The 70622-nt window shown below is 42.5% G+C and overlaps 6 protein-coding genes and 1 pseudogene across 11 annotated transcripts; 5 read left to right on the forward strand and 2 right to left on the reverse strand.

Moving 5' to 3' along the window:
* The first annotated feature begins 2599 nt into the window (after window positions 1-2599).
* On the forward strand, window positions 2600-4578 carry LOC122012681 (trimethyltridecatetraene synthase-like). The gene is made up of 2 exons (XM_042569294.1): window positions 2600-3550; window positions 3861-4578. The coding sequence occupies exons 1-2, from the start codon at window positions 2636-2638 to the stop codon at window positions 4482-4484; spliced, it is 1539 nt and encodes a 512-aa protein (XP_042425228.1). The 5' UTR covers window positions 2600-2635; the 3' UTR covers window positions 4485-4578.
* Window positions 4579-4689: 111 nt separating this feature from the next.
* Window positions 4690-11056, forward strand: LOC122012682. Its single transcript, XM_042569295.1, has 7 exons — window positions 4690-4927; window positions 5119-5267; window positions 5369-5502; window positions 7647-7800; window positions 9088-9648; window positions 10147-10323; window positions 10463-11056. The coding sequence occupies exons 1-7, from the start codon at window positions 4900-4902 to the stop codon at window positions 10634-10636; spliced, it is 1377 nt and encodes a 458-aa protein (XP_042425229.1). The 5' UTR covers window positions 4690-4899; the 3' UTR covers window positions 10637-11056.
* Window positions 11057-11597: 541 nt separating this feature from the next.
* Window positions 11598-15541, reverse strand: LOC122012684. The gene is made up of 6 exons (XM_042569300.1): window positions 15059-15541; window positions 14570-14676; window positions 13310-13407; window positions 12681-12883; window positions 12461-12513; window positions 11598-11853 (listed from the first exon to the last, which is right to left on the reverse strand). The coding sequence occupies exons 1-6, from the start codon at window positions 15459-15461 to the stop codon at window positions 11824-11826; spliced, it is 894 nt and encodes a 297-aa protein (XP_042425234.1). The 5' UTR covers window positions 15462-15541; the 3' UTR covers window positions 11598-11823.
* A 1330-nt stretch (window positions 15542-16871) lies between these two features.
* On the forward strand, window positions 16872-17997 carry LOC122012685 (dof zinc finger protein 4-like). Its single transcript, XM_042569301.1, has one exon. It carries the CDS (start codon window positions 17030-17032, stop codon window positions 17858-17860), a length of 831 nt encoding a protein of 276 aa, XP_042425235.1. The 5' UTR covers window positions 16872-17029; the 3' UTR covers window positions 17861-17997.
* A 4987-nt stretch (window positions 17998-22984) lies between these two features.
* On the forward strand, window positions 22985-29198 carry LOC122012683 (C2 and GRAM domain-containing protein At1g03370-like). Of its 4 annotated transcripts, none has more exons than XM_042569296.1 (10): window positions 22985-23260; window positions 23891-24233; window positions 24504-25751; window positions 25883-26065; window positions 26848-27131; window positions 27232-27348; window positions 27747-28009; window positions 28098-28263; window positions 28346-28618; window positions 28715-29198. In XM_042569296.1, exons 1-10 carry the CDS (start codon window positions 23123-23125, stop codon window positions 28907-28909), a joined length of 3210 nt encoding a protein of 1069 aa, XP_042425230.1. In that variant the 5' UTR covers window positions 22985-23122; the 3' UTR covers window positions 28910-29198. The 4 variants fall into 4 exon arrangements, with proteins under 4 accessions (XP_042425230.1, XP_042425231.1, XP_042425233.1 ...); XM_042569297.1 differs by having other exon boundaries at window positions 22986-23260; window positions 23972-24233; XM_042569298.1 differs by having other exon boundaries at window positions 23149-23260; window positions 23338-24233.
* Window positions 29199-29917: 719 nt separating this feature from the next.
* Window positions 29918-36571, reverse strand: LOC122012687 (protein translocase subunit SecA-like). Of its 3 annotated transcripts, none has more exons than XR_006120290.1 (6): window positions 36238-36571; window positions 36019-36167; window positions 32858-33019; window positions 31837-31952; window positions 31523-31705; window positions 29918-30153 (listed from the first exon to the last, which is right to left on the reverse strand). XR_006120290.1 is itself a non-coding variant. In XM_042569302.1 (5 exons), exons 1-5 carry the CDS (start codon window positions 36443-36445, stop codon window positions 30135-30137), a joined length of 654 nt encoding a protein of 217 aa, XP_042425236.1. In that variant the 5' UTR covers window positions 36446-36570; the 3' UTR covers window positions 29918-30134. The 3 variants fall into 3 exon arrangements, 1 of the variants encoding a protein (XP_042425236.1); XR_006120291.1 differs by lacking the exon at window positions 31523-31705 and having other exon boundaries at window positions 29918-29966; window positions 30048-30153; window positions 36238-36570; XM_042569302.1 differs by lacking the exon at window positions 31523-31705 and having other exon boundaries at window positions 36238-36570.
* Window positions 36572-37512: 941 nt separating this feature from the next.
* On the forward strand, window positions 37513-37658 carry LOC122013068 (annotated as a pseudogene).
* Window positions 37659-70622: the final 32964 nt, after the last annotated feature.

The following is a 70622-nucleotide window of genomic DNA, read 5'->3' on the forward strand; positions in this document are numbered from 1 at the left end:
TCTACTTGTAGCTATGCAATGACTTGTTCCATGAAGACGCATCGTGTCACAAGGTAGCTTGATCAATCCGTCAACGACTACAACCAAAATCCCTTCTTCTATCTTCGATGGATTTTAAGTTTGGGGGCTAGATTGATGGGTCTTCCAACTCTGAGATAACTTGCTCTAGGAAGGCGTCGTGATTTTTATAGGTTTGAGAATGCCGTAAATATATATTATGTTTTAATTTTAGGTTTTGTGATTTTTTATTTTTTATTATTTTTTAAACTATAATAAATTTTATTTTTAGAATTTTGAAGTCACTAGTTTGGAGAACGAGTAAATTTGATTAAAAAACAATGAATAAAGAAAAAAAATCATCGGATGGATAAATAAAAAGGGCGTCTGTCAAAACGGAACGGTCTTTCTCACCTCCAGGATCTTTGTCTCCTATCCGAATGGTCCGGTGCCTGCTCAGTATCCTCAGTTCACACTGATATTTTCCATACTCTTCTTCTATCTTGGTCCCCTCTAGTCCTATACCCTGTGCGGTCCGCCACTGGTTCCACTTATACTTTAAAGTAGGCAAAATGCTAATAAAATAAAATATAATATTCTGTAAAACTGTTCTTTTTTTGTCAACTTCTAAATCTGAACACACATGTGGCTTAGGACACTGTTAAATTAACCAAATAACTTTAAAATAATTATATTTTTATTTTAAAATGTTTCATTTTAAATTCATACAATTTACATCATTTAAAGATTTATTATTTTTAAAAATTATTTCATCATACACATTATATATAATTGAATAGTCATTCTAGTTTTTTTGAGTAAGTCTATAATATAATAGGACACCCTTTAATATTTTAGAATCTATTCACACCCTTTTAATATTTTAGAAAAAGACTAAAAAATATTATTATATTTATGTTAGATATCTTTCATAATCTATTCACACCCTTTTAATATTTTAGAAAAAGATTAAAAAATATTATTATATTTATGTTAGATATCTTTCATAATCTATTCACAGTTGATATAAGTTGGTTATAGAATGGTTTTTTTTTTCCAATGATACATATTGGTCGGAAAAGGATCCCTTACCCCCATTGAATGTTTATTGATTATGTTCGAGAATTGAGGCGATAGATATTAAAGAAGTGTGGTGTTTCTATTGATCGTGTATGGACTTCGAATGGGATGAGCCTACAACCACAATAACATTAATGCCAAACTAGGGAGGAATTCTCCGGCGATGACCCTCCAACACTAAAGTCAATCTCCGATGATGTATAAGCAAGGAAGCGAAGAAGCAGAGCAACAATGTAGCTACAGTAAAGATTATCCATACCTCCGTTGAAGTTTGAGGCCCTTTATATAGGATTCCGGGGGGATCGTGTGCACGTTCCTCGAGGCACGCACGCTTCTCAAAGCTTTGACTGAGAAGATGTGTCAGGAAAGCGTCTCTGACACCATACCTCAATGATCCGAACATATCTCTGACATGATAACGGAAGTTTCTACCGTACGATCCTCTGCCCGTCCATGCCGTCAACCATGTCATTTGTCGGTGGTACGAATTCCTACGAGGATATCGACTGATCTTCCTTTCGTCTGTTAGTCGGCCGAGCGGGTCAGCTGCTCGGCCAGCCCTTAGTCGTTCGGGTGGTCTAGCTCTTTGTCCGAGCGGAATGGTCGCTCGGTCAACATTCCACTGTCCGAGTTCCATTGTTATGCTGCGATCCCTTTTTGTCGGTTCCAAGGTTCAATGTAAGTCCGAACAAACTAGTCGCTCGATGTATGTCTTGTTTTGAGAATCGGAAGCTCAATGTTTGGTCGAGCTGTGGTGATATATGATCGATTGGTGCCTCTTTGTCTCTATCAAGCGAATGAGTTGTCCGATCGGCCAGTGATATACAGACATTGACCACTTAGACTTTGACTTCCATCGTAACCCTGACCCCTCAAGGGATGGGTATTTATCACCGGATCATCTATCAAAAATTGTCTCAGGCATTTCCACTTGGACCACATTGTCGGTTGAAGTTGCACGCCAATTTCACATCACCCTACTGGCCCGTGCATCATGGCAATTATAATAAATTAGAATTCAGACCAAGCTATCTTTCTCGATCGGCAGAGGCAAAATCATAAACTTAAGACTCGAGTCACGAATCTTTCGAGGTCAAGGTCATCCACTTCTTCCATTTACTTTCGATTTTTAAAATAGAAAGAATCGTTTACTATGAATTCTTTCACATCGACTACAGAGAAAGTCTATCATGGGAATAGTGTGGAAGTTCACATTCAATTTCGGAGAAAATGAAACCATATGAATAGTAAGGAACCAACCGCTCCTACCGTGAGACACATGCAGCGTCGACGAAGTCAATTATAACTAAAATAAAAGCTTTTTTATTATTTATTATTTATTTTTTTAAAAGAACGCCCTTTATAAAAATATTAATAAAAAATAAAAGTATTAATAAAGACGCTCTTCGATGTCAGCAATAATTTAAATGAAACGGCATGGAAATACCCAAGAAATAACACTAAAACGAGCAGGATCCCGATCCCTTTTCCGCCTATAAATACAGCTCCCTTCCTCTCGAGTGCCCTCATTCTCATCTCTCCCTCCCAATTCCCACCGATGGCGTTTCCCCAATGGGCCATAACCCTCGCCATCGTGCTCGCGGCCGCCGTAGCCCTTCTTTGGCGGAGGCGCGGCCGGAGCGCGCTCAACCTGCCACCGGGTCCCCGCCCGTGGCCCATCATCGGCAACCTCAACCTCATCGGCCACCTCCCCCACCGCTCCCTGCACGCCCTCTCCCAAAAGTACGGCCCTCTCATGTACCTCCGCTTCGGATCCTCTCCCGTCGTCGTTGGATCCTCCGTCGCCATGGCCAAGTTCTTTCTCAAGACCCACGACCTCTTCTTCGTGTCCCGCCCAAAAACAGCCGCCGGTAAATACACCACTTACGACTACTCCGACATCACCTGGTCGCCCTACGGCCCTTACTGGCGCCAGGCCCGCAAGATCTGCCTTCTCGAGCTCTTCAGCGCAAAGCGCCTTGACTCCTACGAGTACATCCGGGTGGAGGAGGTGCGCGCCCTGAATCGCGCCCTCTTCGCCACCGCCTCCTCTGCCTCTCTCGTCACCCTCAAGGACTACCTCTCCACTGTCAGCCTCAATGTCATCACCAGGATGGTGTTGGGAAAGAAGTACCTCGACCCCGCTGTGGCGGCGGAGACCAAGATTGTGTCGCCGGAGGAGTTCAAGGAGATGATCGACGAATTGTTCCTGTTGAACGGGGTGATGAACATCGGCGACTCGATCCCCTGGTTGGATTTCTTAGATTTGCAGGGGTACATTAGGCGGATGAAGAAGCTGAGCCGCAAGTTCGACAGGTTCCTGGAGCACGTTCTAGACGAGCACAATGAGCGGCGGCGGCGGGAGGGGGATGATTTTGTAGCCAGGGACATGGTCGATGTGCTGCTGCAGCTCGCCGATGATCCCAATTTAGACATCAAACTCGAAAGGCACGGCGTCAAGGGCTTCACCCAGGTACGTTTGGCATACTCTCTCTCGTTCGAGCATTTTGTCAAACACCTTCACCACGTTTCATTCGAGCAATATACTTCTACAATTATTCATAACTTTGGCTTCGAGTTTCAACCAATTAAACATTTAAACCTGGAAAAGAAATATCTTCCAAATTATTTACAAAATCCCTTTTTCCCCTAAAAATTGAAATAAAATTATCTAAATATTCTATACTAATAAACAATGAGTCAAATTACTCATATATTATTGATAATTTAAAATTTAAAATAAATAATATTAATTTATGATAATAAATAATTCATCCTTGCAGGATTTGATTGCTGGTGGCACGGAGACCTCGGCGGTGACGTTGGAGTGGGCCATCTCGGAGCTCCTCCGTCGGCCGGAGGTGTTTGAGAAAGTGACGGTGGAGCTGGACCGCGTGGTGGGCCGCGACAGGTGGGTGGAGGAGCGCGACATCCCCAACCTCCCCTACGTTCAGGCGATCGCGAAGGAGACCATGCGGCTCCACCCGGTGGCTCCGATGCTGGTCCCCCGCCTCTCCCGAGAGGACACCCACGTCGACGGTTACGACATCCCTGCAGGCACCCGGGTGCTGGTGAGTGTGTGGGCGATCGGTCGAGACCCGGAGGTTTGGGACCGTCCGGAGGAGTTCCGGCCGGAGCGGTTCGAGGGCAGCACGTTGGACGTGAAGGGGCATGACTACGAGCTTCTTCCCTTCGGCGCCGGCCGGCGGATGTGCCCCGGCTACAACCTCGGGCTCAAGGTCATCCAGCTCAGCCTCGCTAACCTGCTGCACGGGTTTTGCTGGAGGCTGCCAGCGGGGAAGAAGGCGGAGGAGCTGAACATGGAGGAGATCTTTGGGCTGTCGACGCCGAAGAAAGAGCCGCTGCAGGTTGTGGTGGAGCCCAAGCTGCCGGCTTACCTTTATTAAGAAGATAATTAGTATTAAAACGTCCAGGTGTGTGCTATTTAATATATATATGTATAAGCTTAATTTATGCGCGAATAAAAATGGTTTGTTTTTAGTGGGTGTGTAAAAGTTAATACTGAATTGAAAGTTAATAAAAAAAAATTAAAAATAAGAAGTGGACTTTTTTGTTATTATTATTTTTGTCCAATCTTTTATCAACCACGGCGGGGGAACAAAATTTGAATCCCAATCTACGTACCGCTCTCAACCCTTTCTCCCCCAAATCGGTACTTGTTTCCGCCGTCCGCCGCAGCAATAGCATATCGTTTCTCCGACCTCTATTCGCCGGCACCCGAGACGTCGGTTCTCTACTGCTTAACATCCTCTCTGCGTGTTAACCCTAATCCGATCCTTGATAAAGATTCAGCGAAACGCCATGGACGATCCTTCAACTCTGTCTGAAGGTGCTCGGTTTCTTCTTTATGCCTTGGTCGAAACTTCTGTTGTTTACCTGAATGTTGTTTATGTGGGTATTTTTCCACCCAATTTTTTGATTGTATTGTCATGACTTGCAATTTTCCCTAAAATGTTGTTTTTTTTTTCTTATTTCATTGCATCGGGTGATAATTCCGTCTATTAATTCATTTCACTTTAGGAAGTGCGTATCAGGCAATCAAAGGTATGGAATCGGTGGTTGCTACTGTCAGTGGTTACCATGGGACAGAGAGGTTTAAGCTCATCAAGCTTATTGCGCATGCTGGAGCTAATTATGTTGGAGCGATGACAAAATCTACGACACATCTGGTGCCTTCTTGGTGTTTCTGATTTTGGTTGCTTGAATTCTGTTTAAATGGTGCTTTGTAACTGTTTTATCAGAGAATGATATTGCATTTGTTGGATTGCAGGTATGTTGGCGGTTTGAAGGTAAGAAGTATAATCTGGCAAAAAATATTGGTGCACACATAATCAGCCATCGATGGTTCGAAGATTGTTTAAAAGAAAGGAAGCGGCTGCCTGAAGATTCTTATTCAATGCAGAGGTACTTTTTTTTATATTTTTAATTGGCATCTCACAAAGGGAAGACTGCTGTGTAACTTATTTATAAAGATCATACACAATAAAACCCCAGTATAATACCGCGATTGTTTATCATGCTGTAGAGTTCTAAACTTTATGAATGATTATCAATTCTTTCCCTTCAACTACAAGATGATACACTATCACATTCAGTAAGATATTTGACCTTGATTTGTTAAATCTAACTACTAGCCTAAACTTCTTAAATTTAATTTAATAGTAACAGACCCATCTAAGTATATACACTTCTAGTACTCGAAGCTCAGCTTATAGTTCAGAATCATCCATAATTAATAGTATGTGAGACTTGATGGTTGCTACTCCATCACACACACAACCTTTTTGGCATCCCATGATGCCTAGGATTGGATCCTCATAGGTACCAATTTTTACACCCATACATATAAGATTATTGACCCAATAACTTGTGAGGCATAATAGTTCGCTTAAAATGCTTAAGCCCAAGTTAATAATTTTATTACTCATCTAACTTTGTAAAGTTTCCTTGCTTGTCCATAACACTCCTAGTGATTCTTAAAAAGGTTATCACCTTCACATTCCTGTTTAGCTAAAATCAAATTTAAAGTCATGATGGTTGGAATATGCAACATATATATTATCCATTCCTTGCAAAAATGTCATATACCCCGTTTAAGCAAGATATATGAGTGGCAAGAAAGTGTAAGAGTAGAAAGCAAAATTTGAAGTCATAATTGTTTGCAGACTTCTAAAAGGTGTTCTAGGTGGCCACCAAGACAGTTTCGATGCAGGGCCATTGCTCCTAGTGGGCAGTAGGCTATTGTTATGCAGGCCGATATACATACATATATATAATTCAGGTTCAGTTAAGAATTAATATAGAGTAAAATCTTCTCAATCAACCTATCCAACACATTCTCTTGTTCTCCCTTTTTTAAAAGCTTACATGATTGTAGTACGACACCAGTTATCTTATCCATATTTTGAATTTGTAGCATAACACTAATTATGAGTTTAGTATGTCTTTTCTTGTAATGAAGATGAATTGTTAAATTTTATGGTTTGTTGTGTTATTTATTTCTCAGTTGCAATGTAAAAATATGATATGTTTATTATTTTTTGTGTATAATACTTATCAGTTATGGTTTATTTCTTGTGATTTGTAAACATGTTTTGATATATATATACATATATATATATATCATTCTTAATTTAATATGCTCCTGCTTTCTATTTTAATATTTTTTTAATACTGACAGCCTAAGCATTAGGCAATGGTTCCATCACTCATAGCTTGGAATTGCCTTTTAATACCTCCATATTTATTTTTTGCATTTCAACAACAATGATTCATGGGTAGCTCATCTAATGATAACTTGTGGAAATTTTAATTGAATAAACAGTAAAGAGTTTGTCTTGGAAGATTTGATTTTTTGTCTCTTCTTAGTTCATCTCTGAATAAGCAAGATACATGGGAATTATGCTCTTTTTTCCATGATTGGTACAATTACCTTCTGCACACACATTACATTGTGCATATGGATACCTTAAGTGATATGCTTCAGTTTTCAGTGCTAAATATTAGGAAGATGTTACAATCATTATATTCTTATCATGTATTTGAAAAATTAAATTATTTGATTTAGAGTCTTAACATCTTTGATTAAATCAACATTGACTAAGATTGGTATCTCCAAAGGATCTAAATTCTACTTCTTTTTCTTGCTTTGCTTGGTTTGATCAGGTGAAAGGTTATCCAAAAGCTTAAATTGTCACAGAAATGACCTATCGTTACTTTATATTTGTTAGAACTTTTTCACACGTGGCAAAGTGAATTTGTCCCAATCAAATACATGCATTAGTTTTAATGGGTTTTTTTTAATTGATGAGTTTGGCAAGATTCGGACACAAAACCTCTTGCTCTAATGGAATATGTAGTTTGATTGTATGTGGTTTTATTTGAAAATTTACATTGTCAGGAAAATGGACTACAAGCAATTTTTTTACTCAATGACATTTACACATTTAAATCATGATAATTAGTTTGAATTGAATGCTTCTCACATTGGTAGACAGTGGCAGACAGTCGACATGATTTATATTCCAATTTTTTCTTTTCTTCGTTAGTGGACAAGATACTGGATCCATAACATGGGAAGAACCTGCCTTTTTGAATGCTTCTGGAGAAGGAAAATGCAGCATACCCACTAATCGAAGGAGCAAAGCAGTTGATGTTGGTGCTAGTTACCTGGACTGGCCTGAATCAAATGTATTAAGCAGAGTAAGTCATGAACTTCTCGGGCATTCTGTAGTTCAAATGATAATTTATAGTGTTATGCTTTTCTGATGCAACATATTTTGTAGCAAGGTTATTAAATGAAATACTTCTATTTATATATATAAACACAAGCAAGTCATGAATACTAGTGTCTCCCAAGCAAGAGGCACTAAGAAAATGCGCCATTCACAATAAGCTATGAGTCTGCCAAATACTCAAAGAAAGCCCTGCCTTTGGTGCACTTGGATTCCCATAGACCCAGTTGAAGAGAATTCAGTCACATAGGAAAAAAATACTATTAGCTATCAGAGTAGAGTTATCAGACGACAGCCTTGCATCTTGAGATGCCGCAATGAATCTCAAGATGCAAGTGTGAATGAAAGAATTAATTGAGGAATCTTCCTATTAACCATCTATAAGCTGGCCTATAGAAAACCGACCCTCACATATCCTCATCATGACTGCGGTTTGAGTGCACTGTGGTACATAGGAAGGGTGAAGGAAGCCTCATGTGAAGTCTGAGCTAGGCGTCCGGCTGAACTAGTCTCGATTATGTAGCTACATTAAAGAGAATCCAAAGCATGGGTACATTATAGTTTATATTTAGGCACTCTGGAACCCAAAGCGTCTCTAAGCAATATATGAGAATCCAATGTCTGATTAATGAAATTAAATACGGGATGGGTGCTTTTATTGGCAACATATATTTCAGCTTTGTATCTATTATCAACACGTTTACATGTGAGTTAAAATTAAATTTGGTGAAAGACATTGTCAATATTAGCTAAATAGTTAACGACTGAGGTTTAGAAAAGAGAAACTAATTATTTTACTCATCACATTCAGTACCCTGTCATGATGTATCACCTTAGCACTTCTGATCTCAGTAAACTATCTTGCTAAATTTGCTTCTACTTCCAACCAATGTTAAAGAAGACAAAGGTAAAACTTTCAACAGTGACTTTGTATTTGTTCAATTTTTATGAATTTTCAAGCATGTAGTTCTTAAGAATTACGAATTACCATTTCCCGGTCTTTATTGCTAACTTTACACTTTACAGCAGCTCACTGAGAAGTATATTTACCACACACATCTCCTGGCTATGAATAAACATGATCCAATGCCCTGTGCTCAATTTTACATGTTTTCTTTAGATTCCAAATTTCATGGAATAACTCATAATTCTGGTTTCCTTGTCAAACTAGCCTATTGTTCTCTAAGATTAACTCATTTTCCTATTTAAGGTATTGTTGAATTATGAACAGTCTTCTTTCTGACATTATACGCAGCATTCGGAATCCAGTCACTTCCCAAATTTGCACTTATCAAGCAACAGGAGAAATTTATTTGATGATAATCAAGATGATATTACGTATGGATCAGCTAGTAGAAGTCACTGCCTTAAGAAGAAATCATATTGCGATCTTTCAAATTATATTGATCCGAGCCAGAAGCAAGGAACTTGTTCAAAGAAGTCCAGAACACAACTCGCTGATTCTGATTCTGATTCAATCAGTGGAAACAGTTTAAGAAATAGGCTTGAGCAAGACGGCATAGAGGAAATTCTGTTGGACAATAAATTTAGGGATCTTAATTCTTCTTTAGACAACAGATTATCTTCAGATAATGAGCACCATGAAGAAAGAATTGAAACCCTTGATTCCTTCAATGATGGTATGAAGGATAATGAACCACATAAAGTAAATGAGAGTCTTATCCAGCATGGTGGACAGAATCAAGCAGAAGTATCATGTGTGATTTGTTGGACAGAATTTTCTACAACACGGGCTGTTTTACCTTGTGGGCATCGCTTCTGCTATACATGCATTCAAGGATGGGCTGATTGTATGGTATATATTCTTAACCATTTTGAAACTGTGTTCTGTTAACATTGCCTACACTTCATATCAACTGCTCCAGTTGTCCTAGTAAGGGTATTATGAAATGCAGTCAGGTCTAGAAAATATCCTTTAAACTCAGAATCTAACTAAAATTCCTCATAGTTGATTTTAATTGTTGGTATAGCAGTAGTAGGTAATTGACATGATGTCTGAACATACTTTTGCTTCTTTTAAGATGAATCTATTTTGTTTGATTAACCTTTTTCTTACAATATTTGTCTATGACATTGTTAAATTGAAATAGGAAAACAAAAAGAGATGTTAAGGAAGCTTTCAACTGAATTGAAATGAATCCTTGATTGACGTTGAAAAAAAGAAACATTTCATGTGATGATGAGAAAAATACTAGATGAAACATGTTATACAAATAGAAGTTAAAAATACTTTAGTATTTATTTCTTTTTTAATACCAGAATTTCCTCTCATACAGTTTGCAAACACTTGCAGGTTTCAAATGGAAAACCCTCAACTTGCCCTCTATGCAAAGCCAGTTTCACAAACATCAAAAGGATGGAGGATTCCTCTACAGATCAGAAGATATACTCCCAAACCATTCCTAGCGGATCCCCGAATAGAGACATTCATAAGCGTTCTAGTGAGGGAAATGATAAGGACACAAACTTGGTAGGTTGCTTTCTACTTCAGTATTTCTATCATGCGCACATACTCTGCAATATAGAGTTACAAATTTTCTGTTTATCACCTTATGTTGGCATAGATTTCTTACGATTGTTTTTTTTTATTGATTTTTCTGATCTACAAGCCTGCGGATTATATTTGTTATGAGTGTCGATACCATGAGCCAGTGGATCTTCTTGTATGCTGCCAAATCTGCAAAGCTAAGTGGGTACATTCTTGCTGCTTAAATCCTCTATCGATTCCATGGACCTGCATCCATTGTAGGGATCTCAGGACACTCTATAGACTTTTTCGGTAAGTTGACGGTTCCATGTGAAGTGGATGAGAATCAATGGTAGATCAAAGTCCAAAATATTATGAACACCGTCGACCTTCCCAGAATATAAAGGGATGATGCATGTCGCATCCTTAAGTAAATACTTTCTGAGATTTTGCATGATTTAATTATAGAAATGATGACCATTCAAAATTTGTATCTATCCTTCCTTGTTTGCATAGTATTGCCTGAACAAATGCATCTTTATCCGTTAAATATTGTCTTTTAAAGTTCTGATCAGTCACGTCAGACATGTTGAATGGATATCCGTGAAATCAAAGGCTTTCTTACGAGTACAATTCGACTCAGAAGTCAAAAAGTTGGATAGCATGTGGTGGAAAGCCGAATGTGTTCAATCGCACATAGATCGCATGTTGACTTAGCTATGGTTCAAAGTAAAATTAGCGTGTTGTGGGCAAACTTAAGCTGATTGAGTCATATGTAAGCTTTGATGCCTTTATTCATTAATTTTTTTTTGTCTGTATTTAGTAGTATTTATTTAATTTCTTTATTGATATTTTACATAATATTACTAAACAATTATAATGCGGTTGGATTTAATTGTTTAAGGTATGCGATGCCGGTGGGTCTGTGTGATCGAATTACTAGTGAAGCTGAATGCCTATTTTTTTTATTTATTTGATGGATAAAAAATCAAATAGGATCAGTTAGATTGTAAAATTTAAATATTTAATATTGAAAAAATTAGAGAAGAGAGATTGTCTCAATGCCACAGCAAGATATTTAAAAGTTTAACCAAGTATCAAAGGATAATTTTCATCGATGATATGAAAATTTGAGATGTTAATTGTTAGACGGAGAGTCGTTTGTGCTTCTAGATGTAACCGATGAACTGGGGAGAAAGTTGCCTTTCTCCAGAATTAATTGAGTCGAAGGATTAACTTTTCTTAAAAAAAGAATAGACGAAATAGCTAAAATATCATAAACAAACAATTAAATCTATCGTCTTGAATAAACTTGAGTTATTCTACAAGACATAAAAAGGAAAACTAGATTCACGGGTAAAAAATCAGAATTTACAGGAATCGGCTAATGTAGCAAGTAATCAGACGCGGAATATAGACTACAAAAGATAGTATCTCAGTGCTGTTGATCAGTGGCGTGAACAATCCATTCGATTTGCCATATCCGATGTTGAACATGACTGATTAAAGTTTCTCAGTATCACTGTCTAAGCCCTGCATAAAACAAGATAGATTTCCAACTTAGTCACGCTTGATCCCATATGTGCACTGGTGTTATTTTAGAGCTACAATCGGCATGTTTTGACTCGCTTTTGAAAGAAAAATAATAATTTGCTTAAACTAGTCACTAGTCAGCATCAATTTGAGAACAGCTTAAGCACAAACGCTGGGAGAACATCTATTAGGTTAATAGTTTGTCAGTCCTTTCATTAACTAAAATGCTTATGCTGAAATTAAAGGTAGCTTGTTTGGCTAAACTTATAAAAAACAATTATAAGTCTACGATTTAGCATGTAAAAGTAATTTAAGGCGTCAATCTATAAACTCCCAACTTTAAGATTTGACATCCCAATCCAAGGTCTAAATTATAGCCTATAATTAATCCCTAATCTCAGCATGTGACACATAACAGTGTCTATGCCATCATCAAATCCTTTCTAATATCCTACCATAGCTCCCCTCTCATATCATCACATTCCATTGCAATTATATAAATCACTATTTTCTCCCTAGAACATTATGTTCTAATCATGGATAGCAATAAGTATTCAACAAAGGAGTAAACTGGAAGAAATCTGAAATTCTAAATGCAATGCCTTACCGAGGTGCTCCCAATCTTATCGAACTCATCATCCAAGTCAACATTGTTGCCATCTGTAACAGTGTAGGAATAATATCAGAAGTTGTAACCAGTAACCACATACCCTAGTATGACTGAAGATTTCTAAAAAAACCAAAACTATAAACGCACATAAATTAGCAAATAAACATTTTGCAATAAATGCTGGATTGAACACAAGAATAAACAAAATACAGCATACCCAGGCCCTCCTCGTCACTTCCAAGATCACCAAGAAGAAACACATCCAAATCCTCTGGAGTCTTTGAGGTGGAAGTCTTCAGCATTTTGGTTTCTTTTGCTTCTGCCACTGTAGCAAATGCAGTATTCGGGTTTTCCTTGACACTCTCTGTTTGTTTTTGCTCTGCTTTCTTCTTCGTCTCCTCCATATACCTCTTCTCGTAGCTGATGCATTGCACAATTCAGATTGACAGTAAAGGCTCATAGAGTTTGTCATAAAGGGTGTTCAAAAAAGCCAAACAAAAAGATGCCAAATTCAATCACATGTACTGTGTATATTTAGATCATTCAAATCCCTTTCTACTGTCTTCCTATTTCCTTCCATGGTTCAATAGTTTTCTGACATCAGTCAACTTGGTCAACCACCGCATATTCATCAAGTCTTCTTTGGTCATGTCTGTTTGCTCTCATATTATTCCGTAATTTGGAGCTATGTAATAATGTATTACACAAAAAGAATAATAGATCATTATAATTCATCAGTGGACCAATGTTTTACAGTGAAACTGCTAGTCAAACCAATTTCATTTATCGCCATGCATATTCCCAAATTTCAATATGATCACCAGATTCTGCAGAGAAGATACTTACGGAGATACATGACTGTCTACAAGAGCGAAATAAATCCGCCAGAACTTTCTCTCTTTCATGTAACGAGGACATAGCTCATATCTGAACTTTGATATTTCCTGGAAAATAGAGGACAATTATCAATAGTCTTAAGAAAAAAATGATAGTGTATAGATAGTGATAGTGAGGTAAAGTTGACAAGATCAGTATACAGGGGATAGTAAGTGATAATGTATATTTCGTAGGTAAATCAACATGTGTTGCTCAAAAAACAAAAAACCTAGAGGAAGACTAACTACTAAGACAAGACAATGAAATAAATAATAGCTGTATAAATATTTAAGATGTGTCACATTTTGTAGGGACCAAGAATGAATCAATCAACATATTCTGTTCTTCTGTAAGTTATTGTTGATAACTTTCAACAGTATGGAGCAACAAATCAAGAGTTTTATAATTTATGAGATATTCTAGCAATAACAATGGGAAAGGTTCAGTATGTTAACCTAAAAAAGTGAAAAAATTAGAAAATATTAAAGCATAGTTTATCCAACAAAAAATGTGTTGATAAGCATTTTATGAAGTTAGATATCTAACGAATCAAATGTGGCAGCTAAATATTTCATTTATATCAATAACTATCTTTCATAACAGTACAGAAATGTTTGCCAGAAGCTAATGTTATGGATATGAGAGACAGAGCATCTTTTCTGCTTGGGTAGAAAATCAACAAAGTGATTGAGCAGACTTTTAAAATAAGGAGCAACAGGTAAAATATGACGTAAATGTTTGGAGGTTCTTGAGAGGTATATGCAATGATTAGTTGAATGCCCTTGAGGAAGGTCAAGTTAGTTGATCCATAATTAAGGATTGACTAGATAAACCATATCCAATAATATGCCAAAATTAATCAGAGAGGACAGATAATCAACATAATTGCAACTGCAATTTCTCCAGCATTTGCCTGTCAATATGGTATGATAAATACATATGGCAAAATGTGTGATAAGGTTCAACATAATTGCTAATCAATTGCTCGTAACATGACAACCCCAAGAAGAATTCACGAGTTACACCTAATACATTTTTGCATATGTTACTTCTAAACTAATCCACCTTTTGTGATCCTATAAATTCTGCCACTACATTGATGTCTGTGAAATTCACAGACAATGAAGTCATGCTCCAGAACTATAGAATACGCCACACTGTTGGAGAAAAAACAGGCTAAATGAAGATGTAGATTAATTTTCAAAATAAAAAATAATAGACTCAAAACACCTTGACTGTTGACAGAACCAAAGTAGCATGTCTTGCTTGCCATTCATTAAGATCTTGCCTCACATTTGATGATGGGGGGATGGTGGATATTTCTGGTTCGGGTTCATCTACACAAACAACACAGGTGATGTACTCAGATGTATTCGTTAAACTACAAGCTAAATTTGAAACTAGCAACTAGAAGATAGTACAATTTTGCATAAACACGAAGTTCCCAAAACACATCAATGTAATAGAAATAAGTAAATCATTACTTGCAACATAAATTTGAAGTTCCTCGAGCATTGTTTAAGCCATTACGTCGAACAATTCAATACTAAATGATGAAATCATTATAAGTCAGTAGTTTCAATTGCTTTTTTTCAGAAAAAAAAAACATTGAGAAAAGCAGGAACGGTAAAAGATAATAATTCAATACATTACAATACAAAATAATGGATGAATTATAAAATTGATTGGCAATAGGATAAGAATGGATCTAGCGAGCACCTTGCATGGAAAAATCCCTGAAAGTGCTAATCTGGATTCCCTGAACAAACTCCTTCAGCTCCTGGGTAATCCCAAATCTCTCGAGATCCGAAGCAGGTTCCGGAGCAACAGCCGCGCTAGATCCCGACACCAATGCAGATGCAATCGGGATGGGGATGTCAATGGAGAGGGTCTTGATCTGGTCAGCGGCGCGGAGCGCCTCGGAACGGAGAAGATCGGCCTTCTTGGCGGCTTCGGCGGCCATCTCCTTCGACTTCTTGGTCGTCTCGGAGACGAACTCCTGCGATAACCTCGCAGCGCCCTGGGTGAGCTCTTGCGAGCGCTTGGCCGCCTCCTTGGAGATCTCCTGCGATCGCCTCGCCGCCTCCTCGGCGAAAACCTTCGCCCTCTGCCACAGATCCATGGCTGATCCCGGCGACGGCCTCTGCTTCCAGTGCACGTGGGTGAGAAGCGATGGAGCACGTGAGCGAGATGAAGGTCTCGCTCATTTTTATGATTGAGGAAGCGAAGCATCGTCGGATCCGATACAATATCATATTCTAAAATAAAATCTACATGTCTTGCCGACGGCCTGGATTTCATTCATGAAAAAGGTCAAAACTAAAGAGGATAATTTCATTTTGCCCCTCCTCGCCGCCCTCCCTTCCCCATAGTTTACATGTTTTCAGAAGGACCCCCATAGTTTCCATGTCAGATTTCCATTCCATCTCTTCTAGATTTCTAGTTATTATGATTTAACTTCTTAATGTTGAATTTAGGATCAACTGATGAAGACGTCAATAAACATAATCATCTTTTTACCCCATGGAAAAAGACAAATCATCCTTAAGATCTAATCAATATTCATCCCGTGAAGACTCTGGTTTGGACGATCTGGTGGACCAGTCCCTACGACTGGCGATGTGTCGATATCCAAATGGCCAAAACAGTTTCTTAATTGTGACAATGTCCTACTGCACATCAAATTCTTGCATGTGTTTTCAGAGCTTTTATTTGCAGTCCTTCAGTTTCACGAGGTCTGTTGTGCGAAGGTGTGCAAATGGGGAATGGATTGGTATCAACTTTTCTTTTAATAATTCAAATATCGAAATGTGATCAGTTTGACCTCTGAAAAATTCTCATCAGTCATCATATACGGCTCCGATCCATCATCCCATTGATAATGTTATTGCATTGAAGCCTATCCTGAGCTCAGCCGTTAGCAAAGGCAGAGGGGATGGATGATATTTACCTATTTTGATGCAAAATCTTATATGCCATATGGATCAGTAAAAATCATCCAATGGCAATGCAAGCTGACGCAGGAACACGCACTGCACACGACACGGCGCATAAATCGAGGATGTCAGAATGTTACAGAGAAGTAATAAATGAAACGAAGACGAGACGTTCACGTACCATGGCCGACAAGATGATATTCTCCTGCACGCGTGCCAGCCTCCCGCCGCCGATGCCGAGGGGGGGGGGGGGGACTCATATCTCCGTACAATTCGCTGTCGCTTCCCTCCGGCGACGCGGTCGCCGTCGTCTTCTTCGTGGCAGGGGACAGGCACTACTGTAGTCGCAGTACAATGGCAGCAGCAGCAGTGCCTGCAGTTGCAGTATACAGCGAGAAGAATAAAGAAAATAGAGAGAGTACGTTATAAATACCTTCGTATTTATTGGAACAAGACAAGGGATTTTCAAGAGCTGCATCATCTCGCTGATGTCGACTGCTAACTGTAATTTATTACTTAAAATCAAAGGGGCTTCGTAAAATATTGAATGAGGAGCACCTTGGTAATTCTAGCAATTTCAAGAGTGATAAATGATAATTGTAGCGGATTATGCGGTCCATATATACACGAGACCGGTCCACCCTCCGGCCATAGCAAGTGCTGCTTCTCTTCTCTCGCCGCCGGCCGATCATTTCCCCCGCCGTCCTCTTCTTCGTGAAGATCTCCATCCCTCTCCCCTCCACAGGAAAAATTAATGCAGGATCTCCCACCCTTCCACGGACGTATCTTCGGTGGTGGCGGAGTGGGAGGCGCCGCCGCGACAGGCCGAGGAGGCGGGCTCGTCCGCTACCCGACGTTTCCTTCCCGGCAGGATCAACCGTCCCTTCCGCCCGTGAAGTGTCCGCGATGCGACTCCACCAACACCAAGTTCTGCTACTACAACAACTACAACCTCTCCCAGCCCCGCCATTTCTGCAAGGCCTGCCGCCGATACTGGACCATGGGTGGTGTGCTCCGCAACGTCCCAGTCGGCGGCGGATGTCGCAAGTCCAAACGCCCTTCCAAATTTACCTCGCCTACTTCCTCCAACAAGAACCCGTCCCGTCGCCGCAACCCCCTCTCTGCCGTCAGATCCAGCGTCGACGACTCCACCGCCGCAGGATCCGCCACATCGGACCCCTCCACCTCCGAACCCTTGCCCGATCCCTCCCTCCTCGCCTCCCAAATCTGCGTCCCAAACCATAATCCCCAGTTAGGGAAAATAACCAACGCGGATCTGCCACTCCCAGCACCAAACATCTTCGAAACCCAGTCCGCCGGTGGCTTCGCGACGACTCCATCGCCGCTCCTAGGGTTTATCTTTCCGGACCCATCGACGGAACGAGACAAGCCTGAGGCGGCGGCCATCGGCCCGGGTTTCGCAGATCGAGCGGTTCCGGTGGATCAGCAGCCCGCCGGCTCTGCCGGCTGCCTACCATCTCCATATTGGGACGGCCCAGTCGAACCCACATTGTTCGATCTCACCGGAACCGTCGATCCTTCATCGTACTGGAATCAGGGATATCTTCAGCGCCTGGGTGATTAAAACAAACTCCCTCAATTATCTTCTCTTTCCGGTTATTCTTCCATACAAAAATTAGAAATAATAACAAGGCTATATGCGAGTTTTTTAGTTTCTGTGCAAATAATCAAGAGCATTTTTCAAAGCTAAATTTTATATCATATCCAGACAATCTATTACTGAACCGATTTGGACTGGACTGCTTTAGATTTAAAAATTTTAAATGTTATAAATTATAATGCAATTTAATTTCCAAATGAGTAGCAGCAAAATAGAAAACATTAGCGCCTTTTATTGAAAATATAATTATAAAAAAAATGTTATTTTAAATATCAAGATGCTTAATAAATAATGACGTGTGCCATAAAAGATGTTAATTAAAACGTTGAATTGGCGTGGGATGATAAAGACGGTAATTGCGACTTTGCGAGTCACTGACGACTAAATTAATTCTTAACCGAGCGGCTGTTGGTGAGGAGCAGCACATGGGCTTGGCTGTTGCCTTTAATACGCCATTAATGCTGCCGTACTTAAGAAGATATTCTCGTTGGCTGATGCGTGAATATACGGCAATATTTTAGAGGCCGCATTAAAGTTTGAAAATGCGCAACCCTCTTTTCTATTGCACCCTTGTTTATTCTGTATATACATATGACGGCATTAGTTATTAAAAATTAATAACGGTATAGTTGCTAGAATTTTGATTCGGTGTAGAATCGATTTAGGGTCAGGATCGGATCGTAAAATCGTATGATTTTATCGAAAACTTTTAAAATTTTATCATACATGATTAATAATTAGAAAAAATACATAAAAAAACTCATTTACATATAAATAAATAACTAATTTTATATATATATATATATATATATATATATATACAATCATTTACACTCAATTATATTATTACATATACAAATTTAAATTAACTTGTAATTCAACTATCATTTTCACATAGTAATAATATTTACATTTTCATATCATAAAATGAAAACATATAAAAATTCTATTAACACAATAATAATAATACATTAATGTTAAAAATATTTCTTTGGTTTATAAGATAAAATTAAATCTAAAGGCTAACAAAATACGTATAAACATAAGCTATTGAAATGCCGGAAATAATCTTCTAAAGACTAGTTGATGTCGCACGATACTAGACAATATAAATTCAAAAACTCATTATTTTGGAGAAAAGAAATGACAGAATATTATTGATAAAAACTAACTCAAAAATAATTAAACATATGTTCGGATAATTTAAAACCCTAATTAGATGAAAAGCAGATAATAAAAAAAAAGATAAAATCATCTAGACATTCGAAAATGATTTAAATGATATTTTTTGGGTTTGAAATAGGGTAGTTAAGGATAAACTTTGAAATTTATTAAAGATATCTGAAAGAGCTTTGATTTGATATATTATAGACCTCGTGGTTCAATCCGAATCAGAAGTTATGACCTCTCAATGCTTCCACCGATCCTGTTCCGATTCTGCTCCGATCTTGTTTCGATCCTACCAATTCTGTTCCGATCTTACCGATCTTGCTGCGATCCTACTACAAAAGCAATTCTGCACGATCCTGGATCGATTTTTGGATTTCCGGATCGTAGGATCATACGATCCTACGATCCGAATCACGATTTTGCAAACTATACATGACGGTATTGGTAATTAAATTATGGTATTAACTTTATAAAATAAATTTAAAATAATATATTTAGACTCTGGAATATGTAGAAATTCAGAACACAGATTTCCTGGACCACTTTTTTATGGTCTAGGGGATGTGTCACTCGTATTTATGGTCGCGATCCGCCTGCAACTTGTTGCAATCATTTTCTGGGTTCATCGTCCCCACTAAGTTATAATTTTTGTTCGGAGCGGGCGGTCAGAGGCCACCCGGAGGCCTCCAGTGGTAGATAAGTGGCCAGATTACTGGGTGTTGAGCGAGGGTGTCCTCCGGGTGATCTCTGGGCACTTGTTCTGAACAAAAACTATAACTTGATGTGGACGGTGAACTCAGGAAGGGATCATAATCATTTGCGGCCGGATCGCGACCACGATCCAACCACAAATACGAGCGACACATCTCCTGGACCACAAAAAGTGATCCAGAAGATCATGTCCCAAAAATTCATAGGTATTAGAATGGATCAATCTCTCTAGCTCATCTATAAGTTTTGATCTGAATTTATTAATAGATATATGGGATTTGAATTTTTAATAAATTGATATATAATAGAAAAAGGTACTATAGTGAATATATTTATGATTTTGAATATATTTATGATTTGTGCATAGATCTGACATCTATACATGTCTGCTTTCAAATATCATTACTTTTGACTTGAGTATTTAAGAAAACATAATTTTTTTAATCAAAACTCATTCAAATATTTATATTTGTTATCAAATAAAATCTATAACAGTATAATTTTAAGTTAAAAAATATTATTTAATGCTTTTATGTGTCTATCAAAGTATTTCAGTTAAAACTTATTGATAGATCTAAATAATTTCAATTATACTTATTCCAAGTACTACAAGTTCTTAAAATGTTACAGAGTCTATATGTATCACAATAATTATTAGAAGGTTTCAAAGTTTATAATTTTAGGACAATTGACACATATATATATATAACTTATCATATGAATGTCAAATTTAGATATGGATATCATAAATACTTTTAGTGTAATATCATTTTCATTATATGTTAATTTTTAAAAAATTTAAATATCTTAGTTCATTAATGAATTTTAGTCAAAATTCATTGATGAACTTAGAAAACTCGACCTATTCCAAAACGTAAGGATCTCTACAGTACTATGGAGTTCAAATGTATAATTCTGTATTGATTTTAAAAAGTCAACACTAATTTAATTACACCGGTATCATCGTGTTACTAATTTTTAGTAACCATCATAAAGACAGATTTTTAAAAACTAACACCACGACGACGTGCTAGCATAATTAAACTTTAATTATATTTTTTAAAATTAGGATCACAATGTTAGGGGTTGTTTCATGTACATAAAGGAGAGGGAAAATTTTAATTTAATTTAAAAGGAAAAAACCAAAAAGAAGAGAGAAAATAGGCAAAGGAGGGATCAAACAGAAGAAAAAGTCAGCATTGACATAGGTATAAAATATAGGTATGTCTTTTGATCATCTCCAAATCTCGGGTGCTTTATGTAATTTTAAATTTTATATGTGTCCTTTTGGAAATTGCCGGTGAATATTATTGATGACGAAGCAGATAGAAATATTATTGATGACCTAGATAAATAATTGTGGGCCTGACCGTCTAAATCCTCGGAATCAACTTAGCCCCTTTATTGCAGAATTGAATATATTTTTTTTAACATAATCGTTTTATAAATATATAAAAAAAATAGTGTTGTTGACTGTTTCTGAGCCAAAGGCTGTGATTAATCCTCTAAAATATTACAGAATAAGAACGGGTCAGACAATTTGAAAAAGTCAAACCATAATTTGACCATCCCAATTGTATTTGTCCAACTAATCCTTGTTGCATAATGTAATTTTCGTTGCCCCTTCAAATTTATTATTGTATTTGACTTTTTTGGCGTGCCGTTTTTAATCACTTTGATTATCCGGTCTATCACATAAATTATGTTTTACTAACTTTAACAATCTATTTGACTTATTGGCATGCACTACCATATCTAATCATTATATCCTAACAACTCATCGATAATCCTCAACATTATCGATCTATTCTAATTTCTACATGAAAATGGTAAATACGCCATTATCTTTGATTTTTCTTTAAAAAAATATGAACTAAAAAAATGATCCATTAACTTTTTTTTACCTCTCAAATTTTGTTTTAGAAAAATATAAATTGTCCACAAATTACATCTTAATAACACAATAAATTGTCCACAAAGATTTCTTTTTTATTCCTTTCTTTAAAATAATACAGAACAGCTCAGAAATCATATTCAAAATATTTGGTCCAGAATTTATGCTGCGTAGTCAATCATGTCCTGAAATTTAATTTTGCATTAAATGACGACATATTAATTACTTATTTATTTGGTGGCAATCCCTAAACATTTATTTTACTACTGGTGTCATTTTTCAAAAACAGACATCAAGTTATTTTTTAATTTTAAATGATTAGAATTTGATCCGTTAAAATATATTTTTGTAAATTATTATTAAAGATATTTTAATAATATCATCTTTACACAAGATTATGTTAGGAAGAACTTACAAAACTTATCCTGATAATCAATATTCTTAGATTTATTATCAAAATCTCAGCTGTATATATATATATATATATATATATATATATATATATATATATATATATATAAATAAAGTGCTAATGAAAGTTCATCTAGATAATCAATATTTTTACATTTATTTTTGAGAAAAAAATTATACAGTAGGTCGTTGTTAAAATTCATTAATTCTCTTGATTATTGGTCGGAGGATGTAACCATCACACCATTGTTGGATAAAAAAACCTCATGGAATTCACTTAGAAAATGTTTTCGTTATGAGAAATGATAGATTTTATTTTATTTTTCCACCGGTAGCAATCAAGCATTCATGAACAAACTTGATATTCGATTTGATAAGCGCTTATTTATATTCATTCAATATATACAAAATTAATTAAATAAACAAACTTAAACATCTCGTTAAATTAAATAAAAAAACTTAAACATGTGTTCAACTCGTTAGCATTCGTGAACAATCATATTCATTAATAAAACTGTTTACAATATGCTCAACAAATAATAAAATAAAATAAAATATATAAATTTAAATTATCAAACTTAATAACTAATGAATAATTAAACGTTTTAAACAATCAAATAAGCTTGAATTGAGAAATCGATAATATCTAAATGAACTAAGCTCGAACCAAACTCAAGCTAAGCTTGAATTGAGAGCACTATAATATCTAAAAAAAATTAAACTAAAGATAAATTTTAAACAAATTAAGCTAAAGATAAATTTTAAACAAACTCAAATTTATAAAAAATAAATCAAGCCAAATAATCATCATTGTAAAGCTTATATACGATAAGCTCGACCAGCCCAACTCAGTTATTTTATTTTATCAGATAAGTTTAAACATCCAAATGAGCAAACTTTTGTTTGAGACTTTTCACTTTTCAGGAAAGCGATTGCGGATAAATCACCATTTGATCCGATGAATCCTAAAGGAACGAACTTTTGACGGCGAAAAACGGTAACGATTTCGAGAGTGTTTTTTAATTCAATGGAGTTTGAGCATGATTGGACTTGCCGAGAGGGTAAAATCCAGTTTTGGTTGCGGATTAAAAGGCAATTCTTGGCACGAAGGATTCAAAGTCAACACAAACAGCCCGGGGAGACCGAAGCAGCAACGAAGGTGCAGAAATGAGATTGAGGTGAATTCTTCTATAATCCTTTCTCTCTTCTGTCTCTTTCCCTCTACATCTCTTTTCCTTCCTCATTTCGTTTCCAGATTTCCATCGTTTTGATACCGGGATCGAGAAGTTAGGGTTCCCTGGCGACAGTTTGCATGCGACATTCATTTTGATTGCCTCGTCGATCTCGTCTCCGGTCTCCTTTAAGAAGCTCCGATCTTATTCTTGTGTGATACTTCCAAAAAATTTCTCGACGCCGCGTTTTGTTCTTGATTTTAATTTCACTATCAATCGATATTTAGGGTTCTTGGTGGATTTTCGTTTTCTCTGATCGGAGGAGGGAACAACTTAGCCTAAGATTGTTAGAAAACCTTCTTTCTTTTTGTAGTTTCATCTTTTTTTTTTTTTTCTTTTTTGTTCATTTGCTCTCTCCTTCGCCTTTGGCATCGTTAGTTTCTCACCAAGTTGCAAACTTTCTGTATGTATTGCAAACCGCAACAATAAAAATAAAAAATAACAGAAACACGTAAATCTTCCGAGCTTATCAGATTTTGCCCTCCTTCAAACAAGTGCTGCTTCCTGTACTCTATAATATTTTTGGTACCTTCAACTGCTGAAGTAGGTTTAGCTGAGTAATATTTTGCAATGAAGCTCCTGGTGCATGTCATCGAAGCCAGGAACCTTCAAGCTATGGATCTGAATGGACTGAGTGATCCTTATGTGAAATTACAGCTAGGAAAACACCGAGCGAAAACTAAGGTGGTGAAAAAAAGTCTCAACCCTTTTTGGGATGAAGAGTTTAACCTTCAAGTGGGAGACCTTAGTGAGGAGCTCATAGTGAATGTTTTGGATGAAGATAAGTATTTCACTGATGATTTCTTGGGCCAAGTGAAGGTGTCACTGACCAAAGTATTGGATTCTGACAACTTATCGCTTGGGTTGACCTGGTATCAGTTGCAGCCCAAAGGCAAAAAGTTGAAGAGCAAAGATTGTGGTAATGTGTCTCCTTTCGATGCATACATAAAATTATTGGTTAATCTGTTAATGCAGCCGCTAGGGTTGTTTCAGCTAATGATTAGAGATGAAGATGATGCTATATCTAAATTCTTTACATCAGTACATGTTCCAACAAACAAATTCTCTTATCAATAATCATGTTTAAATGTTTGTTTCCTCTCTATTTCATAATGACTTTTCCTTTTTTTTCTCGTTGATGATTGCATGTATGATTTTACAAGTAATGTTCTGTGGTTTTATCCTGCAGGTGAAATTTGTCTCACTATTTCCTTGTATCAAAAAAACATTGAACAAACAGTGCGTTCCATTTCTGATGATCTCGTATCAAGCTATGATAGATCAAGTGAGTTAACCAAGGGAAGGAATTCAGTCTCTTCCAATGGCGACACAGAACAAGCTGATGTGTCAGAAGCCAATGAAATGGACACTCTCAAGGAAGACAAACCAAATGCAGTTACTTTTGTGGGTCGAGTGTATCAGTTTTTTGGTGGGAAAAATTCTGGGACTATTTCTTCTTCCAGTAGGGATGTTAGCCCTGAAAAAGTTACAGTCTCATCAGCAGATAAAATTTCAGAAGAGCAGATTGTTGATGCAGACTCTGATATCCCATATGATGAATTATTGAAATGCATAATACCAAAGTTAGAAGGAGTTGATATGCCTGCAGGTTTGCCAGGTGGTATACTTGTTGACCAATCTTATTCTACTGCACCGGTTGATCTGAACTCACTTCTCTTTTCACCAAGTTCAAGATTTTGGCAATCATTAGCTGACATTCAAGGAACAACTGGTTTTCAAGCTGGACCTTGGAGACTAGAAAATGGTGGAGAAACCTTGAAAAGAGTGGTCTTATACACAAAAGCTGCAACAAAGTTAGTGAAGGCTGTGTCAGCTACAGAAGAGCAGACTTATTTGAAGGCTGACGGGACAAATTTTGCTGTCCTGTTAAGTGTAAGCATACCTGATGTTCCTTTTGGTAGCTATTTCAGAACAGAAATTCTTTTCTGTATAATGCCAGGGCCTCACTTGCCATCTGAAGAACAATCATCACGTTTGGTAATATCATGGCGCATGAATTTTTTACAAAGCACGATGATGAAATCAATGATTGAAAATGGAGCAAGGCAAGGATTGAAGGATAGTTATAGTCAGTTTGTTGATTTACTATCACAGAATAGAAAACCTGTTGATCTAAAAGAAACTGCTATAAGCAAGGAGCAGATTTTAGCTTCTTTGCAAACTGAGCGGGAGTCTGACTGGAAATTGGCATCTCGATTCTTTGGGAACTTTACAGTCATATCTACTTTGGTTGCAATGTTGTATATTCTCATTCACATTATTCTTGCAAATCCTAGTACAATCCAAGGACTTGAATTTCCTGGAATAGACCTGCCAGATTCAATTGGTGAAATTGTTGTTTGCGGAGTTCTTGTTCTACAAGGACAGCTTTTTCTAAACGTGGTAGGACGCTACCTACAGGCCTTGAAGCAAAGAGGTAACAGTTTTGTGTATGGCCTAACATGAGTTTGCCCCAAGCTACTTGATTACTTTCAAAAAATATTTTTTGTTTCAAGTGTTTACTCATGGTAGACATTTCATGTAGTGAATTCAGTATGTAATATGCAGGTAGTGACCATGGTGTCAAAGCACAAGGGGATGGATGGTTATTAACTGTCGCTTTAATAGAAGGTAGTAGCTTAGCAGCTGTGGACTCAACCGGATACTCTGATCCTTATGTTGTCTTTTCTTGCAATGGAAAAACTAAAACTAGCTCAATCAAATTCCAAACACTAGATCCTCAATGGAACGGTAACTATTCATTTAATTTTTTTGCATTGTTCTTTTTATACCACATGGTCAGTGCTTTATTGTCTCATTATCATTAACAGCCCTGCCAACCTTACATAATGCCAGCTAAATCTTCCTTGATTCCTTTTCAAATTGTGTTCTTAAGCGTTTTTCTTTAGTTGCTTTAAGTCAATGGTACAGTTTAGCTTGAGTTTAAATAGGATAAGTTCCATATCCTATCACAGCAGAATTTTATTCCTCACGCACCTGCAATTGTATCCAGGTTTCATATCCCATATAATTTTTATTATGGGTATGATACAGTTTTAGTATCCATAAAGTGGTTTTATAAAGGTTTTTAGTTAACATCAACCAAATTAATAAGTATGTAGTTTTAGTATCTCATATGAATACTGTTACAGGTTTGGTACAGTTTCAATATTCATAAAGTGGTGTCATAAAGGTTGTTAGTTATCATCGACCCAATTAACAAGGAAATATTTCTGAACTCATTTTACACACACTGGAATTATGCTGCTACATCTGACCAATTTCTGTAGGAAATTTTTCCAGGATCAAATTAGGCGAATGTTGGTTCCCACCTCTAGTAATCTTTACCATTTCCTCACAATCTTGTTTTAAATTTGTTACAAGATTTTTCACTAATGTAACTGCTGCATGGTCATTATACAGTCCCATGGATAGGATCAAATAAAATGCACACTATTATCATGTCAATAATTGCTGTTGACTTTTAATGCAACCTTTGCCAAACTCTAATTGTATCTGCCTTAATTTTTCAGAAGTTTTTGAATTTGATGCTATGGATGATCCCCCATCTATGATGAATGTTGATGTTTTTGACTTTGATGGACCTTTCGATGAAGCAACATCTCTTGGTCACGCTGAAATTAACTTTGTAAAGTCTAACTTAGCAGACTTGGTGGATGTAAGGATTCCTCTTCAGGGGAATTTAGCACAGACATGTCAGTCTAAGTTACTTTTGCGGGTTTTCTTAAACAATACACGAGGTAATGACATTGTCATGGAATACATAACTAAAATGGAGAAAGAGGTTGGGAAAAAGGTTAGTTCTGTCTTAAACAATACCTGAAGCTTTCCTTCTACTGGTTTGGACTTCAAATATAGTATGCTTGTGACATTTCTTGCACCTTTTTAACCTGTAGATAGTAGTACGGTCCCCTCAAACAAATTCTACATTTCAAAAGCTCTTTGGTCTGCCGCCAGAAGAGTTTCTCATCAACGATTTTACCTGTCATCTGAAGCGCAGAATGCCTACACAGGTGTTTCTCTTATTTCTACTTGCTCACCAAGTCATTTTATTCAACCATTGATCTCTTGTTTAATTAGTGTAATATTTCATGTGCTCAAGATCTAATTTACATCTTATTAGCTGTGGCAATCATGATTATGTAAACCAGTGTAGACTTGTTTTATAATATAAAAAAAAAGGAATCATATGAGCCAGTTATGAACATAGACATGCCATTCTACACGAGATATGTGCTATTTTTGTGAGGTGTGGTTAAGTAAGTGATACAAAAAAAAAGGAAGCCCAGTGCACGAAGCTCCCGCTATGCGGGGTCCTGGGAAGGATCCATTCTACGCAGTCTTATCCTGCTTTCTGCAAAAGGCTATTTCCAGATGGTTAAGTAAGAGATATGTTTCTTATTTTTTTCAGGGTCGCATTTTTCTGTCTCCTAGAATAATTGGTTTCCACACAAACCTTTTTGGACACAAGACGAATTTTTTCTTTCTTTGGGAAGATATTGATGACATACAAGTGGTTCCTCCATCACTAGCAACTATGGGAAGTCCTTCTCTTTTAATCATCCTTCGCAAAGGTAGAGGCACAGATGCAAAGCATGGTGCTAAGGCAGTTGACCCAGATGGAAGACTTAGGTTCCACTTCCAGTCATTTGTTTCATTCAATGTTGCAAACAGGTAACTGCGGTAAAAAATTATATGTTGGGATTCTGTTCGTTGAAACTTATCTTAAATTTAAGATGATAGGAATCGAAATTGCCAACAGGACAATCATGGCCCTGTGGAAAGCAAGAGCCTTGAGCCCTGAACAGAAGATGCAGTTACTTGAAGAATCTGGAGCAAGGAATCTAAATAACGAAGAGAGTGGGTCTTTCTTAGGCTTAGAGGATGCTAAAATGTCAGATGTCTTCTCCTCCGCTATAGATCTCAATGTAAGTTAGTTCTTCCATTACCCTGTGCATGTTTGTTCTTACCAAACAGGAATCAGTAAAATAAACTTTGATGCATGATCAGAGTAATTCACTGATGGAGTTATTCAATGGAGGTCCTTTGGAAAAAAGTGTGATGGAAAAACTTGGTTGTGTTGATTATTCTCTTTCTCCATGGGAAACCGTAAGAGCGGATGTGTACCAACGGCAAATTCACTACAAGTTTGACAAGAATTTGTCACGTTACGGAGGGGAAGTGACAAGCACCCAGCAAAAATCTCCTCTGCCTGATAAAAAAGGATGGCTGATTGAAGAGGTGATGGCTCTCCAAGGTGTTCTTCTCGGGGACTATTTCAATGTAAGCTTCATTTCTCCCAAAATCATATGGAATTGCGTTGTGGATAATATTGTAAAAAAATGTCTCACCGGCAACCTATTCTTCTCTGCCCTGCAGCTTCACTTCAGATATCAGATAGAGGATCTGTCCCCAAAACTGAGGGCATGCAATGTCATTGTATCATTAGGGATAGCTTGGCTGAAGAGCACCAGCCATCAAAAGAGGATAACAAAAAATGTTATATCAAATTCATCACTTCGACTAACGGACATGTTTACTCGAGTTGAGAATGAACTTCTACAAGCAAAATAGAATCGTTTAGCATAAAATCATCATTCTTTGGCAGGTTTTAGGAAGCTAAAGTGTGAGGTAAATCTTAGTCAATGTCAAGATTTGGAAAAATGCCAAACCATCTTCCGCCGCCCTAGTTTTGAACAAAAAAGGGTCATCGTTGTTTTAGTTTGTTCGGCATTGTATTTATTGTATCATATGTTATTTGATTTGATTTAGTGACACTATTTTTTGCACAAAAAATAGTGAATAATATATGTAGACATTAAAGATGTGATTACTGGAGATGAAGATCTCTATTGATGAATTATTGATCTTGCAAGTTTGTATTTTAGTTTTAGTTCAAACCAAATGATCCAATTGCACAAATTTGAAGCTGAATTTTCTGTGTTTGTTGGAGGAAATAATCCATGCTTGTTTTCACGTAGGAGCATTCTAGGAGTGCTGCTATCAGTTGTGTAGTAGTAATACCTCGGAAGGCAGGCCATCTCGTGCTATATTCGTATTTCTCGGAAGGTGATTTTGATGACAGAAATACGACGTGAAAATCATATCATTCAAATCAATATACAATTATAAAAAATAAATTGCCCGATCACGTAAAAAATTGGTAGGATATATATAAAAAATAAATTAATTATATATAAATTTGTACTTATAGAATTAAATTGGCATAAATTATTTTTAAAAATAAAAATTGACTTGTGTATTTGTATCATATCGTGCTAACTGTTTTAGAAAGGCCGAAACATGCTGTTCTGTGTTACCTAATTACGACTAATATTGCCGAAATAAAGAAAAAATAAATCAAAGAAAAGATTGGGAAAAAACTGCATATTCAGTTGGCAAGATTACAAAATCCTGAGATAATATTAAAAAAGAGTGCGGATGATCACGTTCCATGACCATCTAAGTTAAAGAATGTGTGCAACTTAAACTCCTTTATTTATTGATGAGCAGAAGCTTCTGAACTTTAAACCTACAACGGATAAAACACACATTCAAAAAACAATTGGACAAGGTTAAGGGTTTAGGTTTAACCACTTCATCTTTGATTGAATTCATCCACCAAAAGAATCTGCATCAGGAAAAAAAATTGTTTTGCTTGATTACGATCCGAAACTTAACCGTTAAAACCACTTAACCTCCAATGTTTTACATCTCATGATTGATTTGGGTAATCTTTGCCGGGCTTTTTGGATAGTATTCAAAGGTCGAGAGTCTCCAGGTGCAAGTTTCTTCTGCTTCATGTCGCCGCACAGCATCTGTATTGAAAAACAAGAAACAAAAATCATTCACGTCACTACTTGAAAAAAAAATAAAAATAACCTGATTTCCTAGAGTTCATATTCCTCTATAGTGTATACAGGAAGGTTAATCAGACCAGTGATTAAGATGATGAGACAGGTGAGGAAGAGAAAAGGAATTTTCCTTTTTCTTTTGTCTACTTCAAAGAAGAAAAAATAAGACAAAATACACATGATCAAAGTAAACAAGAAACGGAAATAATTCATTCGTGTCACTACTTGAAAAAAGATGAACCTAATTTTCTAGCCTTCACTCTTTCCTCTCAGCTACCACACATCTTTAAAGGAGCACAAAGTGAAGAAAGAAAACTCCAAATTGCTCCTTTCTTCTCCTTTTTGATCCTCTATCCAAGTAAATAAAAGAAATGATTGCTTTTCTTCTCACCTCAATTTGAGCTCCCTTCCTCTCAAGTAAACACAACATAAAAGGATGGATTACTCACTAGAATGCATATGTAAACTTCTCAGAAGGAAAGATTTAGATTAAAATTGGTTTGAACTGATATTGTGATGAGTTATACTTGCAACAAGTGTTGAAATGATGGTTGGGGTCTGTCTTCAGTACCACATTGGTCACAAGGTGCTGCAACCCAAATAAAATACATGCCTCATAGTTTCATGCAAGCTATTTAGTAGGTCACCAAGTAATCTATGCCAGGTACCCTCCTCTATTTGTTCTCACATTAGCATTAAAAAAGGAAAGACACATGGATTAATGACATAGGGTCCATACATGCAGCAAAATACACCTAAGTGGTTAGTCATCTTGAGTAAACTCATCCAGAGGCGAGTGAAACTAAAATACCCACATGTTTAATTGATGAGCCAGGAATAAGCTGATCTAGGTGGGTCAAGCCTCTGAAAACCATATTTAGCCATCATAGATCATGGCCAATGGAAGCTGATGAGGACATTGCTTGTTTCAGAAGCAGAAAATTGTTGAGATGTCATTAAGGAAAAGTCTGGGGATGCCATTTTGAGTTGAAAGACTCTGGCCAAGGATGACAATTAACTTAAGAAACCTAACTCATAACCCAAAATGCTCAAGGCCCAATTTAGTGCTAATTCATTCAACTAAGCTTTATAAAATCTTATTAGCCTACAACTAAATTTAGGTGTCACAACTTCTCAGTTAAAAGTTTGATTTTCTACCAAAAAACCTAAAAGTTCAACTTATATCAACCAATTAAACCTAAGGGGCCCAATCTAATCGTATAACAGCATGCTAACGACTAGATTTTCTACAGCAATACATAAGATGGTATCGCACAGATGGAGATTTATCTAATTAACTTAATACACTCAATCATCTGTTGAAAATACTCACATCCAATTTCATACCCCCTCATTAACTTCACAATTTCTCATCTGAGTTAAAACTGAGGTGAATTTCTCATCTGAGTCTAAAGTGAGGTGTCACAACCTCTCTCTTCTCCTTTGACATGCGACCTTCCATTCTCTTCATAGACTCAAGCTTAACCTCGAAGAGCCAAAGGCCAGTAGGGTGTAACTGCCACAACAGCCAGAATTATAGTTCACCTCTCTGAAGGGATGGGTTGGTAGGGCCAGGACCCATGGAAATACCAGGATTGGATATTTGCTCTTAATTTCAACTAAAGAACAGCTGGAATTAAGTCATACCTTTTGTATCTTTTTCCAGATCCACATGGGCAGAGAGCATTTCTACTTATTTGCCCACTCTTTGCCAAATTAGACCTTCCAAGATCTAATGGTGTTGAGCCCATTAGTTTTTGTACCTACAAAAAGTGCAATATATTTATATTCTGCATCATGTACATTCATTTCAACCAAACAAAAAATAGACAAGAGAAAATACAATTCTTTTGCCATTTATCATGAGCTGACAAGTTTGAGGGAGAAACCTTCACATAACATGTCCTTTCAGATATACAACACAACAAACCCAACGCATGAAGCTAATATTTCAATAAAATCCTAGTCCAACTGAAACCGCATGAGAGGAGAAATTATGTAATCCTTATTTGGCTATGCCTGCATTAGCGAAGAATGTTTTTTCCATTCAAAGGAATGTACATAGATTTTGCAGAAGCTGCTTGATTAATCTCAGGATGGAAATATAAGTGAACAGCAAATGGATCCAAAATATGGAATACAGCAGCCAACAAAAATGAAATCTGATAATCATCCACAGCAATTCATTGAATTTTAGAAGTATTGCATAATTTTGAAGTACATGGTAGACTAAATCTCTAATTTTAGAAATTATGTTTCATACTATCCTCCGTTGTTTCTTTCAACTTGTTTATTTTTTTACATGAAAAAGGTTTAAGAGAGTGCACTTCCCAAAGATGGGATTTTCAAACTACTTGACAGCAAGTGGAGATCAAGCACTAGAAATGAAACAACACATCAAGCATACGAATGCACGCCAATTAAATCATGGATTGATCTGACACAATGGGTCTCATAATCTCATTATAAGATCTAGTTATAACATAAATCTACAAAATAAAGATAAATATCAAATAACTTGCTTGCTGATGCGTTGTAAAGAAGATATACACAACTTATGAGTGAACTATCATATAAATGCACAAGTCTGCTTGTTAGTAAAATCATTTTGGTTCCTCTGTTTAATGGCATTCTTCCTACAGCATTAAAATGGCTACAAAGCAATTACCTCACTAAAGCTAGTTGGCATAGGTTTTCCTTCCTCTTTCAATTTTTCAATCTTCTTTTGTGCCTCTTTAGCCCATGAGTATTTTGCTAAAACATGTTCAACATCAGCTATTGTGGCATTGCAATGCTTTGCTGCATCCTGTTTATGGCTGTTCTGCAAATTCTATAGAAGAAAACAAACTCCATTTGTACCAGAAACTAGGAGAAAATTTTAAGCGTTAGGTTAAATTTAAATTGCCCAAACTGATTGATCATAATTGACAGAGAAATAAGAAGAGTTAATATCATACATATATTGAACAAATGAAAGAATACAAATTAAAGCAAATGCATAAGATGATTATAGACATAATAGAAGTGCAGAAAAACCAATAACGTAGTAATCATTAGATCAAGAAAGAAGCAAACTATGATAAAGGAGAATGTTAATAGCTATCTGATAACCATCCAAAGTCCAAGATTTTTTATTTGTTCTAGAATTGTCACCTATGACACATGCTATTTTAAAATGAATCATCAAGTCGACTTATATGTAATAATTTGAATAATACATGTGAATCAGCTAACTGTTGAACAAAAACCAGTTAGTCAACAAGGTTGTCCATTTCCAAGCACACTATTCTAGCACAATACTGAAGGTTACTGTCTCCTCGTGCATAGTATGAGTCCTGAACGCTTGGTCAAAAATAAGAGTTCATGATAATACTCAAAACTTAATTTAAATCAGCATCATGCCAGACATGCCTGACTATATAAAAGAACCAAGACTATGTCCACTTTGCATTTACCCCATCTTGGTCATGTGAGATAAAAATAAGGAACAACATACTATTGATGTTATACTAATACATGAACACAAGTGAATTCCAACAAATTATGGTCATTAACAATTGGAGAAAACCCATCTTATCAGTGATTTTTAACATGAAATTCAGCAACAAGGAGGCGATCCAATTATTTGGGGCTATCTCACCATTCTGGATAATGTAAGATTACTGGTAGTGATACACAGAACATCTATAAATTAGAGTTTTTGTTAGGTTTCTAATACCTCTCACACACCTTCTTAACAAGAAATTGAACAATCAAATAAAATCAGCATCAAACACCCCCTTCATAAGACATGAAATATTTAGATGATTGTTCTTCGCTTATCAACAGCATAAAAATTGGAAAACTTCAGCAAGTTTAAAGAGATAATGAAGTAGTTAATCATATCTTCAACTGTTCTATCAGATTTAAATAAGGCTGAATAGGAAATATCACTGATGTAATCAATTAGCAAGATTATCAATTCACAATAAGTTAAGATTGATTTGCATGAAATAGTTGAATCAGTTAGAAGTCTAAGGTGGCATTTGGTTTAAGGGTTTGGGAATGAGATAATGAATTTATTCTCAAACCTTATGTTTGATTGACGGGAATGAAATTAAAATTTTGGAATGAAATCCAAAACTTGGGTATTGATGAAACCCACCTCTTCCATTAGATTTTGATGAGAATGAGAATGAAAATTAAGTTTTGGACGAAAATACCCTTAATATATTTGTTCAATTTTTTTTTAATATCACTTTCTCTCTCTTTGTTCTCTTTCATCATGATTTCTCTCTCCTCATTCTATCATCACACTTTCTCTCTTATCATACTCTCTCTCTCTCTCTTAAATCTCTCGCAGCATACACTCTCTATCTTCATTTTTTTCTCATCACACTTTCTCTCTCTTCATTCTCTCTCATCACACATTTTCTCTTCCTCTTCCTCTTCCTCTCTCATCATGCTTTCTCTCCCACCACACTCTTTTTCTTTATTTTTTTCTGATCATACTTTCTCTCTTCTCAATCTCTCCCATCACTCTCTCTCTCCTCATTTTCTTTCATCACAATTTCTCTCTCTTCATTCTCTCCCATCACACTTTCTCTCTCATCCTCTTTTCTCTCTCCTCATCCTCTCTCCCATCACGACCCCGCGACCTTAACTAGTTGATAAGTGGCAGATTGATTGCCACATGAAGTCTTAGGGTCGAATCTCAGGGCTGGCAGGGCATAAATCCCTGCAACCTGTATAAACTCACCGCACCTGCCACTTGCCTTCTCAATCACCGTGATTTACCTCCTCCATGTTGCTCCTGGAGGGGGGCGGGCGGGACGCAGGGGGCGAGCGTATTCATCTTTTTTTGCCACATGCTCTCTCCCATCTAGGGATGGCAATTTTCCCCGCGGGTTCAGGGCCCCGCGGGGAAAACCCGAAATGGGGACGGGGATCCCTGATTTATTCGAGGATGGGGGGACGGGTTCGGGGATTTTTTTCGGGGATGGGGTGGGTTCGGGGCGGGTATAAGGATATTGTCCCCATCCCCGAACCCGCCCCGAAAATAATAATAATAATAATAATAATAATATTATTATTATTATTATATTATTTTTAAAAATATTAATAATAATATTTATAATAATATTAATATTAAAAAATTTTAAAATATTAATAATAAAATTATTGTTTATATTAATATTAATAGTAATAGTAAAATAATAATAAGTTTAAATTAATTTGGGGATGAAAGCGGAGATGGGGCCGAGGATGGGGATTTGATCCCTGATGGTTCGGATTCAGGGATTCCCTGAACCCGAAAAAGTGGGGATGGGGGCGGGGATGGGGATGGCAAACCGCCCGCCCCATTGTCATCCCTACTCCTATCACACTCTTTTTTTTCATTTTCTCTTATCAAGACTTTCCCTCTCTTCATTTTTTCCCATCACATTTTCTCTCTCATATTTTTCTCACATTCAACTTCTCTCACATCTAATTTTTTTTCTCCTCTAACGGTAAAAAAGAAAATTTTGATTTATTCTGATAAAAAATATTCAACTAATCAAATATTATTTTTAAGAGTGATATTCATGCTTATGCTCATTGTCATTCCATAATACTATGATTCTCGTTCGCCAATTTATTTAATTAAAAACGCTAGCTTAAAGAAACCAGCAAAGCTCATCTTACCATTTTAAAATATGCAAGTCCTCATCTTCCCAACTCCAAAATCAATAAGTTAAGAGAAGAAAATAAACAAGCGTACAACAATCATTGTGCTTCTCTTACAACGACCACTGGAAAGGATTAAAATAAAAAAGGAAAGTGCAACATGAAGGATAACTAAAATCAAACCTCTCCCGAGGGATCGATGGCGCCGAGGTAACGAAGGATAGCGGAGTTCTTCTGGAACGCGCCAGACATGGTAGCCTCGCTGCATCGGCCTACCTCGAACTGCTTCAACGAGCCCAGTGTTCTCGCCTTTTCCATCTGATCAGCGAATTCTACAGAAACCGAATAAAATACCAGTCAACAGAGGGCTTAGGAACCGAAAACATCGAAGTTGCAACTAACCAGTGAGTGAGAAGTCGATCTTGGAAGCCGAAGGGTCAGGAGAGGGCTTTCCTGTGAAAGCGCTCTTGACCTTGTCGAACCACCCAAAACTCAGTCGGCGAGGGGCAGAGGAAGAGATAGACCGCTCAGAGAGGCGCGAGGAGAAGCGACGGAGGAGAGAAGCGCGGAGAAGAGAAGCCACGGTCTGAGACCGCCTCGCCATCGCCATCGACGGCCGTCGCAGTCGCTGTCACAATCTATTCCCGGAGAGGGGGAATCGGAATGGCAATAGCCGCCGAGGGTTGACGAAGGTTCTAATAGGGTTGCTGTTGTTCGGAGAAGGGTAGTTCAATCACGGGCGTAAAAATAATAGGGCAAATTTTTTTTAAAAAAAATGTGTTCTTAATTATCATTTTTCAAAGGCGTTCTTTATTTTCAAAACAGTCTCTCGTATATTTCTTATTCTAAAAATATATTTATTTCAGTATTATTGTAAATTACAAGATTTTATATTAAAATATTTTTTATGAATCAAATTTATTCAAACTTAATTAAAATTATTTTCATATAATTTTAATTAAATTTAAATAAATTAACTAACTTTTATAAAAGTGCTCCATATATAATAATTTCATTTAAATTAAACTAAAAAATACTAAATTAATGTACTTTAACATGTTGGAATATTATTTTACTTTTTTCAGATACATTTTCTATTTTTCCAATATATAATATGACACTTGCATAATATTTTATCATAATAAACTTTACGTGTAGGTTTTTTTTTCAAAAAAAAATAATTTAAATATAATAAATATTAGGCAAAAATTAAAACATCATCTCAAATGAAAAGAAACATCGGTATAATTAACCGGATTCATTTATACCCTCTATACATTTGATTATCTTACTATATTTTTTTAAGAATATGTACCATAATTAATTTTGATAAAATCCAAAATAAAGTTAATATTAATATTTTTTCACATCTAAAATAATTTTAAAATTTATTAGTAATTTTCATAAACATATTAATTAAGGATGTATTAATTAAAGATCTAAAGTTCAAGACTGATATCTAAAGTTTAAAATTTAACTGTAGCATATTATTAAAGAAAATTCTCATAAATCAATTAAGAATTTAGAGTTTAAGATTCAGTTATGGTGTATTATTAGAAATTTTCTTATTAATTAATTAGAAATCTAGAGTTCTCTTTAGTCTCACATCTTAGAATTGACAACAATACGAGCAGAAAAAACTTCTATAAATATCTTGAATCGACGATATTAAAAAATATATTTTTCGCAGTTTTTTTTTTACTATGATCAAGTATGATATTAAATTAATTTTGTATAAGGAGAAGTTAATTACAGTAGCTTGCATTGAGATTCTTGAGCGTCACCCTAGCATTGCATTATTGCATGGGTCTGACGCACCCTTACCTAATTTATGGGTGACCTTTTGACCAAGATTAAGTATAGTATTTGTTCTTTTTAATCTTGATCCGGTGGTAAGAACGGGGGACCCCCTTTCTGGGAAGTCAACGCCACGTGGAAGTCAAAGGGCCGAACGGCGGACCGAAGAAGGGGAGACCGGTCGACCGAACGGGGTTCCATCGGAGTCCAAGGCACCCGGCGAGGAGTCAGGGTTCCGACGCTCGTTAAACGGGATTGTACGGCCGAGCGGGTGGCCCACTCGGCCAAATGCATAAGATAGTAATGCTGCGAACAGTCTCCACAGAGCACACTGCTGGGTATATCTTAAGTGGACCAGCACGTGTGACCGGCCGGACGCAAGGGGACTACCGACCGGTTGGACACTCGACATGGAGTAAGAAGAGAACAGGACCAGGAAACATCCTCTGACAGCGGATATGGCCAACAAGCGAACCATTCACAGGATCTTATGACAGGGTTCCCTTGTCACATCATAGACGTGCTCGGACTGTAGCAGTATGGTGTCAGGTAAGCTTGTCTGACAAGCACATACCGAGGTATGGGCTAGGGACACGTATTTGCCTCGGTAGGTGTGTGTGGGCACCTTCACAGCTCTATATAAGGAGCCTTATACTTCACCGGAGGTACGCATTCTACGATTTTTGGAGCCACTACTTTGTTGTCTGCTTACTTGACTTGAGCATCGGAGGGTCGTCGCCGGGAACCCCTTCCCGGTTCGACTTCTTTGCAGGTTCGCCGGAGCGCCGTACGACCGGTCGGAGATCCACGTCATCAACAAGGAGAGCCACGTGCCCAGCGTCCGTTGATTCAGCGATTCAGACAGGATCAATTTGGCGCCGTCTGTGGGAACGCTCCTGCATCCGATCGGAAGCAATGGACGAAGCTGGACGACAGCACTCGGTGATGCTCTCGACAGAAGAACTAGACGCTCTGATTGAAACACGAGCAGCTAAGCTTGTGGAACAAAGGCAGAAGTCGCAGGCCGAGCGGATTGAGCAGCAAGCAACATCAGCATCAGGAGGCCGAGCGGAAGCACCGCAGGCCACAGTTCCATTTCATCGGGCCCTATTTCGCACTCCTCCTGAAGCCGCAACAGTTAATCGTGATCGAGGATCTTCGTCAGATGAAGTACCAAGACGAGACAGTAGAAAAGGCAAGGCTCCCCGAGCGGACGCCTCGCCCGAACGGATCAACCGTCAATTCTCAGAGGCTATTCTACGAGACCTTCTGCCAAAGTACTATGTGCCTCCGGCGATCGGTGAATACAATGGAACCACCGACCCGGACGATCATTTGGGTAAGTTCGACAACACAGCTACTCTTCATCAATACACAGATGGAGTGAAGTGTCGAGTTTTTCTTACCACCCTCTCGGGATCGGCTCAACGGTGGTTTCGGAGGTTGCCGGACGGATCCATCATAAGTTTTAAAGACTTCCGAACAGCTTTCCTCCACCACTTCGTAAGCAGTCGGCGCTATCAAAAGACTAGTGTCAGCCTGTTTGCCATCAAACAAGAAGCCCGCGAATCGCTCCGAGCCTATATCCAGCGGTTCAACAGGGTGACCATTGATATTCCTACGGCCACCTCGGAGACCATGATGAATGCCTTCACACAAGGCCTCGTGGATGGGGATTTCTTCCGATCGCTCATTCAGAAGCCGCCCCGAGACTACGACCATATGCTACATCGAGCCAACGAATACATCAACGTGGAGGAAGCCCAAGCGACCCGAAGAAAGGAAACTCCAACCGAGCGGGCTCCTCCTGCCGAGCGGAAGCCACACACTGCTCATCAGCCGCCCAGAGGACCGAGGGCCGAAGCAATCCGCTCCCCCTATTCTAGGTCCCATGTGCAAGAGGTAGCTGCAGAACGGCCCAGACTGAAGAAAAAGGTACGGACCCCTATGTTTTGCTCATTTCACCGGATGGACACGCACAACATAAGAGATTATCGGAGTCTTCCCTTGATCGCTCATCCCGTTCCCCGGAGTGGCGGTCGTCGATCGCCATCATTCGACAGGCGACAGAGAACTCATGAAGCCGATCGGACGATACCCGACCGCCGACAAAGACAGACTCCCGAGCAGCATCATACTCCCAGGCGTGAGAATCTCCGGATGTCTAGGGAGCGGTCCCGACCGTCCGCTCGGGAAGAAGAAAATAGAAGTAACACCTCCCGAGGCGAAATCAACATTATAGCTGGCGGGCCGACCGGAGGCGACTCTAACCGAGCAAGGAAGGCGAGTGTCCGACAACTCCAGATCCATGCGGTCGGCTGCAGCCAGGAACGAGCGAGTGGATCCGAAATCAGTTTTGGGCCTAAGGACTTGGAGGGAGTCGAAGTGTCACACGACGACGCTCTTCTCATCAAAGCGGTAATAGCCAATTATACTATTCACCGTGTTTTTATCGACACAGGAAGCTCCGTCAATATCATATTCAAAAAGGCTTTCGATCAACTACAAATTGATCGAGCCGAGCTACTGCCCATGACCACCCCTCTCTACGAGTTTACGGGCAATGAAGTTCAGCCGGTCGGACAGATCCGGCTGGCCATTTCGCTGGGAGAGGAGCCAACCAGAAGGACGCGGACTGCAAACTTCGTTGTGGTGGACTCTCCGTCGGTGTACAATGTCATATTGGGACGATCGGCTCTCAGTGAATTCCGAGCAGCCGTCTCCACCTTCCACCAGAAAATCAAGTTCCCGGTTGAAGACAAAGTGGGAGAAGTACGAGGAGATCAACTAGTGGCTCGGCGATGCTACGTCGAGATGGTCCGAGCAGAAGCCAATTCCGCTCGGAAGACACCACAGATCGAGGTGAACGCTATAACTGAAAAACCTCTCTCTTTGATTTATGAAGAAAAAGAGGAAGTGCAGATTCACCTGACCCGATCGGAGGCCACAACGTTCATTGAGGCCGATCTGGAGGCAAGCCAGAAAGAGGAAGTGATCAAGTGCCTGCAGAGAAACCGTGATGTCTTCGTCTGGTCAACGCATGAGCTGCCCGGAATCTCACCGAGTATAGCGGAGCATGAGCTCCACGTCCGACCGGACGCTCGGCCAGTTAAGCAGAGAAGGAGGGACTTCAGCGCCGAACAAAATGCAATCATCCGAGCGGAGGTCGAGAAATTCCTGGAGGCCGGCCACATACGCGAGGTCCAATTCCCAAGCTGGTTGGCGAACATTGTACTAGTCTCCAAGTCGGGCAACAAATGGAGAGTGTGCATCGATTTCCGGGATCTTAACAAGGCGTGCCCAAAAGATTTTTATCCTCTGCCCCGGATCGATTAATTGGTGGACTCCACGGCCGGCTGCGAGTTGATATGCATGCTCGACGCATATCAAGGCTACCATCAAGTGCCGCTCGCCCGAGAAGATCAAGAAAAAGTCAGCTTCGTTACAGCCGACGATACCTATTGCTATAATGTGATGCCGTTCGGACTGAAGAACGCGGGAGCCACTTATCAGCGCTTGATGAACAAAGTGTTCAAAGAGCAGATCGGGCGAAATCTGGAAGTATACGTGGACGACATTCTCATCAAGTCCGCCCGAGCGGCCGATCTCTTTGAAGACATGGAAGAGACTTTCCGAACGCTGCGGAAGTATGGAGTTAAGCTGAACCCTCAGAAGTGCCTGTTCGGAGCAAAAGGCGGGCTTTTTTTGGGATACATAGTGACCGAGCGGGGCATCGAGGCAAATCCCAGCAAAGTAAAAGCATTACAAGATATGCCGCCCCCAAGAAATCTGAGGGAAGTGCAGCGCTTGACCGGTCGGATAACTGCTCTGTCCAGATTCATCTCCAAGACCGCCGACCGGAGCCTACCTTTTTTCAAAATCTTGCGCAAGGCCACTAAGTTTCACTGGGATGAAGAATGCGATCTGGCGTTCGAAGATCTGAAGACGTACTTGAACTCTCTACCTGTGCTAGCCAAGCCGACTGTGGGTGAGCCACTTTGTATCTATTTATCTTCAACTGAGCAAGCAATCGGCTCGGCACTAGTAAGGGCGAGCGGAGAAGAACCTGTATATTTTCTAAGCCATATTTTAAAAGATGCTGAATCTCGTTACACTGGACTCGAGAAACTGGCTTTCACTCTGGTCCTCACCGCTCGGCGTCTCCATCCATATTTCTTGGCGCACACTATCATCATCCGGACAAATAGCCCATTAGAGAGAGTGCTGTTGAATCCAGAAGCGTCCGGACGGCTCATCAAATGGACAACGGAGTTGAGCGAATTTGATATTCAGTATCAACCCCGATCGGCGATAAAGGCGCAGTCCTTGGCGGATTTTATCACAGAAGTGCAAAGGCCAGAGCCCGAAGCTATGTGGAAGATATTTGTGGATGGATCATCTACTCCGCTCGGAAGCGGGATTGGCGTACTATTACTCTCTCCTCAAGAAGAAAAAATGTACTTATCCGTCCGGCTAGATTATAGAGCTACGAACAACGAAGCAGAATATGAGGCCCTTATAGCCGGCTTACAAGCCGCCCGGCATGTGGGGGTCGGACGGGTGATGTTGCATTTAGACTCCCAGTTGGCCGCTCAACGCTCAGCTTAAACTCTACGCGAAAGCCTTCGAAAAGCTCAAGGCCAATTTCAGAGAGGTCATTATCCAGAAGATACCCCGAACGGAAAACCAGGCGGCAGATAAGTTGGCCAAACTAGCAAGTTCAATAACGCCGGTCGTCATCCAACAGCCAATTGAACAAGTATCTTTGGTGGCACATGTCGACCGGATGGAGGGCCTCGCGTTTCCAAGCGACTGGAGGACAGCCATCATGGAGTTTCTTCGATCGGGGGCAACACCATCCGATCGGGAAGCTGCCCAGCTATTAAGAAGGAGAGCCGGTCGGTTCACACTCATTGGAGACCAACTCTACAAGAAGGCTTTTTCCCGGCCACTGTTGAAATGTGTAAACTCGGAGGACGCGGCGTACATCCTTCAAGAAGTACACCAAGGATCGTGCGGAGGGCATCCGGGCGGACGATCGTTGGCTAAAAAGATCCTGCTGGCCGGATACTTCTGGCCAACCTTGCAAGAAGACGCCGCTCGGACTGTCGCAACGTGCATTTCCTGCCAGAAGTATCACAATTTCTATCACCGATCGGCGGAGGAAATGAAGACAGCTATCGTATCATGTCCGTTCGACCAGTGGGGAATGGATATTGTGGGTCAGTTTCCTATGGCGACCGGTCAACGGAAGTTTTTGCTGGTGGCTGTCGACTATTTTTCCAAATGGGTGGAGGCCGAGCCATTGGCCAGGATCACCAAGCAGATGGTTAAAAAGTTTATATGGCAACACATCATCTGCCGGTTCGGCATCCCTCGTCGACTTGTTTCCGATAACGGGCTGCAGTTCGGGAGAAAGTTGCTGGAAGATTGGTGCAAAAGCTACGGCATCGAGCAACACTTCACGTCTGTGGCGTATCCCCAAAGCAATGGTCAAGCCGAAGTAGCCAATCGGGAAATTCTTCGCATTCTGCGCGCTCGGCTCGACCATTTGGGAGAAAGCTAGGTGGATGAAGTGCCTGGCGTCTTATGGGCCATCCGCACGACCCCAAAGGAAGGAACGGGCATCACGCCTTTCCATCTGGTGTACGACGGCGAAGCGGTTATTCCTGTCGAAGTCGGCGTCGAGTCCGTCCGGATCCAGAACTATGATGATGGCAACGCCGAGCGGAGGAACATGGAGCTGGATTTGGTCGACGAGGAGCGAGCCAAGGCGTCCGTCCGGTTGATGGCTTACCGGCAACGGATGAAGCAAAACTACAATCGGCGCGTAATCCCCAGAGCATTCCAGGTTAGTGACCTTGTCTGGAAGAAAGTAAAGCCGGTCGGCGACGTGGGCAAATTGGAGGCTCCTTGGGCGGGCCCCTTCAAAGTTATCGAAAAGCTCCGCTCGGGTGCTTATTATTTGGAGGATGAAGACGGGCGGCAGCTGGATCGACCATGGAGCGCGAATCATCTCCAACCGTACCGAGCTGGGTAAGAGGTGCGCTGATGTAATTTTGCATATGCTTTGGTCGCCTATGTACTTGTAATGCAGGCCGCAAAAATGATAAAGGATGACAAATAACTTCGCCGAACGGCAGTGTTAAAGTTAGTCTTAAAGGCCGTCAAGCTCCGACGTTAAAAATCGAGAGACGAGCCGGCGTCTATAAATCTTCCGAGCGGAAGACCGTCGATCTCCGACGTTAAAAATCGAGAGACGAGCCGGCGTCTATAAATTTTCCGAGCGAAAGACCGTCGAGCTCCGACGTTAAAAATCGAGAGACGAGCCAGCGTCTATAAATCTTCCGAGCGGAAGACCGTCGAGCTCCGACGTTAAAAATCGAGAGACGAGCTGGCGTCTATAAATCTTCTGAGCGAAAGACCGTCGAGCTCCGACGTTAAAAATCGAGAGACGAGCCGACGTCTATAAATCTTCCGAGCGGAAGACCGTCGAGCTCCGACGTTAAAAATCGAGAGACGAGTCGGCGTCTATAAATCTTCCGAGCGGAAGACCATCGACCTCCGACGTTAAAAATTGAGAGACGAGCCGACGTCTATAAACCTTCCGAGTGGAAGATCGTCGAGCTCCGACGTTAAAAATCGAGAGACGAGCCGGCGTCTATAAATCTTCCGAGCGGAAGACCGTCGAGCTTCGACGTTAAAAATCGAGAGATAAGCCGGCGTCTATAAATCTTCAGAGCGGAAGACCGTCGAGCTCCGACGTTAAAAATCGAGAGACGAGCCGGCGTCTATAAATCTTCCGAGCGGAAGAAGGCGATCAAAAGGACGTAATCGCTATTAATATCGTTTAACCAACTATGCATTCCGCTCGACCCAGTACCCAAAGGTCTTTCATCAATATCCAGTGAATAATCTCTTGTCGAATCAGAATATATTCGTCCGAGCGGAAATTGTACGCAAAGTACTTCGTAAAAATACCTTTCGAGCACGAGAGGTGTGATAAGAGGCGAGCGGACAACACACATATTATCTAGCAAAAGGACAACAAGCGAAAGGATAGCATATTAAAAAGACTGGCCGAGTGGCCAAACTACAAAAAAAAGGAGTGTCTTTGGCCGAGCGGCCCAATTACATGTAAAGCTTCTACTCTAGGTAATCATAGAGGTCCTTGGGGATGTTGTCGAGAAGACCCACTTGATCTGTGGCCGGGATGACGGCGGACTCGGGAAGGTGCCCCTTGGACTTCAAATATGTCATCGTGGCACTCATAGCAAGGTCAAATGCAGTATACATCCGCTTGCAAACCTTCTCCGAAAATTCAGGCGAGCGGATGTAATTTTGTCTCAGGGCGGCGACCCGGCTCGGCTCGGCCTCCTGATATTCTGTGAAGACCGCTTGGGAGGCAGCGAGGGATTCCTGCAGAGTTTTCAGCTCGTCGTTATGCTTAATTGCATCGGTCGAGTGGCCCGCCTTCTCTTTATCGAGCTGCTCCATCAACTCCTTGACTTTCTGCTCCAATCCCCGAGCCTCGACATTCTTTTTCTCCAGATCGGAGATGGTCGTGTTTTTTCGAGTGGTGGCCAGGGTTATTTTCTGGTTGAGCGACTTGACTTGCCGCTCGGACTCGGACAAGGCGTGGACCTGATCGGCCATTTTCTTCTGCTTGGCCGCCAGCAAATCCTGAGTCTTTTTGAGCTCCTTCTGGAGCTCGGCATACGAAGGGCCTTGGGGAGGAGCGCCGCCCGAGCTCCGTAGCCTTTTAAGCTCCTCGTCCACCATGGCAAGCCGATTGAAAACGGCGATCTCCTCCACCCATCTCTGACAAAAGAAAATTTATTATAAGCCGATCGGAAAGAATGTGCGAGAGAGTTGGAGAAAATACACCTACCCCGGTGGCCTGTTGCATGTGGCTATCGGCCAAGTTGCGGAGCGGAATCAGTGCCACACGCGCCCGAGCGTCGGCCCACATTTCAGCTAAGGGCCCCTTCATCATGATCATGTGCTCAGGCGCTGTGGGTCAGTCGGCCTTAGGTAACAGTTCTTTGGTCGGGAGGTGGAGTGAGACTCGGATGGTGCGGCGCCGACTGGGGGTCGTCTGGGCGGAAGCCGGAGACGGAGCGGAAGCCGGCGCAGAAAACTGGGACAAAATTGTAGAACGATGGACCTGGCGGGGAGCGGGCGGAAGGACGCTGACTGGAACTGCCTCGAGAGGGTCCGCGGACGCGTCAAGTTGGGAGGGAGTCCGATCGGACGAAATCGCCTCGATCTCTGGAGCTTTACCTCGAGAAGCGGCGGTAACCCGCTCGGATGGATGTATAGCTGAAGCTGCCGAGCGAAGTGGCGTTTCCTCCCGGCGTCTTTTTTTGTCGAAGGGGGCGTTCTCCCTCTTGCGCTGAGCCCTCATCCCGAGCGGAAGGCTCTCGACTGGCAGTTGCGCCAGTCGCTTGCCCTGGAAGAGAAGCCTGAGCGGCCGACTCCCCAGCATGGGTCCCGCTCTCCCCCTCATTAGATCCGACCGGCTGGATGCCGAGAGCCTCCATTTCTTTGGCCGCTGCGGCTTTAAGCGCCGCCGCCTTTTTCTTCAGAATGCCAGCCATCACTGACTCCATGACGGTGTTCGCTGCAAAGGTAAACAGAGAAAATCAGATAGCAATTAAAATGAATTTACCAAGTTAAATTCTTACCGAAGCCGTTCGGTAGTGGGGCTCTGATCGGACTCAAGCCGAAGATGTACATAACCCCTTCTGGAAGGAACTTGTTGATGTCAAGCCGCAGACCGGATAGTATGTTGGCGGCGTGAAGATAATCCGGTCGGGTCTTGAATCTTTTGAGTTCTGGGGAGAGTGGATTTCCGACCTGCCATTGGGTTTGGAAGGGAGACCGCTCGGGAAGGCGAATATAAAAATAGAATTCTTTCCAATGCTTTTTGGAAGAAGGAAGTTTATTGAAGAAAACCAAGCCAGGCCGAGCCTGGAACATGTAAGTGCCCGGCTCGGACTGTTTTGGGTAATAGAAGTAGTAGAAGACCTCCGGTCGGAGGGGAATGTTATGGATTTTGAAGAGGACGACTACACCGCATAAGAGGCGGAAAGTATTGGGGACCAGGCTTCCGAGCGGAATGCCGAAAAAGTTGCAAACTTCTACAAAGAAGGGATGAATGGGGAGTCGCAGACCGACCGTGAACTGGTCACGGAAAACACAAAATGCTCCGCGCGGCGGTTTGTTTGGCCGAGCGGAATCTGTGGGTAAGATGATTTCAAGGTTGGAGGGGATCTCAAAAGTATTAATTAGAAGGTCGGCGTCACGTCGATCGAATCGCGACTCCATGGTAGTGTACCATGGGCCGAGGGCTTGGTCTTCGGGTTGAGAAGATTGGGCCATGGTCCGGACGGACGAAATCAAAGGAGAAGGAAGAAGATGGCAAAGAAACAGTAGCCCAAGAACGAAAACTTGGGAAAGAAAAGCAACAGAAATGCCAGAAACAAAGAGAAAAAGAAGCAGAAAGCAGTAGAACCTTACAACGGAGAGGAGGATCGAGGGAAGAGCACCGGAGACCGCCGGAAACAGAAGCACAAGATCGCCGGAAGTCTGGAGCGCAAGAGGAATTGAGAGACACGCGATAGCAGACGTGAGGTGAAGGAAAGAAAACGAAGCCTTTATAGGGTGGAGCCCGAGCGGCCTCCACCGTTGGATCCAGGTCGCGAGAATCGGAGCACGCATCGCACCGTTCATTTCGAACCGCCTCGATCCCATCAAAACCCACGCCGTCGCCGTATGATGATGGCAGCACCGCCACGTGGCATTCAGCCACTGGAATGCATTTAATGAGCGCGTGCTCGACCTTAATGATGGAGATTGGTGGAAAATTCGAAGAGACGCTAAGGAAAGTTGGCGTTGACTGGCGTTTTGGCTACTCCCTTTGTTTCCGAGCGGATGCTATTTTCATGGCACCGCTCGGCCCAACTGATGGTCCAGTCAGTCGGACTAATCGCCTCCTTCGACTAGACTTGAAGGGGAGGCAAGTGATCCGGCGGTAAGAACGGGGGACCCCCTTTCTGGGAAGTCAACGCCACGTGGAAGTCAAAGGGCTGAACGGCCGACCGGAGAAGGGGAGACCGGTCGGCCGAACGGGGTTCCATCGGAGTCCAAGGCACCCGGCGAGGAGTCAGGGTTCCGACGCTCGTTAAACGGTATTGTACGGCCGAGCGGGTGGCCCACTCGGCCAAAGTCATAAGATAGTAATGCTGCGAACAGTCTCCATAGAGCACACTGTCGGGAATATCCTAAGTGGACCAGCACGTGTGACCAGCCGGACGCAAGGGGACTGCCGACCGGCCGGACACTCGACATGGAGTAAGAAGAGAACAGGACCAGGAAACATCCTCTGACAGCGGATATGGCCAACAAGCGAACCATACACATGATCTTATGACAGGGTTCCCTTGTCACATCATAGACGTGCTCGGACTGTAGCAGTATGGTATCAGGTAAGCTTGTCTGACAAGCACATACCGAGGTATGGGCTAGGGACACGTATTTACCTCGGTAGGTGTGCGTGGGCACCTTCACAGCTCTATATAAGGAGCCTTATACTTCGCAGGAGGTACGCATTCTACGATTTTTGGAGTCACTACTTTGTTGTCTGCTTACCTGACTTGAGCGTCGGAGGGTCGTCGCCGGGAACCCCTTCCCGGCCCGACTTCTTTGCAGGTTCGCCGGAGCGCCGTACGACCGGTTGGAGATCCACGTCATCAACAAGGAGAGCCACGTGCCCAGCGTCCGTTGATTTAGCGATTCGGACAGGATCAAATCTAATATTTAATATAAAGAATTAAATTAATTTTTTATGAAAGAGAGTATGTTGTCCGTACGCATTTAAGTATTATATTATACATACAACTAGGGGTGGAGCCACGTATAGCTTTGGTGGGATAATTGCCCCATCTTAATTTCTTATAAATACCCCTAGAAGTGTATAAAATTATAAAAATATTAGGGTCTTGCCCCACTAAAAATAGGGGCAATAGTCAAAAATTAAAATTATTTTCTATATGTCAATTCTTTTTCCCTTGTATCTCTTGCTATATTATCCCACCTAGTATAAGAAACTTAACTCACACAACGAGTGTGTACAATCATTAGTATTAAATAAAGATTCAACTAATTTACTCACAACTCTCTCTTTTAAACAGGACTAGTATTTCACCGACGTTATTTTATATAATTAACTATTAAAATTAATAAGTATGAGTGATGCAGTGATAGAGGGAGACTTACTTGGCATGGGGTCAACTGTTAGTGTCACGGTCAAAGTCAAAGTGGGCAACGCTCAAGTGTCAAAGGGCCGAACATAGGACAATTGCAATGGTCGGTCGGGCAGTCAAGGTCCAATCGGCGGGAGACATTTTCGAGCAAACCTACAGTCCCGCTCGGGATGATATATAGGACAGTCAACGCTCAACACGGAGTAGCAGGACGCTGAGAGAGACCGGATAGCTGGTCTGAATGGGGGAGGACAGGTGGCTACACAATCATCGCACGAAAGAGCAACTAAGGTCGATAGAGCGAAGGGGTCCCAGCCGAGCGACTACCCCGCTTGGCTAAGCAGCGGGACTTGTGTTAGGATGTATACTAAAATCCTAGCTTTTTGTATGAACATTTATTTTGAAATGAGAATCACATTGGTCAAATATCTGTATTTAGTAAAATATAGTTGTCCATTTAATTTATATTGTAGATAACATGGTGTGTGGTGTCACACAAAAGATCATGTTATCAGTTCCTTATAAAGTATAAATAGTAGCTCACAACTAAGATGGATTGAGACAAACCATTGGAATGATTGTAGTGTAATTTGGTACTAGTTTATCTTGACTATAAAATTACACTAGTACACTATGTGTGTATTGAGCAGAACCATTTGAGGTTGTTCTTTTTATATTGACTGCATAAAAGAACATAACCTCTGTTATTATGAATGTGTGTACTCTTAATCCCGATATAATAACAAGCACATATACTTAGTATTCATTTCTTTAATTTATCAATGAGTGAGATTTATTCGTTAAATCAATAGACCCGATAAGTTGGGAAATAATATTATTTATATGGTGTGTTGTTGATTATAGAGGGAAATTGTGTCCTAGTTATCTAGGTTGATGATGCCCCCTTGAGGAGCTCATAAGCATTATCATGTAAACCTACAGGTGGACTTAGTCCGATATGACAATGAAGTTGTGTGGTACTACTCTTGGAGCTAGATATTAATTAAGTGAGTTGTCAGTAACTCATTTAATTAATAGACATTCGATATCTTAAACACAGGGAGATTAATGCACTCATGATAAGAAGGAGTCCATAATGTAATATGGAATTAGTGCGGTAGTTCAATAATGACTATTTAGTGGTATGAGTTATTATTGATGAACTTGAGTTGGGTGTTCGGGTCGAACACAGGAAGCTCAAGTCCATCAGGAGGCCAAAATTAATTCCTCCTCTAGGTCCCTGTTGTAGCCTCTTATTAAAAGCCTTTTTATCCACCCAAAGCTCAGCTTCTTATCCAAGCTAGGGACCGGCCACATCCTTGCTTAGTGCCCAAGCAAGGGGCTGGCCAAGCCCATCTTGGTGTCCAAGATGTGGTTGGCTAAGCCTTGCTTGGTGACCAAGCAAGGTGATCCGGCAGTAAGAATGGGGGATCCACTTCCTGAAGGGTCTCAGCTTGAGGACAGATGGAGGGCTGACTAAGCGGTCAATGGCCGCGCCGAGCAGCTGAGTAGGTCCGAGCGGAACCAAAGATAACCCAGTCATGGGCTGGGGTTTCCGACGCCAAGGCAGGAGAACTGAATGGCCGATCGGGGCGTCTGCCCGGCTGGGACCGAAGGTCCGAGCGGGTGGTCCGTTCGGCCAGGATAGGGGCGAGGGTATGAAGGTTAGCTGAGCGGCCTATTCGTTCGGCTCAGGATATGGGGTGTCAGCAAGGGCATGCCTGATGATTACGCCGTACACAAGAGTGTACGATGGAGGATCTTGCCGTCACATCATGGAGAGGTTGATATAGTGGCGGTATGGCCTTATGGGCGTCTTTCTGACAGACCCATACCTGGGCATGGTCCTTCTGACAGACCCATACCTGGGCATGGTCGAAAGCAGGTGATTGCTTTGATTGGCACGCCCAGGCTCCTTTAAGAGGTCTATATAAGGTCTCCATTTCTTCGCCGGAGGTACGCAAGTCTTCATCCGGAGGCCACCTTTTTGTTATTCCTCGCTTGACTTGAGCGTCGGAGGGCCGTCGCCGGGACACCCCTCCCGGCTCGGTTTTGCTGCAGGTTCGCCGGAGCACTCGAGGATCCAGCAGGGAGCGCCACGTGCCCAGTGTCCGTTGACTCCTGGTTCGGACAGGATCAATTTGGCGCCGTCTGTGGGAACGCACCTGCATCCGAACAAGAACGATGGACGAGGCTGGACGACAACACACGGTGGCGCTTTCAACAGAAGAACTTGACGCTCTGGTCGAGATGAGGGCCGCCAAACTTGTGGAGCAAAAACAGAAAGCAGCAGCCGAGCGGCCGGAGTAACAAGCAACATCTGCGTCGGGTGGCCGAGCGGAAGCACCTCCAGCCACCGTCGCATTCCATCGAGCCTTGTTTCGCACCCCTGAAGCCGTACCAGCTCGAAGAGATAGGGGATCTTCTTCAGACGAGATGCCTAGGCGAGATGACAGAAAGGGGAAAACCCCCCGAGCGGATGCATCCCCCGAGCGGATCAATCGCCAATTCTCGGAGGCTATTCTACGAGACCCTCTGCCCAAGCACTACGTGTCTCCGACGATCGGCGAGTATAATGGAACAACATACCCGGATGATCATCTAGGTAAGTTTGATAACACGGCTACACTCCATCAATACACAGATGGAGTAAAGTGCCGAGTCTTCCTTACCACTCTCTCGGGATCGGCTCAACGGTGGTTTCGGAGGCTGCCGGACGGATCCATCACAAGTTTCAAAGACTTCCGAACGGCCTTCCTCCACCACTTCGCCAGCAGTCGGCGTTATCAGAAGACAAGTGTCAGCTTGTTCGCCATCAAGCAGGAGCCGAGAGAATCACTTCGAACTTACATCCAGCGGTTCAACAAGGTGGCAATGGATATTCCAACGGCCACATCAGAGACCATGATGAATGCCTTCACACAAGGCCTAGTGGATGGGGACTTCTTCCGGTCGCTCATCCGAAAGCCGCCCCGAGATTATGATCACATGCTACACCGAGCCAATGAATACATCAACGTAGAAGAAGCGCAAGCCGCCCGGAAAAAGGAAACTCCAACCGAGAGGACGCCTATTCAGGCCGAACGGAGACAGCAGGCCGCTCATCAGCCGCCTAGAGGACCAAGGGCCGAAGCAATCCGCTCCCCTCGTGTGAGGACCCAAGTTCAAGAAGTAGCTGCCGCTCGGATCAAGCCAAAGAAGAAATGGACCCCTATGTTCTGCTCCTTCCACCAGACGGATACGCACAACACGAGGGATTGTCGAAGTCTTCCCTTCGTGGCTAATCCCGTGCCCAGGAAGGCTGAACGACGGTCTCCTTCCGTCGACCGAAGACAAAGGACCCATGAAGCCGACCGGACTCGCACCGAGAGGCGACATCAGCAGACGCCCGATCGGCACCGATCTCCAAGACAGGAGAATCTCCGAGCGTCCAAAGAACGGTCCCGGCCGTCCGCTCGGGAAGAGGAAAATAGGAGCAACACTTCCCGAGGCGAGATCAACGTTATTGCTGGTGGGCCGACCGGAGGAGACTCCAACCGAGCCAGAAAGGCGGGCGTCCGGCAGCTCCAGATCCACGCGGTCGGTTGCAGCCAGGAGCGGGCAAGTGGACCGGAAATCACCTTCGGACCCGAGGACTTAGAAGGAGTTGAAGTGCCCCACGACGATGCTCTGCTCATTAAAGCGGTAATAGCAAATTACACTATCCACCGCATATTCGTTGACACAGGGAGCTCGGTCAGCATCATATTCAAGAAGGCGTTCGATCAGCTGCAAATTGATCGACCCGAGCTGCTACCCATGACAACCCCGCTCTATGGGTTTACGGGCAACGAAGTTCAGCCGGTCGGACAGATCCGGCTGGCTACCGGAGCCGCTCAGGAGGACTAGGACCATAAATTTCGTGGTGGTCGACTCTCCCTCATCCTACAACGTCATTTTGGGACGACCGGCGCTCAGCGAATTCCGAGCGGTCGTCTCAACCTTCCATCAGAAGATCAAGTTCCCCGTGGAGGACAAAGTGGGAGAAGCACGAGGAGATCAGCTAGCAGCTCGGCGATGTTACATCGAAATGGTCAGAGCAGAAGCTAATTCTGCTCGGAAAACGCCTCGGATCGAGGTAAACGCCATCACCGAAAAGCCACCCACTTTAATTTATGAGGAAAAAGAAGAAGTGCAGATTCATCCAATCCGGTCGGAGGCCACCACCTTTATTGCGTCCGATCTGGAGGAGAAGCAGAAAGAGGGTCTGATCCAATGCCTCCGACGGAATCATGATGTATTCGTCTGGTCGACACATGAGTTGCCCGGAATTTCGCCTAGCATAGCGCAGCACGAGTTACATGTCCGACCGGACGCTCGGCCGGTAAAGCAGAGAAAAAGAGATTTCAGTGCCGAGCAGAACTCCATCATCCGGGCGGAAGTCGAGAAGCTTTTGGAGGCCGGCCATATACGCGAGGTACAGTTCCCGAGCTGGTTGGCTAACGTAGTATTAGTCTCCAAGCCGGGCGGCAAGTGGAGAGTCTGCATCGACTTTCGGGACTTAAACAAAGCATGCCCCAAAGATTTTTATCCCCTGTCCCGGATAGATCAGCTGGTGGACTCTACGGCTGGCTGCGAATTAATTTGTATGCTTGACGCCTACCAAGGATATCATCAAGTGCCGCTCGCCAGGGAAGATCAAGAAAAAGTAAGCTTCGTAACGGCTGACGGCACATACTGCTATAATGTGATGTCATTCGGATTGAAGAACGTCGGGGCCACCTATCAGCGCTTGATGAACAAAGTGTTCAGGGAGCAGATCGGGCGGAATCTGGAAGTCTATGTGGACGACATTCTTATCAAATCCGTCCGAGCGGCCGATCTCTTCAAGGACATGGAAGAAACCTTCCGAACGCTACGCAAATACGGAGTCAAACTAAATCCCCAGAAGTGCTTGTTCGGAGCAAAAGGAGGGCGTTTCTTGGGGTACATAGTGACCGAGCGGGGAATCGAAGCAAATCCCAGCAAGGTGAAAGCTCTGCAAGACATGCCGCCCCCAAGAAATACAAGAGAAGTGCAGAGGTTGACCGGTCGGATAACCGCTTTGTCCAGATTCATCTCCAAAACCGCCGACCGGAGCCTACCATTCTTCAAGATCCTGCGCAAGGCTACCAAGTTCCAGTGGGATGAAGAATGTGACCGAGCGTTCGGAGAATTGAAGACATATCTTAATTCTCTGCCAGTGCTGGCCAAGCCGATCGGGGGTGAGTCACTTTATATTTATTTGTCGTCAACTGAGCATGCTGTAGGCTCAGCACTTGTGAGGTCTAAGCCACATTTTAAAAGATGCTGAATCTCATTACACCGGCTCGAGAAGTTGGCCTTTGCTTTGGTTCTAGCCGCGCCGACCGTATTTCTTGGCTCACACCATCATTGTTCGGACGAACAGTCCACTAGGAAGAGTACTGTTGAATCCAGAAGCGTCCGGACGGCTCATCAAGTGGACGACAGAATTAAGTGAATTTGATATCCAATACCAGCCCCGCTCGGCGATCAAAGCACAATCCTTGGCTGATTTTGTGACCGAAGTGCAAAGGCCAGAGCCGGAAGCTATGTGGAGAATATATGTGGATGGGTCCTCCACTCGGCTCGGAAGTGGGATTGGAATATTGCTACTCTCACCTCAAGAAGAGAAGATGCACATATCCGTCCGGCTGGATTACAAAGCTACCAACAATGAAGCAGAGTATGAGGCCCTTATAGCCGGATTGCAGGCTGCACGGCATGTGGGAGCCGGTCGGGTGACACTTTATTCGGATTCACAGTTGGCCGCTCAGCAACTTTCCGGCACCTTTGAAATCAACAGCGTTCGGCTTAAACTCTACGCTGAGGCCTTTGGAAAACTCAAAGCTACTTTCCGAGAGGTGCTTATTTAGAAGATTCCCCGAACGGAGAACCAGGCGGCCGATGAGTTAGCCAAACTCGCAAGCTCAATAACGCCGGTCGCCATTCTACAACCAATTGAAAAAATACTGCTGATGGCGCACGTCGACCGGATGCAAGGCCTCACGTTTCCAAGCGACTGGAGGACACCCATCATAGAGTTCCTCCGCTCGGGAGCCACACCGACCGATAGGGACGAAGCCGTGTTGCTCAGAAGGAGGGCCGGTCGGTTCACACTCATTGGCGATCAGCTCTACAAGAAGGCCTTCTCTCGCCAACTGTTAAAATGCATGAGCTCGGAAGACTCGGCTTACATCCTCCAAGAGGTACATCAAGGATCGTGCGGAGGACATCCGGACGGACGATCACTAGCTAAGAAGATCCTGCTAGCTGGATACTTTTGGCCGACCTTACAAATAGACGCCGCTCGGACAGTATCTACGTGCCTTTCGTGCCAAAAGTATCATAACTTCTCCCACCGACCGGCAGAGGAGATGAAGGCATCAACCGTCTCATGTCCGTTCGATCAATGGGGGATGGATATTGTGAGTGCATTTCCGATGGCGACCGGGCAGAGGAAATTTTTGCTGGTGGCGGTCGATTATTTCTCCAAGTGGGTGGAGGCCGAGCCGCTAGCCAGGATCACCGAACAGATGGTCAAAAAATTCATCTGGCAACACATCATCTGTAGGTTCGGTATCCCTCGCCGATTGGTTTCCGACAATGGGCGGCAATTCACAGGGAAGGTGCTAGAAGATTGGTGCAAAAGCTACGGCATCGAGCAACACTTCACGTCCGTCGCTTACCCCCAAAGCAACGGTCAAGCCGAAGTAGCCAACCGGGAAATTCTCCGTATTCTGCGCGCTCGGCTCGACCACGTGGGAGGAAGTTGGCCGGATGAAGTGCCGGGCGTTTTATGGGCCATCCGGATGACTCCTAAGGAAGCAACGGGCGTCACACCTTTTCATTTGGTGTACGGCGGCGAAGTAGTTATTCCGGTTGAAGTCGGCGTCGAGTCCGTCCGGGTCCAATTGTACGATGAAGGCAACGCCGATCGGAGGAATGTGGAGCTGGATTTGATTGACGAGGAGCGGGCCAAGGCATCCGTTCGGCTGATGGCATACCGTCAGCGGATGAAGCAAAACTACAACCGGCGCGTCATTCCCAGATCATTCCAGGTTGGCGATCTTGTCTGGAAGAAAGTCAAGCCGGTCGGCGACGTCGGCAAGCTTGAAGCCCCGTGGGCAGGTCCCTTCAAAATCATCGAGAAGCTCCGCTCGGGTGCGTATTATTTGGAGGACGAGGAAGGTCGGCAGCTAGATAGGCCGTGGAGCGCGAACCACCTCCAGCCTTACCGGGCAGGGTGAAAGGTGTGCCTATGTAAATCATCTTGTGTACTTTTTTCGACTGAATACTTGAAATGCAGAAACGAAAAATCAAGAGAACAAATAAGGCACAGCCAACAAAAGAACGAAGGCCCCGAGCCGCTCGGCCGGAGGTAAATGGGTCGAGCCAAGCGCTCGAAAATTGAAGGCCCCGTACCATTCGGACGGAGGTAAATCATCCTAGCCAAAATGCTCGACGAAGCAGACCCTGAGTCGTTCGGCCAGGAGTACGTTCTCCAAGCTAGGGAGCAAAAAGATGAAAACACATTGAGCATTCTCCGCTGAACGGCGTATGCATTTAGATTCGTAAGCAAATGACCCGTGCCGGTCGGATGGGCATAAAATTTGTTCGAGCACGGGATAAGTTATGAAGGCCAAGGTCGCTTGACCTGGTAAGGAGTTAGCCTTGAAGGCCGTCTAGCCCAGACGTTAAACCGTAGAGCCGCGCCGATCGGCTATAAATATCCGCGCCGTCGAGCTCCGACGTTAAAGATCGAGAGACGAGCCGGCGTCTATAAACGTCCGAGCGGAAGGCCGACGAGCCCCGTCGTTAAAGATCGAGAGCCGCGCCGATCGGCTATAAATATCCGCGCCGTCGAGCTCCGACGTTAAAGATCGAGACGAGCCGCTCTATAAACGCCCGAGCGGAAGGCCGACGAGCCCCGTCGTTAAAGATCGAGAGCCGCGCGATCGGCTATAAATATCCGCGCCGACACGTTAAAGATCGAGACGAGCCGGCGCCTATAAACGTCCGAGCGAAGGCCGACGAGCCCCGTCGTTAAAGATCGAGAGCCGCCCGATCGACTATAAATATCCGCACCGCCGAGCTCCGACGTTAAAGATCGAGAGACGCGGCTATAAACGCCCGAGCGGAAGGCCGACGAGCCCCGTACGTAAAGATCGAGAGCCGCGCCGATCGGCTATAAATATCCGCGCCGTCGAGCTCCGACGTTAAAGATCGAGAGACGAGCCGGCGTCTATAAACGTCCGAGCGGAAGGCCGACGAGCCCCGTCGTTAAAGATCGAGAGCCGCGCCGATCGGCTATAAATATCCGCGCCGTCGAGCTCCGACGTTAAAGATCGAGAGACGAGCCGGCGTCTATCCGTATGCTCCGCCGATAGTTAGACCGACGCTAAGTTCCGCTCAGACTCTAGGTATAAAAGGTTCTGATCGGCTTATAAACGAGCGATTCTTGCTAGCCACACAGAATGATATTCGGCCGAGCGGAAGGACAGGGGAAAACGCTTGCAAGAAGGCACCTCGAAGGCCAGGGGGTGATATAGACGAGAGCGCGCCGATCGGCTATAAATATCCGCGCGCCGAGCTCCGACGTTAAAGATCGAGAGACGGCCGCCTATAAACGCCCGAGCGGAAGGCCGACGAGCCCCGTCGTTAAAGATCGAGAGCCGCGCCGATCGGCTATAAATATCCGCTCCGCCGAGCTCCGGCGTTAAAGATCGAGACGAGCCGGCGTCTATAAACGCGATCCGGGCCGACGAGCCCCGTCGTTAAAGATCGAGAGCCGCACCGATCGGCTATAAATATCCGCGCCGTCGAGCTCCGACGTTAAAGATCGAGAGACGAGCCGGCGTCTATAAACGCCCGAGCGGAAGGCCTCCGCCGTTAAAGATCGAGAGCCGCGCCGATCGGCTATAAATATCCGCCCGCCGAGCCGACGTTAAAGATCGAGAGACGAGCCGGCGTCTATAAACGTCCGAGCGGAAGGCCGACGAGCCCCGTCGTTAAAGATCGAGAGCCGCGCCGATCGGCTATAAATATCCGCGCCGTCGAGCTCCGACGTTAAAGATCGAGAGACGAGCCGGCGTCTATAAACGTCCGAGCGGAAGGCCTACGAGCCCCGTCGTTAAAGATCGAGAGCCGTGCCGATCGGCTATAAATATCCGCGCCGTCAAGCTCCGACGTTAAAGATCGAGAGACGAGCCGACGTCTATAAATCCCCAAATGGAAGACCGACGAGCTCCGTCGTTAGAGATCGTTACTGAATGCAAACAGCATAGCCAAGCGCTAAACGATTTCGAGGAAAACAGGTGAACTGATTGACCCGATCGGTCGTCTAGTGGGGAACACGTCGAGCTTAACTGACTCTACGAATAAGCACCAAACAGACAAAAGACGGCAATGAAGGGCAAACAAAAATACAAGGAACACAATTGTGCCGAACGGCACGCACAAAAGTTTTACATTCGCAAAGCGGATGAAATACAGAAAGTACTTAGAAGAGCTCGCCTCACTCCGGGTCCTCAAAATTAAAAAAGGCGTCCGGGATATCATCTATCATGGCCGCCAGGTCGGAAGCGGGAATGTGCATCCCCGCGGGAAGGTGGCCACCCTTCTTCAAGTACGCCATGGTGACCTTAACCGCCTCGGCGAAAGTTGAGGAAACGTTGCCGCCGAATTTTGCGCCGAACCGTTCCGAGTGGAGGTATTCTTGGCGCGCTGCTGCTAGGCGACTCGACTCTCCCTCCTTATATTGTCTGAGCGCCGCCCGGGAGGCAATCAGTGAATCTTGAAGAACTTTCTGGTCCACCTCCGCTTTAGTGCGTTCAGCGGAGCGCCCATCCCGTTCGGCAGCTAATTGGGCTTCCAGATTCTTAGACTGCTGATCTAGGGCTCGGACTTCGACTTTCATCTTGTCCAGATCAGCAATCGCCCGCTTCTTCCGGCTGCTGGCGCGCTTCACGTCTGCGTCGCGTGTCTTCACCAGGCCTTCAAGTCGAGCCACCTCTGTAGCCAGGTCGGCGGCCTTCTTCTGTTCGGCCTCGAGGGCTTGTTTCTCCCGCTCGGCCGTGGGACCTCCCGACACTTGGAGTTTTTCCAGGAGATCCTCTAGCTCGGCTAGCCGATGGCTAGTAGCGATTTGCTCAGCCCAACGCTATAAAGGAAATAATAAAATCAGGAGCCAAACGGTAACATGGCACGGGAAGAAAAATGAACGTACCTGAGTGGCTTGCTGCATGTTGTCATCGCCGAGCTGCTTGGGCGTCATGAGAGCCACCTGAATCTGGGCGTCCTCGAAGGGCTTGGCAAGCGGACCCATCAGGGTTACTTCGTGAACAGGGCTCGATGGCCGATCGGCGGACAATAGATATTCCTCCGATGGGAATCGGAGGGTGGTCTTGATGGTCGGGTGGCCGGCCGGCGCTTCTTCAGCCGCGGTCGCCTGACACGAGGACTCCCCTATGGTGGAAGTTTCGTCCAACCGTCGTAAGCGACGACGGGTCCGTGGAGGAGAGCCAGAAGGCTGTGCGGTAGGAGAGGTCACTGGGGTCCCGATCCGCGCTGATGCGCGGCGACCCGATCGGTGCCGGGCCGCCTGCGGCGGGCCGGAGCGGGCTCTCCGACCTTCCGCGTGCTTCCAGCAGTGAATCCCACTGGGGACTCCCTACCGGTGAGGCAGAGAAACAGGATCCGCCTCAACCTCCGTGACGGATGGAGTAACTTTCGCAGGAGGATTATGCCCCCTCTCCTGTAGCTGCCGGGCGGCTGGGGATTAGACCCCGCTCGGCGAGTTCTTTTTTGGTGGCCGCCTCAATTTCCACGGCCTTCAATTTCAGGTGGTCGGTAGCCTTGGAGCGCCACATGACTTCAGCTGCAGCAGAAGAAATTAAAATCAGTTAGACAAAAAAGGTGAGAGAAGTAAAGAGTCCTTACTCATGCGGTAGGGGAGATTGGTTCGAACGGGAGATAATCCAAAAATGTACAACACCCCCTTGAGAAGCAACTGGTCGATTCTGTACCGCTGACCGGACAACCAGTTTGCCGCATGAAGGTAGGCTGGATTGCTTCTGAATTTGCCGAGCTTCGGCTGGGTCGGCACAGCGGTCTGCCATTTGGTTCGGAATGCTGGCCTCTCAGGAAGTCGTATATAGAAGAAGAACTCCTTCCAGTGCTTGTTGGAGGTTGGCATATTATCAAAAAATTTGAAGCCTATTATACTTTGGAAAATAAAAGTGCCCAACTCGGATTGTTTGGGGTAGAAGAAATAGTGGAATATCTTGGGGTCGAGTGGGATGCTGTGCAGCTTAAAGAGGACGACCACCCCGCTCAGCAGCTTAAAGGAATTCGGCACAAGTTGGCCGAGCGGGATGCGAAAATAATTACAAACCTCTAAAATAAAGGGATGGGTAGGAAATCTAAGGCCGCCCTGGAATTGGTCTAGAAAAAAACAGATGGTGCCGATCGGGGGGTCATGGGGCCGGTCGGTCGGTTCGGCTATAACTATTTCATAGTTATCAGGAATCCCGTACGTCCGAACAAGGCGCCGAGCGCCCTCCTCATCAAATCGACTCTCCATGGTCAGGTACCAAGGGCCATGAACACCAACAGCGGGTTCGGAGGAGCTTGCCATCTCGGAGAAGCAAAAAGATAGCAAGAAATCGAAGGAATGGGAACAAAAGAGGCAAAAACAAGATGGGAAGACCTTGTAAACAAAGGGAGAAGACTCACTGAGAAGGAAACGGACAGAAAGGATCACCGGTGAGATGGTAGCCGCCGAAAAACAGGAACGGGATCGTCGGAGGTCACAGCAGAGGAAGAGACAGAAGGACAACGCGCAAGCGAATATGCGGCGAAGGAAGGAGACGGAGGCTTTATACGGCTGAGGTCAGTCGGCCTCCGCCGTCGGATGCAGGTCACGGGAGACGAGGTCATCATCTAACCGTCCATTTCAAAGCAATCGGCGTCCCATCGTACGGATCATCATCGCCACGCAAGAGGAGCCACGTGGCGCTCTGTCACCAGGTGCAATTAAGGCGCCCATACCGCGCATGCTTCGGCTTAATGAAGAGGATTTGCGTGATTTTCGAGAAGATTTAGACAAGCAAGCATCCACGTTGAGCGACAAGACAACCAAAACGAAGAGCCGAGCGACTAAGTTTGGCATAAGGGCCGAACGACTCAAGGGATATTATAAGCAATGGTAAGGCGGCGACCGCCCGCTCGGACACATAGTCCAGTCAGTCGGACTCACTGCCTCCTTCGACTAGACTTGAAGGGAAGGCAAGTGATCCGGCGGTAAGAATGGGGGATCCACTTCCTGAAGGGTCTCAGCTTGAGGACAGATGGAGGGCTGACTAAGCGGTCAATGGCCGCGCCGAGCAGCTGAGTAGGTCCGAGCGGAACCAAAGATAACCCAGTCATGGGCTGGGGTTTCCGACGCCAAGGCAGGAGAACCGAATGGCCGATCGGGGCGTCTGCCCGGCTGGGACCGAAGGTCCGAGCGGGTGGTCCGTTCGGCCAGGATAGGGGCGAGGGTATGAAGGTTAGCCGAGCGGCCTATTCGTTCGGCTCAGGATATGGGGTGTCAGCAAGGGCATGTCTGATGATTACGCCGTACACAAGAGTGTATGATGGAGGATCTTGCCGTCACATCATGGAGAGGTTGATATAGTGGCGGTATGGCCTTATGGGCGTTTTTCTGACAGACCCATACCTGGGCATGGTCCTTCTGACAGACCCATACCTGGGCATGGTTGAAAGCAGGTGATTGCTTTGATTGGCACACCCAGGCTCCTTCAAGAGGTCTATATAAGGTCTCCATTTCTTCGCCGGAGGTACGCAAGTCTTCATCCGGAGGCCACCTTTTTGTTATTCCTCGCCTGACTTGAGCGTCGGAGGGCCGTCGCCGGGACACCCCTCCCGGCTCGGTTTTGCTGCAGGTTCGCCGGAGCACTCGAGGATCCAGCAGGGAGCGCCACGTGCCCAGTGTCCGTTGACTCCTGGTTCGGACAGGATCACAAGGGGTCAACCACTAAAGAAATAAAAAGAGAGATTTTAATTTTTGTTAAAATCTTTCCTTTTATAGTAATCTACAAAGGATTAAAAGAGAGATTTTAATTTTAAAATCTTTCCTTGTTTTGAAGCCATCCACATGGTTTTAAAAGATAGTTTTAAATTTTAAAATCTTTCATTTTTTGTTGCTATCTATATTGATTTAAAAAGAGAGATTTTAATTTTGATAAAACCTTCCTTTTTTGTAACCATGATTTAGAAGAGAAGTTTAACAAGGATTATAAAAGAGAGGTAGAAGGTGCCTTATGGGAATAACGAATAACACATAACATATCTCCATATTTCTCTTGTTCCCTTAGGGTCGAAACCTAAGCTTTCCCTCTTCTCTTTTCCTGGTGGCCGACTCTTCTCTCTTTCTCTTCTCCCTTTTTTTTCTTCTCTTAAGGCCGACGGCACATAAAAAAAAAAAAAGGTAGATCCGCTACCTTAGCGGCCCCTAGTGCCGGCCCCACAGATATAGAGGGAGGTTCATGCAGGTACACAGGCCATAGGCGTATGGCGGGGTAAACCCTAGGTCGTCAGTTCTTGAGAATCAACCCCTGGCCATTACGCCAGAGATACCATGTGCCCACCGTCTGCGTTACGCCCTGGGGGCAAGGCCGACGGCACATCAAGCTCCATCTTCTTGTGGCCGGTTTGCTTAGAGGGGAAGAAGAAGAGGAGGAAGTTTCCTATTTTGGCATTCCTTGGGTGGTCGAAACTTGTAGGCAAAGAAAAAGGTTCGAGTGGATTTCATCTTGATAGATCGTCGCCCACACGACGTCCAAGAGGGGGAGAGAAATACAACAGAAGATCAAGAGGTCTTTAGCTGCATAAAAGGTATAACTAATTATTTGTTTTTGCTGCATAATTAGTTTGTGTTCTTTGTATGGATCCTGAAATACCAACACAAGAGGCTATCGATTTTGTGTTTCGATTTTGTGTTTCTATTGTGGTCTCTATAGTTAAACCTAAGGTTACTGTAAGAAGTTTAAATATTCAATTTCTTTGAAAGACTTTGTCTAGGAAGTGGTGGATGATCTCATACCCAAGAAGGCCGAGTGCATCGTCATGTTTAACCTGGAAGCCAATCTTTGAAATAGATATTTAATCAACTTCTGTAATATAGTTTAACTTCTGAAAAACACATGAGTTGAACTTGGAGTAAAAATGTTAAGTTTTGTTTCCAATCCAAGTTTAACTTCTGAAGAACAACTTGGATTAAAAATGTTAAGTTTCATTTGCAATCCAAGTTTAACTTATGTAGAGCACATGAGTTTCTAGGAAAAGTTCTATTCTTGTACAAATTTTTGAACAAGGGAAACAAAACGGAATCCCAAGTAGCACCCAACAACCTGGCCATGGATGCAGTGGAGTCCCGCCCGAGTAGCTATCCCGCTCGGCCAAGCAATGAGACAACTGTAGTATCTCTTTATATCCTTTTGGGAGATAGTGCCGCTGACATGAGGCATAGTCGATAAGCGGATTGTATAGCGGAAGCTTCTACTATCTCATTAGAGATATGCATGCCCAGATGCCTTGTTAAGGTATGTTGTTAGAGGTATTTTCCAAACATATCCTTTCATAAGATATATCGGAGAGCGCACCCATGCCTTGAGAAGCGTGCACGTGGCCCTCCATGGTTCTATATAAAGGGGGGTCAATCACAGGCGGAGATACGCGTTACTGTTTGCACATAGTTCTACAGTTGCTCCACTTGTCTCCATATTCTGGTGACTGACTTGAGCGTCTGAGGGTCAACGTCGGGATCCTTTCCCTGGCTCGACACTGACGTTACTTGTTTTGCAGAGCGGAGCGAGGTCTTCAACCAGTCAATGAAGCCGCCACACCTCTAGTTTTCCACCTTCCCGCTTTCGGACAGGATCATTTTAGTGTCGTCTATGGGAATGTAGCCTACATCCGAACGAGAAGATGGAGGATGTTGGACGATTCACCATGGTGACGCTGACATAAGAGGAGCTTGACATGCTGGTACAATCCCGAGCAGCCAAGATAGTGGAGCAGCAACAACAACGGGTGATGGTCGAATGTCAAGCGCAGGAACCTGTAGCATCAGCCGTTGGTTGACCAGCTGAACCTGGTGACCGAGTGGACCGAGTATCCGATCGGGATAATAGCAAAAAGTTGGCTGACACATATGGGGAAGCACCCAATGTGCCTATCCCCTTCCACCGATCGTTGTTCATGACCCCATTGGAGGAACGGGGTCGAGCGGACAAGGACCAGGGGTCTTCTTCAGATGATGGGCTTGTTCGGGATGCAAGGAAAGGGAAGGCACCCAGGGAAGATGATTTGCCCGAGCGGATCAATCAACAATTTTCATAGGGGATTCTTAATGACCCTCTGTTAAGGCACTACATGTCGCTAGCAATCGGAGAGTATAATGGAACTACCGACAAGGACGACCATTTTACCAAATTCGACAATGCGACCACACTTTATCAATACACCGATGGAGTAAAGTGTCGTGTCTTTCTCACTACTATCTCCGGGTTAACACAAAACTGGTTCAAGAGGTTGTTAGACAGATCAATCCATAGCTTCAAGGACTTCCGAGTGGCATTCCTACACCACTTCGCCAGCAGCATCACCATCAGAAGACGAGCGTGAATTTATTCTCGCAGGAGCAGGGGCCCAAGGAAACATTGAGGGCCTACATCCAATGCTTCAATCAGATGGACATGCCAGTGGTCTCCTCATATATGTTGGTAAACGCCTTCACCGAAGGGCTCACCGAGGGCGAGTTCTTCCGATCATTCATTTGAACCCCATCGAAGGACTTCGGCCACCTACAAAAGAAGGCCACCGAATGCATCAATGTGGAAGAAGCCCAGGCGGCGAGGAGGAGGGAGACCCCCGCCGAGCCCGCAGGAGCATCTGAACGACGGCAGTAGAGCATCCATCAACCCCCTAAGGGGCCTCGATCGAGAGGAGCCTAATCACACCAGGAGCCCAGGACTTATGTCGTGCAGCATGTGGCAGCTAGTCGCCCAAAGGCTGCAAAGGGCAAAGTATGGACGCCAATATTTTGTTCCTTCTATCAGTCAGCGACACACAACACCCGGGACTGCTATGACTTGACGCTGATAGCCAATAGGCCGACCTAAAGGGGGTATCATCGTCGATCACCATCTCCTAATCAGAGACACAGGTGTCGATCAACAGGGCGAAGGGAAGAAGAAAGGACGAGAGCTGAGCCCCAACACCACCAGCCCCAACGAAGGAACAACCCAAGTCCCGCCCGAGTATCCACCGAGTGCGGCAAGCCTTCTGCTCGAGAGGAGGAGAACCGGAGCAATGTCACTCGGGGAGAAATAGGAATGATCATCGGAGGGCCAATCGGCGGTGGTTCCAACCGCGAGAGGAAGTTGCACGCTCGACAACTTGAAATCCACGTTATTGGTTGTAGCAATGAAAGGGCCGAAGGACCTGAGATTAGTTTCGGCTCAAAGGACCTAGAGGGAGTAGAGATCCCTTATGACGACGCATTGATTATCCGAGCGATAATCGCTAACTACGTTATTCATCGAACCTTTATTGACACAGGGAGCTCATTGAATATCATATTCAAGAAGACATTTGATCAGCTGCATATCGATCGGAGCGATATACTGCCCATGACGACTCCACTCTATGGATTCACAGACAACGAAATATTGCCGATCGACCAAGTTCGCCTGGCCGTCTCGCTCGGGGAGGAGCACTGAAAATGACAAGGACCACAAATTTCATCAATGTGGACGCGCAATTTGCCTACAACGTCATACTAGGCCTACCGACATTCAATGAGTTCCAAGCGGTGGTGTCCATCTTCTGGCAGAAGATCAAATTCTCGATGGATGACAAGGTGGGCGTAGTCAAGGCAACCAGTTGGCCGCTCAGCGATGCTACGTCGAGATGGTCAAATCCGAAGCAAGGACCGCTCGGAAGAATTTGTGCTTGGAGGTGAACGTTATCACAGAGAAGCCTCCTACGCTGGATTATGATAAGAAGGAGATGAAAATTCACCTAAGCCAGCTAGAGGCAACTACCACTACTAGAATTAAGGTCTTTAAGGACACACATAAATGTCTTTATAGTATACTTTTAGTGACACTAAAGCTATGGTTGTTGGTTGCTACTCGGAAAATCTAATGGTTCCACTGTACAAAAATTTTGTACAAAGGTCTGAACCTTTTTCCTAGCTACCATGTGTTCTTTTAAATTAAACTTTGATCACCTATGGAACTTAACACGTTTGATCCAAATTTAATCTATTTGTTCTTTTAGGTTTTGACTTGGATCTCCTGCGGAACTTAACACGTTCGATCCAAATCACATAGGTTATTAATTCCATTAAATATTAATTTCCAAAATTGATTTCCAGTGCTGACGTGGCGAGGCACATGACCTTCTTGGATATGGGAGCAACCACCACCGACTAGACAAAACCTTTTAAGGAAAACTAATATTTAATTTTCTAAAATAACTTTAGGTCAACCGAAAAGAACAATCAAATCACAAGGAAAAGAAAAACAAAAGAACATTACATCGAAAACCAATTCGAAACACTAAAATCGTATGCCTCTTGTATTTGGTATTATTTCCAAAAATAACTAGTATGATGCGGAAAGGAAAAATACTAGTTATACCTTCTAGAAAGACCTCTTGATCTTCTACCGTATTCCTCTTCTAACCTCGGACGTTGTGTGAGCAACGATCTTCCAAGATGAGGACCACCAAAGCACCTTCTTCTCCTCCTTGCTAGGTTCGGCCAAATCAAAAGCTTCACCAAGGATGAAGAAAAAACACCAACCAAACTCCAAGGGATGAAAGCTTTCTCTCCTTCTTCTTCTTCTTCTTCTCCAAGTAGTATCCGGCCACCACAAAAGCTCCAAGCAATGAAGAGTTTCGGCCACCACAAAGAGGAAGAGAGGGAAAGAAGATGGCCGGCCATAACACCAAAGAAAAAGAGGGAGAGAATAATAGAGGTTGTTCACTTTAAAGCCTTCTCTACCCCCTCTTTTATAATCCTTAGTCTTGGCAAATAAGGAAAATTTAATAAAATTTCCTTAATTCTTTTTCCATTGAAAAGGAAAATTTATTTAATTAAAAACAATTTTTCTTTTCAATTTACAATGGTCGGCCACACCATAAAATTTCCAAGCAAATAAAATTTTAAACACAAATTAAAACTTCCTTATTTGCTTCCGGAAATTTATAAAAAATTTCTCCAATAATTTTTCCCTTCATGATTGGTTAATAAAAAAGAAATTTTATAAATTAAAATCTTTCTTTTAACATGTGGATAAAAAGAAAATTATCTCTAAAAATTAAAATTTCTTTTAATCTACAAATAAGGAAAGATATTAAATCTTTTCTTAATCTTTTGTAGAAACTAATAAAAGAGAATTTTTTTAATTTTTAAACTTTCTTTTAAATAATAAACATGATTAATAGGAAAGTTTTTACCAAAATTAAAATCAACATTTTAATCTACAAATAAGGAAAGAGATTTAACTCTTCTCTTAATCTTTTGTAGAATCTTATAAAAGGAAAGATTTAAATTTTTAAACTCTCTTTTAAATCATGTTATCCACATAAGAAAAATTTAAAAAATAAAAATCCTTTTATTTAAATTTGGGCCGGCCACACCAAGCTTGAACTCAAGCTAGGGTCGGCCACCTTGAAGCACCCATGAACCAAACTTTGGCTGGCCCTAGCTTGGTCTCCTAGCTAGCTTGGTCGGCCCCTATGGGATGGGTAAGAAGGTGGGTATAGGTGGGTATAGTACTCTATAATTAATAGGCTACGATAGGGACCGAGAGGAGGAATTGGTTTTGGTCTCCCGATAAAATTAAGCATCCCGTGTTCGCCCCGAACACACAACTTAATTTTATCAATAATAATTCATTCCACTAGAGAACTATTATTGAACTACCGCACCAATCCCAAATTACATTTTGGGCTCCTTCTTATTATGAGTGTGTTAGTCTCCCTGTGTTTAAGGTGTCGAATGCCCACTAATTAAGTAAGTTACTGACAACTCACTTAATTAATATCTAGTTCCAAGAGTAGTACCACTCAACTTCATCGTCATGTCGGACTAAGTCCACCTGCAGGGTTTAACATGACAATCCTTATGAGCTCCTCTTGAGGACATTCTCAACCTAGATTACTGGGACACAGTTTCCTTCTATAATCATTAACACACACTATAAGTGATATCATTTCCCAATTTATCGGGCTTATTGATTTATCGAACTAAATCTCACCCATTGATAAATTAAAGAAATAAATATCAAATATATGTGCTTGTTATTATATTAGGATTAAGAGCACACACTTCCATAATAACTGAGGTCTTTGTTTCTTTATAAAGTCAGTATAAAAGAAATGACCTCAAATGGTCCTACTCAATACACTCTGAGTGTACTAGTGTAATTATATAGTTAAGATAAACTAATACCTAATTACACTACGACCTTCCAATGGTTTGTTCCTTTCCATCTTGGTCGTGAGCTACTGTTTATAATTTATAAGGAACCGATAACATGATCTTCTGTGTGTGACACCACACACCATGTTATCTACAATATAAATTAATTGAACAATTACATTTATCATAAATGTAGACATTTGACCAATGTGATTCTTATTTCTAGATAAATATTTATACCAAAAGCTAGGCTTTTAGTATACATCCTAACAATCTCCCACTTATACTAAAAGACTAAGCTGCTATATCTGCTACCATACATCTGATTCCCAAATCTTCAACATGGCCATCAAAAGCTCTTGCTTTAAGGACCTTAGTGAAAGGATCTATAGGTCATCACCTGATGCAATCTAAGCGGCAACAACTTCTCCTCGTTTATACGATTTCTCGTATTGGGTGGTACTTGCGCTCTATTGTGTTTACTTGCCTTATAGACTTATGGTTTCTTCGAGTTTGCTACTGCACCAATATCATTACAATCAATTGTAATAATCTTTGGACAAACCAGAAATCATATCTAAGTCTATCTTGAGGTTATTGAGTCATTCATCTTTTATGGCTACCTCAAAGGTTTGCAATATACTCAGCTTCTATGGTGGAGTCCAAAAAACACCTATGTTTATCACTCTACCACAGTTATGACTTTACCTCCTAAAGTAAACACAAAACCCCGAGGTTGACTTATTATTGTCCTTATCCGATTAGAAGTCAAAATCCGTGCAACCCATAGGGACCAAAATAACTGCCTTGTAAGCTAGCATATAATTTCTAGTGTCTCTAAGGTACTTCAATATATGCTTTACTGCAGACTAATGTCTTTGTCTAGGGTTACTTTGATATCTGCTAACCATGCCCACGACAAAATAGATATCCTATCTCGTACACAGCATTGCATACATCAGGCTTCCCACAGCTGAAGCATAAGGAACTGCCTTCATGTCCTTTATCTCCTTTAATGTCTTCGGAGACATCTCTTTAGATAAAGCTACCTTATGCCTAAAAGGTAAGAAACCTTTCTTAGAGTTCTGCATGCTTAAAACGAGCAAGGATTTTTTTTCGATATATGAAGCTTGGGATAAGTAAAATATTCATTTCTTGCGATCCCTTATTACTTTGATCCCAAGAATATATACATTCTCCCAAGTCCTTCATATTGAATTGTTTGGACAACCATACCCTTACTTCTGACAACATTTTGATATTGTTTCCAACTACCAAAGATGTTATCTACGTATAGTACAAGAAATACCACCACGTTTCCATCACACTTTTTGTATACACAAGACTTATCCGATTACTAAATAAATCCATAAGTCTGGATTACTTTGATAAACCAGATGTTCCAAGACCTTGAAGCTTTGCCTCAGTCCATAGACTGATTGAGCTTGCACACAAGATACTCTTAGCCCTTTGCAATGAACCCTTCTGGTTGCTTTATATGGATGCTTTCTTCAAGACTTCCATTAAGGAATGCTGTCTTGACATCCACTTGCCAAATAGATAAAAGAATCCGGATAGACTTAAGCATGACTACCAGTGAAAAAGTTTCCTTTTTCATCAAGCCTTGCTTTGAAAGTTTCTACCTTCCTGTCTATCCCTCTTTTCCTATTATAGACCTTTTTACACCCAAAGGCTTTTACACCATTTGGTGGTTCTACAAGCTTCCATATTTTATTAGAATACATATATTATAATTCTATTATTCATTACTCTTTGCCAAGATGCTGCATCTTTATCTTGGAGTGGTTCGTCATATGTCCGGAGATCTGGTTCATGTCCTCCAGGGATCGAGTCCAAAAACTCTCCTAAAACATGAATCTTTTAAGTTGCCTAACAACCCTCCCACTACGACGAGCCACTTTCTGCAATTGTGTATCATTTGTGATATGTGTTGCAGTTTCCTTGTGGTATCTCATCTTGTACAGTTGGTACTAGATTAAACATGTCTTTTATTATTTCTGTAAGAACAAATTTACTTATGGGCACGTGGTTTATTATATAGTCCTTTTCTAAAAATCAGTCATTGATGCTAACAATGACCTTTTGATTTTTAAGACTATAAACCTACTTTCGTTTATCTAGGATAACCCACAAACAAGTGAATTCCTATCCAACTTATCATTGTC

Source organism: Zingiber officinale, chromosome 8A (genome assembly GCF_018446385.1).
Source record: "Zingiber officinale cultivar Zhangliang chromosome 8A, Zo_v1.1, whole genome shotgun sequence".
Lineage (NCBI taxonomy): Eukaryota > Viridiplantae > Streptophyta > Magnoliopsida > Zingiberales > Zingiberaceae > Zingiber > Zingiber officinale.

Bases quoted from the DNA above. Each gene is read 5' to 3' on its own strand.
- LOC122012683 (XM_042569296.1), top strand. From the start codon at position 23,123: ATGATTGGACTTGCCGAGAGGGTAAAATCCAGTTTTGGTTGCGGATTA. The intron at 23,261-23,890 runs GTGAATTCTTCT...TTTGCAATGAAG, and splicing joins GGTGCAGAAATGAGATTGAG to CTCCTGGTGCATGTCATCGA. The intron at 28,010-28,097 runs GTAACTGCGGTA...AATTGCCAACAG, and splicing joins TCATTCAATGTTGCAAACAG to GACAATCATGGCCCTGTGGA.
- LOC122012685 (XM_042569301.1), top strand. From the start codon at position 17,030: ATGCAGGATCTCCCACCCTTCCACGGACGTATCTTCGGTGGTGGCGGA.
- LOC122012681 (XM_042569294.1), top strand. From the start codon at position 2,636: ATGGCGTTTCCCCAATGGGCCATAACCCTCGCCATCGTGCTCGCGGCC. The intron at 3,551-3,860 runs GTACGTTTGGCA...TCATCCTTGCAG, and splicing joins GCGTCAAGGGCTTCACCCAG to GATTTGATTGCTGGTGGCAC.
- LOC122012682 (XM_042569295.1), top strand. From the start codon at position 4,900: ATGGACGATCCTTCAACTCTGTCTGAAG. The intron at 5,268-5,368 runs GTGCCTTCTTGG...GTTGGATTGCAG, and splicing joins CAAAATCTACGACACATCTG to GTATGTTGGCGGTTTGAAGG. The intron at 7,801-9,087 runs GTAAGTCATGAA...CATTATACGCAG, and splicing joins AATCAAATGTATTAAGCAGA to CATTCGGAATCCAGTCACTT.
- LOC122012684 (XM_042569300.1), bottom strand. From the start codon at position 15,461: ATGGATCTGTGGCAGAGGGCGAAGGTTTTCGCCGAGGAGGCGGCGAGG. The intron at 13,408-14,569 runs GTGTTTTGAGTC...TCTATTTTCCAG, and splicing joins TGGTTCTGTCAACAGTCAAG to GAAATATCAAAGTTCAGATA. The intron at 11,854-12,460 runs GTAAGGCATTGC...TGTTTTATGCAG, and splicing joins ATAAGATTGGGAGCACCTCG to GGCTTAGACAGTGATACTGA.
- LOC122012687 (XM_042569302.1), bottom strand. From the start codon at position 36,445: ATGGCGATGGCGAGGCGGTCTCAGACCGTGGCTTCTCTTCTCCGCGCT. The intron at 36,168-36,237 runs GTTAGTTGCAAC...CGGTTTCTGTAG, and splicing joins GATCGACTTCTCACTCACTG to AATTCGCTGATCAGATGGAA. The intron at 31,953-32,857 runs GTAATTGCTTTG...CACTTTTTGTAG, and splicing joins TGCCAACTAGCTTTAGTGAG to GTACAAAAACTAATGGGCTC.